The sequence below is a fragment of the Castanea sativa genome, chromosome 9 (genome assembly GCF_040712315.1).
Source record: "Castanea sativa cultivar Marrone di Chiusa Pesio chromosome 9, ASM4071231v1".
Taxonomy (NCBI): domain Eukaryota; kingdom Viridiplantae; phylum Streptophyta; class Magnoliopsida; order Fagales; family Fagaceae; genus Castanea; species Castanea sativa.
In genome coordinates this window covers 27,349,394-27,421,482 of record NC_134021.1, presented here as the reverse complement: position 1 = coordinate 27,421,482, position 72,089 = coordinate 27,349,394, and the positions used below count along the sequence as shown (strand labels likewise).

Genomic DNA, 72,089 nt, shown 5'->3' with positions numbered 1-72,089 from the left:
TGATTGGGCCAGTGGGCTTTGGATTAGAGAAAACTAGAAGGCCCACTTGAGTGTTGCAATTTTGTTCTGAGCCCACCACAAGATTATTATGGACCCGTAACCCACTAGAGGGATCCATCACTTTCTCCCTCTGACTCCTTGTGGCCCAAGTGGAATTCCTCAATCCCCTTTTATCAGACTTCCATGCACCACGCTTAAATTGGTCAGGTCCCAGCACATGATATTTTTGACCCCGTGACCCACGAGAGGGACCCACCACGTGCTCCCTCTGATTTCTTGTGACCCAATTAGAACTCCTCAGTCCACCTTTATTAGGATACCGGGGAAGACTCCTTTTTCCTTCCCCATTCACTTCAACGGTCAAGCCTCCTTTCTCCAATAAGGATTCCTCAGTACACGTTCTTATCCATACACAGCTTCATTCAACTTTGATTTGAATTTCAATGAAAAGCTCCTTCTGTGTCCTACCGGATTTGTCTCTCCCAATTCAAATTCCACAATAGTGCTTCGAGAACCCACATCTCTTCCTCCTAGAGTCATCGGACCTTGTATGTTCACCGGCACTTGATGCCCACGCACCGCATTAGCAAAAGATTTAAAAGGATGAACCCCTGAGTTATCCTTGTGAGGCTGAGCTACAAATTTCGAATGACCATAACCTCCATTCACATAGTTTTCAGGTTCCAACATATTCCTTAATTCTAACCCAAACACCCTCCATCCATTCTTTGCCTGACCTTCTGGAAAAATAATGGACCTCCTAGACTCGCCAACTTTAAATTCAGACAATAGAAGGAACAAGCCAAAAGAGTTGGAGCACTGTTGGAGGGTGTAGGCTACATCACCTTCCCTGAAGGTATAGAAATACTTCGGACTAACCCCTACGACAATCTATTCTAAACTCTTCATCAGCCATTGTGCCGCATTCTTGCCCATGAAGATCGACTTCTTGAAGTACCTTCTCCGCTCAAAAATCCTTAAAGAAAAATACTGTCCCCCTTCCTCTACCACCAGTTGAAAAAGTTTGGATTCAACAAAAAATCTGCGAGAACCATCCATGATGGCTGCTAAAAACTTACCTGACCAGAAAAAACTTGCAACACCTTAATTCCTGACACAGCATTACATTTTACCTTCAGCCTACCTCCCCATGTTAGATATTGTAATGGGATTTTTCAACTTATCAGTCTTGCTGACTTGGCATCTTCAGGCCATTTGTTCTTTTCTTAGGACACCTATTGCAAGTATTGATAATTTGAGTGTGAAGTTGCCTGATCCTATGGATGACCATTGGTGTTCCTATGGATGACTGTTTGGGGAGCTGGGGTTCCTTCTAAGGTGGCTTCTTTATATGGCTTGCCTTTTTTGGCCATATATTAGCCTCTATATAATTACAAGGAGTAGTGTCTTATATGTTTGGTGCTTTATGTTCAAGAAAAATGCGGACATTCATTACATCATAGTCTTATTGTTTGTGTCATTAAGCTTAGAATACTCTTTGGTTGAAGTGGCATGGATGATCACTAAATTCTTATTTGATTTGTTGAAGAATTGAAGGGGTTATGGGAAGATAGAAAAGGAAGGGTGGTGTAGGTTAGATGGCAGTAATGCTGTGCTTGATGTGGTGTATTTGGAATAAGCATAATAGTAGAGCTTTGGTAGGAGTGGATACTCCAATGTTCTAGCTAGTTGATCCATAAGTATGAGGCAATTATATATTCTCTTGATCTTGGGATAAATAGGCGAAAGAAATATCATGTTTGGCTTGGGAGTCTTTGTCCAAAGAAATGTCTTGTTAAAGGGCAGATGTATAGAACCTTTCAACAATGTAGTGTTTTTTGGTAGATTCAAAGCTAGCCAAGAAAGCACGGGTGCGGCTCCAGAGCCACCACACTCGCACCGGACTCGTCCCGACTCGGCGTCAGGTGTCTGACGCGCCGATTCGCCTCTTTTTTTTTTCATTTTGTGCCGATTTGGGCCGAAACCAGCCGATTCGCTCCGATTCAGCCTGATTTCGACCGCTGAAACAGGCCGAAATGGCTGCTGGCCGCCATTCTTCTGCTCCATGTGGCCTTGTGAGAGAGAGAGAGAGAGAGAGAGAAGGAAGAAGAAGATGAGAAGACACAAAGAAATGGTTCGAACTTAGAAGAGGTGAGGAAGAAAAATAAAGGTATATAACAAAAGAATATAAATTAAGTAGGTGAGAAAGTTATTATTTAATGTGGGTAGACTTGGGAATTGAAAAAAGAGTAAAGGAACCTTCTTGAAAGGTGGTTTTTTGTTTACAATTACCAAAAATATTGATTTTATTAAAAACAAATCATAAATAATTGATTTTTAATAATAAACTCTACCCCTTTATTTGAATTTTTTTATATAAAAAAAATTAAATTCACTATATAAAAATATTTTTAATAATTTTTTAATCGCCGCACCCGCGCCCGAATCCGGAAACGCACCTATGCTTCATAGGAGCTAGCTGGTGATGACATTTAAATATTTGGTCAGAAAGGAGCTTGTGAAATTTTTTAGAACCTATCATGTGTGTTCTATAAAAAGAAGAAAAAAAAAACTTTTATTTTTGTAAGAATGCTGGAGAAAGAAGGCATTAATCCATTCCTTGTATGTGATTCACCTTGATTTTTCACTTAATCCTAGTGTCTAAAATTGATCTTTATGTCTCATGTTTGTAAGTTCCTTCAGGTTGATCTTTGTAATACATATATGAGTGGTGAGAGAACTATAATAGCATGAAAAGGCTCAAAGGTTGGTGTTGGAAAACATGGTATAGTCTAATTCTTGGCTTGTTACCCAGACTATTTTACTCTATGGCTTAGGTCCTCAGGTCTCCATAAAAGCTAAAACTAATTTGGAGTTGAGGAAATTAATTTGAGTATCTACATGAGCAAAGTCCCAATCCTGACCTAATACCATAAATGAGGATCTCATGCAAAGATACATGAGATGCTCTGCCATTGACAAGGAATGCTCCTTTGAAAAATATATACGAACAGTTCCCTAGTACTTAAAAGCATATTGCTAGATTTGTTTTTATAGAAGTGACCAAGTAAACTTCCCTGTATTGCGCAATGGAGTATGAGCTGCAAAATTTTTTCCTATAGAGCAAGATAGGTTGATAAATATTGAATGTTTTGAAGAATGATTCTATAATTCGATTGAATGTAAGATATGAATGGTTGATTTACGTTATCCAAGAAACACATGTATATGTAATATTAGATATTAATTAGTTATATATGTAATATCTAAGCGGCTCTATTACTGTGAATTTAGATAGGAATTCCAATGGAATCCCCTCCATTTCCTTTGTAGTTGTGAATTGAATATTAAATGAATAAAATAAAGTGACTATTGAATAAAGAGATTCAATCAAGAAAATAAGAAAAAACGAAAAATTCAAAAAGAATGGTATGGATTCAAAAAAATTCTGTGAATAAAAACTAAAAAAGAAATATATTTTAGGATATTATTTCATGAGCAAGGAGTGATTCTTTAAACATGGATCATTCTGTCTGTTGGTGCTGTTTGTTAGTAATAATTAATTCTGTGATCTCTCTCTATATGTAGATCACTAATGGAAAAAGAAGTAGCTCTTTACATAGGTAGTTGTCCTTTTATGAGAAAATCAGTTATATTGAGATACTTAAAGAAGTGTGATTGTAATTAGTTGGCCAATAATGCACTGTGCCTATGCCTCAGGTTATGACAACATGAGTGTTTGCTCTGCCATCAGCACATGTGCTAAGAATGTTGTCCACCTGAGTGCCCATTTTCAATCCCAGATGGGCAGCAAAATCTGTGCTGCAGTGTCACGAGGACCATCCAATTTGCGTTGTTTCTATTTGTACCCTTGGCATTCAAAAACAAACTATGGTAGCATGTCTGTTTCCAAGATATTATCTACTCCATCATGTGCTGACCAAATGTTCCATGGAAGCTGTTTCAGGTCTTACTTCTCAAATCAAAGGGGAAACTTGCTAGTTAAATGTTTAAGCAGTACAGGACCTCAGAGAAGGCATCTTGAAATCTCATTAGCGTGCCAAAATTTGAATATGAAGCTTTTGGTGCCAAAACAAGGAATGCTTCCCAAAATCAAGTGTAATGTGGGGCCAGTATCTTGGCCCCAGGGATGTGCCTCTGCTGGCTTAATTTTTGGCTTACTGGTTTGTTGTTCCAGTTCAGAACCCACATATGCAGGGGCACCTCACAAGGAGGGGCATAAGGAAGAAGAATCATGTGTTAAATTATCACATGGGAAGAAAGTCTATACGGATTATTCAATCACTGGTGAACATCATTTCATACTTAGCATCTATACAGTTTTCATTTAAAATGGTGCATCAAATTCTCTATACTTTGAAACTGCTTACGTAGATTGTTGCTATTATTATTATTAATTAATTAATTTATTTTTATTGGATGTGTCAGTGTGGATAACTGCTGCTTTCTGTGCAGGGATACCTGGTGATGGGAGATGTCTGTTCCGCTCTGTTGCTCATGGGGCTTGTTTACGATCAGGGAAACCAGCTCCAAATGAAAGCTTCCAAAGAGAATTAGCAGATGATTTACGGGCTAAAGTATGTTTCCTATGCTCCTCCACTATGACAGTTATAAGTTTAAAATTTTAATTTAATAAGCATGGTTTGTGTACCTGCTGCAGCGGTCACTGCATTATTTCTATTACCCATACCAAGGTTTCCATCTACCATTTGAAACTCATAACTGGCCTATTTATTTGTTTATTTGTATAAGATCTGAATGATGGGGAAAAAAATGTCATGACTAGAGGAAGTAGTAATCCCATCTGCGCTATACCCCAAAAGGACTAGTCGAGTTGCAGTAAACACCTAATGTGGGACACAACTCACATCCATGTAGACACACATCCATTTCAATCCACATAATTCGGGAATGACCATCTTTGTATTAGTCCTCACCAAATTACGCTGACAGGATTTTTGACATGTAATTTGGGGTATCACAACAATAATGAATTTCTAAAACATAATTGACCTCTTTGTATTAGTCCTCAACATATAACACTTATAGGTTTTCTGAATGTTTGATGCAGGCTTATTTATGTGTTTATTTTTTAATTCAGTCGACCCCTAATATGTGTTGATCTTTACATTTGTCAGGTTGCAGATGAGTTTATCAAAAGAAGGGAAGAGACCGAATGGTAAGTCTTTGAGTTGTATGCTTTTGTCATTCTGACAACTTTAATCAGTTAGTGCTACGCTTGTTTGCCCTGTTTTGATCACTGATTATATATGTCTTGTATTTTGCAAAAAAAAGTTGTTTATTATTCATGATTAATTAAAATGGAAAAGAAATTTAGTTAAAAAGTTTGGCAATGGAGGCTACTCCTTGTAATTCTTGCTGATGTGGCTCAAGTTTGATGGCTTCACAATGTTTACAGGTTTGTCGAAGGAGATTTTGACACGTATGTATCACATATAAGGAAGCCACATGTATGGGGAGGTGAGCCTGAATTGTTCCTAGCTTCGCATGTTCTCCAGTAAGTCTCTCTCTCTCTCTTAATGTGCTCAATGTGGCAGTTGGGTTGTGGGGGATTGGAGGCTGGGACTTGTCATCTGCTTTAGGGGTTCTTGAGTTAAATCTAGAGGTTCTAATTAACGGACAAGTGAAATCTTCATATTATATATAGGGAAAAGAACCAGTCCATGATGCACTTACTGCATTGCAGACTATACATCTTTTACATAATCTTGGATGTTGAACTGATAGGAGTTAGCTACAGGATGCCAATTACAGTGTACATGTACGATGAGGATGCTGGTGGCTTGATATCCATAGCTGAGTATGGCCAAGAATATGGAAAAGAAAATCCAATCAGAGTTCTCTACCATGGTTTTGGTCACTATGATGCATTGCAGATGCCAGGAAAGAAGAGCGATAGATCACGACTTTAGTTTTAATATTTGATCAACAGAAGAGCGGATGTTGTTTTAAACTATAACCAACGAAAGTGGATTATAAATTGTATCTTTTTTTTTTCTTTTTTTTTTTGGCTATAATAAGTGGAAGAAGGATGATTTGAACTTAGGTTCTCCTTATGAGAATAATTGGGCGATGTCACTGAGCTATAAGGCTTTTGGCACATCAACTTATTTGTATTCTAGATATTATAGTTAAAGAAATAATAATTGAATTCACTCGAGACAAGCTGAGAATAAGACGTTAGTTCTAATAACAGAATCTTTCCTATGCAATCTTCTTCTTTGCAGCCAGATGTGGTTGAATTTAGACAGCTGAAGAAGTGAAGAGAAATAGATTGAGTCGAAGAATAATTAATAAGGATATATAAGTCAGACATGTATGTAACTTCCATTAAAGTTGGTGATATTGATCAAAAGTACTGGAAAACTCCAATGCTGATCATGCTAGTTCTTGAGATTAATAATTTGCAGGTGAGTTTGTTACAATTTTTGTAGCAGCAAAACCTTGGCAGTTTCGCCAAAGTGTAATGACACGGTGAAAGATATCTTTCTTTCTTTCTTTTTTTCTTTTTTTTTGAGAAGACGGTGAAAGATATCTTCTTGGCCTCCCTTGCAATTTACGCGAACGATACCATGTCGCAATTGTCGCCCTCTATCACATTTCTTCCATTGATGTTCCCAAAAATGACGCTATTTTCTGTAGAAAATAGAAAATAAAAATAAAAATTCTAAGACAAAAGGAAAATAAAGACAAAAAAGTCCAAGAATTAATTAAAAAAATTATCTTTAGGCTTTCGCGCCCCACCTGACAACTATAGCCGCAAATCAAGGCAAAATTTTTTAAATAACTATAAAATTTAAATTATATTATTAGTTACTCAAGGTTTGAAACTATTTTAGTTTCTAACAAATCGAGTCTGTTGAACTCGATTTTACTGTAGCAAATCGAGTTTTAAAGACTCGATTTCCATGAGGTGTGATGCTGAGGTGGAGGAAAAAAAATCCACATGGAAATCGAGTCTCTAAGACTCGAGTTCCCTCAGAACATATCCAACCCAGAAAACCCATCTTCCTCCTCTGTTCTTTTTCTCATTTTTTTTTTTTTGGTTCTTTCTCCATCTTCTGTCCCAAGAAAGTTCTTCTTCTTCTTCTCCTTCCTCAAACATCCAAACCCTTTTCTCAAAATTCCAAACTCAGCGGTCTCAAAATCGGAGCAAAAACCCAAACCCAAAATTCACGATCTTAGCACCGAAGCGCCATGGGTTTGACGATCTCGGCACTGGAGCGGCTTGGGTTTGTTGATCTCGGCTCCGAAGGTTCGTTTTCTGTGTTTTCTGGTTTGGTTTGTCTCTTGATTCATTTTCTGTTTTTTCTGGGTTGATGTTCTGGGTTTTTTTTTTTTTTTTTTTTTTTTTTCATTTTTGGTTGGTCTGTTTGTGTGTTTCTGGGTTTTTGGTTTCTGGTTTGCCAAAGAAATATTGACCGTACGATCAAAGCTCAAAAAAACAAAGCGTGATGGTGAAGATCGTGATTGAAAATGCAGTTTGATTGATCGTACCGGAGAGGAGGGAACCAAAGCCACAGATGGAGATGAGGTCGTCGGAAGAGATGATGTTTTCGAAATCGGACTCGTTGGCGAGTTCTTCACTCGGTTTCGATAAAGGAGCTTGGGGGCGGTGATCGGAGGACATGGTGAATTCTTCATTTTCTGCGTTGGTGTGATTTCTACTGTTCTGGGTTGGGTGATTTTTGCTTGGGTGTTCTGGGTTTTTTCTGAGGGAACTCGAGTCTTAGAGACTTGATTTCCGCGTGGATCCACATCACCTACACACCTCATTGAAATCGAGTCTTTAAAACTCGATTTGCTACAGTGAAATCGAGTCTCCTAGACTCGATTTGTTAGAAACTAAAATAGTTTCAAATCTTGGCTAACTAATAATATAGTTTAGATTTTATAGTTATTTAAAAATTTTTGCCGCAAATCAACCACCAGTTTAGTTTTTAAAACTCAACCACAAGTTCCATAAAAAAGAAAAAAAAAAAGAAAAAAAAAAAACTCAACCACAAGAGGAGATTTGAAAAAAAAAAAAACAAAAAAAAACGTGAGATTAGGAGTAAAGAAGCCACAAATTAAAAAAAAATGTGGGCTTAGGATTTTGAGTTATTGAAGGAATATGGGCTTAGTAGTATTATTTTGTAAGCAATATTATACGTGGAGTCAGTGATGTATTTTTATTAGGTTGTCCCTAAGTTTCTATTCATCCCAAAATTATTTGTATTTTTATATTGTATCGACTATTCTCTATTTGAATTTCCCTATACAAAAAGACTATTTAAAATATCTAATTTTAGTGTAGAAGAATATTTCAAGTTTGAATACCTAAAGAGAGTTAAGGAAAATATTTTCAAAACTACAAACTTGTGTAAAATACTAAAATAAAAGAAAACACACAAAAATGTGAGAAAGAAAACATTAAAAAAAAAAAATTGAGTAATAAGAAAATTACCTTTTTATGCCTCAGAGAAACAAAAGGAGGGGAAGAGAAGACATTTATTTATGTTTTGTTTTAGCAATCAGGTTGTAGTTCAATATATATATATATATGCTAGTACCTAAATATATGGATTAGATTTTTTTTTTTTTTTTTTGAAAAAACAGACTAGCAGCTTGGAGCTTTATTAGAAACAAAAACCAGAAAAACATGAATTAATGAACATCAAAGAGAGCCAAGGGGCAATGTCATCCGGGAGGTCCTCCATCTAGGCCTAAAACTCTAACCCAGATTTGGCCTTTTTTGCTAATGCATCAGCTACCCTATTACAAGAACGTTTAACATGACAGAATTCAAAGCAAGATAAATGAGAAGCATGGATAAGAATATCATTGATCAGGTTGCCATACAGGGCTTCACTAGCAGGACCGTGATTAAGACCTTGCATCACAATCATCGAGTCACCCTAAAAAATTACTTCATGGATACCGATTTCAAATGCAAACTTCACTGCACGACGGCACGCCAATGCTTCGACCTCGACAGCTAAATTTGGATGAGAAGTTATAGTAACAATTTTAAAAATAAATAAATAAAAACAAAAAACATGAAATTAGGAGTAAGGAAAACTGCAAATTAAAAAAAAAAAGAAAAAAAAAAAAGAAAAGGTTAAGACTTAGTAAAGGTAAGAAAAAAAAGTTAAAAAAAAAAAATGAAAACGTGTGCTTAGAGATGTACTTTTATTGAAGGATGGAGAGTTGGAGCAGTTTAAATCTCTGAATCTCTAGTGGTACTTTTTTATTGGCAATATTTTAGTGGAAGATAGAGATGTATTTTTATCTGATTATCCTTTAATCTTATCTCTACTTAAACTTAAAGTTGTAGAGGCATTTTTGAATTATCGAAATATCATCTAATACGGGAGAAACCTACAATGATAAATAAATAATAGAAGTCTAGAAGAATAGATAGATTACAAAAGCAACAAATCAAAACTCTCAGCAGTCAGCACTCCCACAGTCCCACTCAATCACTACATTTTTAAGGCACCCAAACCCATCATTGCCTGAACTTATCGGGCTTGTCAACCCTAAACCCATCACTGCAAAACCCCATGAGCCCATGATTGCTTCCATCAAAACTCAAATACATTGCCGCTTCTATTACACAAACTCACCACCATAGACAACAACATCAAACTAGTTGCGTGACCTACGTTGACCGAACAAATTCCAACCAGCAAATCCATTGCCACAAATTTGTTCAGCTTTGGATTTTGAGAGAGAATTGACCCATGGATAAATGGTGGAGAGAGAGAGAGAGAGAGAGAGAGAGAGAGAGCACAATAAAAATGTACTAGCCTTTGAGCACGTGCTCACGTGCAAGCTCAGAGGCTCTTCTATTTTTGTTTTGTAAAGGTTAATAATTTGCATCTATTATAATATAGGATTACTACATTTTCCAATCACATAAATACCTAGGGGTGTGATGAGTATCAGACTCTTTTCTTTTTTTGGGTTTTAATGTTATAATTTTTCTTAAATCTCAATTTGAGGTTTACACATTTGTCCATTAATATCATGCATTCGGGAACTACTAATTGTGGACGTAGAGGTTTCCTCCTTAAAGGAAAGGGGAGTACGCCTTAGCCGAGTGGACCGAGGGGGAGAAAGGATGGAGTCACTACCTAGATTAGGTCTAAAAACCATAAATATAACTACCTTACATGGAAGGACTAGTCTTACTACTAGAATATGGATTAGGAGTTTAGGTATGGGGATGGGAAGGTGTTAGGCACCCAACCCCACTCGACCCATGGGTCGTCTTCTAGTCATTGTGTTTTGCGTCTTAATCTCATTAAAGGCTCATTCTATATTATAATCTATACTCGCACACACACACACACACACACACGCACACACACACATTAGCAACATCCAGCAACCAACATGACATCAATCATCCCAAAAGCCCTAACATACATCTATCATGACAACCCATATCAAGCTTAGCATACATCTATCATGCACATCATATCATCTCATCCAAGGTAGCAAACAACAAGATATCACAAGGGTAGAAACATAGACATGGCAACATCAAAGAAACATGTGATCGCATTCTAGACATTAAGAACACATCATCCAACCAAGCATGTTCAACTCATCATTAAATATACATCCAATGCATGTTCATGTGGATGCATGACTTACTTTACTTACCTTATTGCATCTTAGCACCTATGCATCAATGAATGGACACATGAATGCATGTTCATGGTATTAAAGCAAGAAAAAAAAAAAACCCTAATTTAGCATGTTAAAGGTAAACAAACAATTAAATAGAAGAATAGAGACTCAAAAAACATAAAAGGAGCCAAAACAGAGGCATATGAACAAGGAAATAAGAAAAAGAAGTAGAAAAGCTTGGATTAGGGTTTCTGGGTTGAAGTATGCATATGCATAATTCAAGCATGCAAGCGCATATAGAATTATGCGTGCATATACATGCCCCCAAAAACCCTAACCCAGAAACATAGAAAAAGAGCAGAAACAAAACTAAGAAAACTAGTAACCTAGCATGCTTTGAAACGTAAAAACTACATAAACCTAAACTAAACAAGCATATTAAAACATATATAACAAATAAATCAATTAAGAAAAAAAGGAACACAAGTTATAAAAGATCTAAATTAAGGGAGAACCATGAAGAGAGAGACTCACCTTGCATATGGAACACAACTTGGTTGTTATTTAACCGACCCTTCAGTGCCTACAACACAAAGATTAAGTTAAGAGAAAAAGAGAATTAAAGAATACAATAGTTTTTGATAATCACAACTCAAGAACAAGATTAGTTTTGAAAAAGGTTTTGAGAAACCAATTTGGAAAAATAGTTTTTACCTTAGAATTAAATAAGAGAGGGTTTTAATTTGTAAAAAAAATGTGAAAATGTGTTGTGTGGGTGTTTTAGAAAAGAGAATTAGGGTTTTAGAGAAAATGAAGGCCAAAAAATAACTCTCTCTAGGGTTTTGATTGGAGACATAAAATGAGTATTTATAAGTTAAAATTAGGGTTTTGGGGGCTTTTTAATGATCTTTGGACGTTCTCAAGGGTCTTTAGGTTGGCTCACAACAAAGCATGATGTTTTGGGCCCTTAAAATAAAGTTTTAAAACCTAGAAATTGAACTTCCCAGTTGGCCCAACTTCAATTGGTCATAACTTACACAATATAAGTCCAAATTAGGCAAAATTTATGTTCAAATTGAAGCCTAGGATGTCTAATTTCCAATGCAACAAACCTCACTAAAAAATCGTTGTGGACAAAAAGTTATGGTCAAAATAGTAAGCAAAGGTCATTTTTTTCAATTTCGATTTCAAATCGATTTGAGCACTTTTGAGTTGTAATTACTTCCAAATTATTGTGAACTCCTTAATTACCCTTACTTGACATATGCCAAGCTCATCATTGGGCTCGAGGAACAAAATTTATTAATGGGTACAAAATGCGGTGTCTAGAAAATACAACCAAAAGTGTCATGAGGCTATCTTCAAAAAATAAACACTGACATGACATTGAAATCATATGTTCCTTCGTGGATTTGTTCATTTTTGGAGCTAGCCTCATGATACTCCTGGGTGTATTAGTAGTTCACAAATGTGTGACATTAATGGACAAATGTGTAAACCTCAAATTGAGATGAAAGAAAAATTATAACATTAAATGCAAAAAAAAATAAAAATCAATACTTCTCCCATTAGTAAATTAAGAGACAGAAAAAGTAACATATTTTGTAATAGTTTATAAAAATTTGATGGTAGAGAGCAAAATATAATTCAAATTTGCAACAATTAAACAAAAAAGCAATATAGAGAAATATTCTATGAATAATTAGCAAACACTAATTTTATATATTAAACATGAGAGTTACTTTGTTTTTATTTTGCAAATAGGAAAGACATTCATTATAAGAGATAATATATTGTAGACACCATATTTTGTTTGTTCTCGATTTGCGTGCTGGACCTTGAAAATTCCAAAAATATTATCTTTTTTTCTATGAGGCCGCGGAAACATCTAAATTAATGTGGTGTAACCCTTTCGGGCAACGGAGCACTCGAAATGCCCTTTCAGGTCAAATTGATGAAAATGCCCCTGATCAACCCTAGGTTGACCAAAAGTCAAAGTCAGCAAAAATCATCCCAAAATAACATTTTTCATGTTTTTACATCAAACCTGAGCTACTCGGTGATTTTTGTCAATTTTGACTAAGTTTGACAGAGGTTGACTCCCAAAGGCACTAGAAATCCTACTTTTGATCCAACCGTCAGAATGGGTTGGGACTAGCACCATTGCAAAGATGATCAAATTCTGTTTCCAACAACTATTCATGGGTTGAAATCAGAGTTAAAACAGTTGAGATATCTTGAGAATCGGGCAAAGCGCATCAACACACTTTTCGAGGCCATAACTTTTGATCTAACCGTTGGATTTTTAATTTTTTTAGTGTTATAGAAACTAGACATTTAGAGCTAGAAGGCCACTTGCCAAGGTGTGCTAGAAGCCTGAAGGCCATCGGCCAAGGTGCGCCAGAAGCTGAAGGGTCACTATTCAACTATAAAGCTTCTAGACCCCTCATTTTGCCACAAAAAAAAAGAGCTTTGGGCAATTTTCCTAGGCAGATTCTCTCTCTCCTCTCTCTAATTACTCTTCTAAACTCATCCAAACACATTAAAACACCTTTAAACACCTTAGATTCTCCTCTTTTCTCTACAATCATTAAGGTAGTGTTCTTGCACCAAATCTTCCTCTCCTTGGTTCCATACCTTGGATTTGAGGTTTAGGGGTGTGGATGTAGCTTTTTAGCTACAATCCACACCCTTTTCTTTTTATAGCTTTTCTAACTTTATCTTGCTTAATAAAATGCTTTATTGCTTTTCCTAGCATGTTCTTGCTTCCTAGCATGTCTTTATAGTTTTCATAGCATGTTTCCTTGCTTATGCCATGATTTATCACTTTGATGTTGTTGGCCTAGCCTTCTTGGGCTAGGATAAGTCTAAATTTAATGTTTGTGCTTAGATCCATATGGTTTTAGGCTTCATGCCATGCTTACGCTTAGATCTACATGTCTATGTGTTCTTTTCCATGTTTATGCTTAGATTTATGCTCAGATCTACATCCTTATGCTTAGATCTATGTGTTTATATGCTCTATGCCATGCTTCTGTACTTAGATCTATGTTGTTTGCTATGCCATGTGCTTCTAAAGACCATCCATCCCTTGATATCTCTCTTTATTGTGTTTTGGCCCTTTCGGTAGGGTGTAGATCTAGATCCTATGGTCTAGGCCTACATCCATACACCTAGGCCTATATTAAAGGGTTTTGATAATTTCCTTTGCATATCTATGTTTGCTTGCTTGCTTCTATGCTTTATCTCCACATTAGCCTCTCTAGATCTAAGCTTTTCCATGCTTTGTGCCCTCTGTGGGCTTGTGCTTGTTAGTCCCTAGGGCCACTTGCTTTGTGTGGCCACATCTGTCCCTCCTAGGGCTTGTTTGGGTGTAACCACTTATGAGACATACCTTTGTGGTGTTGGTGTGCTTGATACACACTTTTCTCCACTCCATGCGATATTGATATGCTTGCCTTGCTTGCTTTGTGCCACCCGTTTGGCTTTCTTTGCTTCTTTGCATCTTTTACATGCTTGTCTACAGGTTCATGCATGAGTCTGTGTGTTTTCCATACTCAATTTGAATGGAACTGTGGACACTCAATCTAAACCTACATTTTTACTCCTAGGACACCCCATTTTGTTTGATAACATGTTTGTTTTCCTCTTCGTGTTCTTTACATGTTTGTTTGCCCCCGTTTGACATCTTTTCCTAGTTTTTCTTTAGCATGCTTTTCCTTCCATTTGTTTCTTTGCTTGTTTGTTGGCTTGTTTCTTTTGTCTTTGCATGTACATGCATGGAGCGGGGATGCTTGGATCAAGGGTACGACCTCCTAAGTGCGAGCAAAAAGGGCAAGAATGCAAGCAAGAGGATGCAAGCCCACAAAGGGCAATGTACAATACATTAAGGGGCCTAGCCACTCCAAAGAGGTCTTCTCTTTCTCTTTCTCTAAGCCTCTTCTCTAGAGCATGTATTAAGGTTCCTCCTCTCCTTGTACCCATTTATTTTTCCTACTCCTTGCTTGGGCCACGTTCCCTAGGTATGGCAATGTTTATTTTACATTTCTTGTACCTTGCTGGGTCATACCCTTGGAATGTTGGTAATGTCTATTTCTGTTCTTGCTTCATGTGATAGCATTGTGCACGACGTATGTATATTTATGCTTGCACGTGTATGAGTGATTGTGCACTTTGTATGATGGACTCTCGTGGCTACGTGAGTGACCCTCTCTAGTCATAAGAGCTCTTGACCTTGTAGTGTGGTTATGTGCTCAAGACGATTGCCGTAGGTGTATATTTATGCTATCTTGTGTGCATGATCATCTCAGTGTGATTGTCTTGATCCATGTCACCAAGTGACATTGGTTTCCTCGTGTATGTGACACACATCAACATGCTCGATGCTTTGAAGAGCTTTGGCTCATCACAGTACGAGCATGTCAATGCGTGCTGTATACACAGACGCGAAATCATGTGGCGCACCAAATGCAAAACTCTGTCGGATTTTCACTGTGAAAATGGGGCATCCCTATTACCATATTCACATGTTGAAAGCTTGGTGAGAATAGTTTTTTTCATGCTATGATGCATCTGAGGCAAAGTGCTACTGGATTTCTACCACGAAAATAAGGCGAAATGCTACCGGATTTTTATAGTGGAAATTTGGCAACGACTTCAAACGCACATGGAAAGTGTTGATCGAGACCATACCCATTCCAAAATCAAACCTTAAAGCCCAACACATTTAAAGCCCCGAAAGCTAATGCCAATAGCTTGTTTTCAATTGTCAATGTCCTTAAATTATGATTTTACCAAAATAAAGGATTGTCTGTGGACAGGTGTCGTTGGGTGCCTAACACCTTCCCCACACGTAACCAGACTTTTGAACTCAAGAATCAAAATTTTTTACTCATCCACATTAGATTAGGAAAAACGACATTTTTCTTAGTCTAGGATCGGTAATAAAATCAAATAGAGCCAGGAGACGATACACACATAGAAAAACCCAATGATTGGTGGCGACTTCACTTACCCTTGGTAATTTCCATAAAATCGACTCATATTCTAGTCTCACACCCGAGGTATGACACACTTCCATACCATATCATCTCTCGCACCGAGGCCAAGATAGATGAAAGGCATTGACAAACTAGTGACTCCACTAGGGACACTTAGAGAGTTAAACCTTTAGAGCTTTTGATAAGATCCTAATCTTTGGACATTGGCTTTCAAAAACATTGAAATTGGCATTAGCCTCTGGGGCTTTGTTTTTGAATATTTCTTTTACTATATCCTAGTAAACTATTTTCAAAAACTCAAAAATGTTTTCCAAAAAAAAGATTTTCAAAATGGTTTTCCAAAAATTGGCTTTGAGGTGTTTTCGTATGTGTGAAATTTCCTGCTTTCCTAAAGCATGCCTTACAGCTTTCCTTCACATGTGCGAAACGAGGGTAGTAAGATTTAATTTTTGCAATACCTTTATCGGTGCATATATCTGTTGTGCTTGGAAAGTCTTTCCCCTTTCATTTCAAAATGCATGACATCACCCCTTATATTGGGTCGAACCCGGGCCTAGTGTTGAAGGCTAATGCTAGATGTGTACACCTTAGATAGTTACTGGATGTTGAATTGTAGGCTTTTCTTAGGTCTATGGGTGGATAGGATTACGCTGAAAAGGCCCCCTTGATCTGCTCTATCCCGCAACTTCTATAAAGGGAAGGATTAGATGATCAAGGTCCCCCTAAGAATAGGACCAACTTACTAGTTAAGCCGTGTCTCATATAGTTGGCCTAGACTATGTCAAACCCGTGAGGACTAGGAAGAGCCAAATCCAAGTGAACATCCCAGTCTCAGATAGTATATTCTTCATAGGATTGTTTTCAAAATGAGTCAAGGGGAAAGTGTCCAGTTTCCGTTTACAGGTTTGCCCTTTTTTCTTGCATCAAAGAGTCATGCTCTACTCCAGGTTCTAATATCTTACTTACATAACATCTATGATAGACCCCTAGGGAAAAGCAACCCCGTTGCTCACACATTAGATCATACCCGGTCCCTAAGGGTTTCCAACCCTGAAAGGGCATGCATGCATACACTAATGGTTCTGTCATGTACATGTGTACAGATAAAATTTGTGGCAAGTAGCTAGAACTCTGCACCAAGGAGGACATTGCCAAGGTTTAAGATCTTCTCCAAGAAGGCCAAGCTATCAAGAATGAAGCTCTTCATTGTAAATTTGAATTTCCTTATATTTTTAAAGGCCCTCTATTAGAGCCATTGTCTACAGCCCATGATCTTGGGGCATTGTAAAAAGCCAAATTTTGTAAAAAAAACATTGCTTTTCCATGATATGAAAGTTCCGATTACTTGCCAAGCTTGTGCATTAATTTCGCATCACTATAGAAACTCACCATGATAAATACCCGATCAAAGATCCAAGCCAATATTTCAAAAAAGATAGGTGCATTTAAATGAGCAAGAACATAAACTAACCTCGGGTTTGTTTTGTGTTTCCACATTGTCAAATTTTCAAATGTAGCCCATTTCTTGCCTACCCCATTATTTTCCTTTCTAGGATCCTAAAGAGAAAAGATTGCTAAAAGGAAACAGACTAAGCTGCCATCACGTCGTGATCCAATTATCACTAGGTCTCGTGCTAGAGAGATGTCTACTAGTGACCCTTTAGCTTCTGAAGTAAGTGTTGCCGAGTTCATGCAAATGAAAGAACAGATGGCAGAAATGATGCGCATGATGCAACAACTGGTTGTAGGAGGGAATCGAGAATCATCTGGTCCCACTCCAAAGGGCTCTGTGCCCCATTCTGAGAACGAGAACCAGCCATCGCCAGATCTGAATCAGGGCCAAACTACACCACCATTCACCCCACAAAGGGAATAACCACAAAGTGGATCCTCCTAAGGATAAGACTTCAGAGTCTGGTTACGGTCAAGTCAAAAGTCAAGTGGAGACTTTGAATGAGAAAATTTGTATCATAGAGGGCTTTGGCGCCCGAGGAGTGTTGATCTAGACAGTCTGACTAATTTCCCTCAGGTCATTATGCCTGCCAAGTTCAAGGCACCTGAGTTCATCAAGTATGATGGCACTACAGATCCTTGTGCCCATCTGCGCATGTTCTGTAGGAAGATTGCACCTAATAGGCCAAGAATGTATTGACCCTTGTGATGGATTAATTGATTAATTACCTAAGTTTATTAATTAATCAAATTAACATGCAATGTACGTGGCAGCACAAACAAATCACCAACTAAAAATAAAATGCAGCGGAAAATAGATTTGACACAGTGATTTGTTTACGAATGGGGAAAACCTCCAAGGCAAAAAACCCCACCGAGTGATTTTAAGGTCACCACTCCCGGGAATTCACTATTATCATAACAAGCGGTTACAAGTAAAGTAATTCCAGTACCTGACACCAACCTATAGTTGAACTCTTACCCCAATACAAAATTAGACTTGTTCTATAGTGACAATCTCTCCTTTTAATGCACGGCTCCCAATACATGACTAACCAATAGATGCGCGGATCCCAGTACACGACTTGATCACCAACTTGAAAAGGATGTTGGCTTCATCACACAATGAAGATCACGAAGTTGCTTGGTCACAAAACCCTACGGTGTACAAATGCAGCAGCTTCTTGGATAGAAAGATGAACTAGGGCATATGTCTTCGGTTCACAATATGCTTGTGAAAAACTTTTTCATTCAGTTTCATCAACTGTGACGGCCCTTAAAACAATCCTTATATATGTTTAGGGTTGTGAGAAAAGAAAGCTCGAACATACATTCATGGATTGGCATGAAATGAGAACTGAAAATCTGAGTTTCATAAATCTCGACAGATACCTTATCTATCAAGCAGCTGTCGAGCTTCGAGCTGAAATAGCTTTTTAAACCTTGATAGATACTAGCTATCGAGCTAGTTGTTGAGCTTTAATAAATAGCACTTCTTCACTTGTTTCTTGGACAGACTTGGATGGCTTTAACACTTAAACTTGAAATCTTGTTTCTTGAAGCATTAAACACATCCTAAATCTGCCAAAATACAAGTAAAGTCCATTTTGTCAAAGGATTAGCCAATTACATAAAATATTAGCATATGTTCCTAACATGATTCACATATGTCTTAAAAATCTCCTCCTTTAGCAATCCGTGACAAAACCACATCAAACAAATGAATATATGAGAGAAGTCATAAATCACTCAACTCATATTCACTTGTTAAATACAATAAAATCTATCCTAACACAAACTCTTGAAAAACTTTGCAAGAAAGGAGTTCATGGCAAGGAAGACTTTGACAACCTATATTTCTGAAACACTTTAAACAAAACTTATCAAGGCATCTTAGTGTGAGACAGAAATAAAATATTGCATACAACATATAAGAAGCATGTACATAAAGAGTAAAAAGAAACAACACATGAAGAGATAGGTGAAAGAGCTGTAATAACAACCTCAAATGTATATAAATCATCAAGTACAAGGTTTGCTATCACAAAGTGGTCACAAGACCAAAGGTACATGAACAATGTATCTAAAAATAAAAAGAAAAGAAAACGATACATAAGTCCTCACTACATCCCTCAAAATATAGACACTCCCCCTAAAAAAAATCTCCTATACTAACTCTCCCCCTATGAGTATGACTACTTTCATATCCAAAACTACTCCATCTTTCTATCACGAGTGACAAAGGGTAAGTACATCAAGTAGACATCTCATCATCACTAGGCGAGCTAGCACCATCGTCCTCATTAGCATCATCACTATCAGAGCCATCATCACTCTCATCCTCTGAAGCTGGTGGAGATGGAGAAGAAGTCGCAATGAAACCACCCATGACAGCCTGTCATTGTGCGATACGACCAATACAGGTGTTCACCTGACACAACTCATCACTGAGAGTGTCAGGGCAAGCATCCATGCGCACAAGCTGTGCCATGATGGCCTCGAGAGTCACTCCACCTATGGAAGAAGAAGGAGCAGAGGTGGATGGAGCTGAAGAAGCTGGAGGAGTTGTCGTCTCGGTCTGGGTTCACCTCGAACGAAGCTGAGCATCACTCCGTCTAATGGTAGTAGCATCAATGGCACCCATGATGAAGAAGAGATTAGACGGAGGAAAGGAGATCGAAAAATGGTGAATGATCTGCACGATAGCTGAAGGAAAAATGAGCTTATCATGGGTCGTCGTACCCTATAGACATCTATAAGGGATAGAATGAAGTGAGAAGGGAAGTCAATAGAAATTTTCTCAATGAGGGATAACAACAACCAAGAACGAGGCTCTGTAATAGAGTTATAGTGAGACAATGGATGGAGAACAAATGTCATCACCATGTTAAGGAATCTCGGACCTTTAGCAAAGGTTGAGCATCAGGTGTTTTGACTATCACCCCAAGAAGAAGGTTGCTCACAAAACAAAGACATGAGCTTGTCTTTAGACATAGTCTTAAGATGATCATAGTCGGGGTAATCAGGATGCGCTACCCTCGGGACGTGGAGCACCTCGGATACAATATCCAGAGTGACCACAATGCGCGTACCTCGAACGCGAGTGAAGAAATGAGGTACTAAAGTGTCAAATCTGTGAATGTTGGAGTAGAACTCCTGAATGATCACGGAAGGGCACGTGACCAAGACATCCTATAGTGACTCCCAACCCCTACTATGAATGACAGTTGGTAGGTCAGTATTGGAGAAGTCCGATAAGATGACTTGGCGTTCCGAATGAATGCCTCGTCCAGAGAAGTTCTTCGAAAAGTCCTTTCGGACTCTATCATCACGGAACCGTATGTGAGAAGGAGTAGGATCAGAAGAAGAGAATGCCCCAGAACGAAGAGGGTTCTGGGATGGAGTGCATTTGCATTTAGGTGCCACAGAGCAGACTAATGCAAGAAAGAGAGAGAGTGAGAGTGAGAGAGAGAGAGACACGCAGAAAAGCACCAACAATCCCAATATCAATATAAAGATAAAAGAAGGTATGTATGCATGAAAATGCATGAATATGTGACATGCAAACTTAAAAACATCATGGGCTCAGCCAAATCTAAACCCACCAGCACACATCATTGCAACAAAGTAAACACACATCTAAAATGGATGATACATTGTTATAATGCAGATGTAATGCAATGCATGATGTTTTCAAACTCATTTAAGCAAAACCCAACCCAAAATTTTTGCAAAAATCTCATCAATTTTGAAAAACCCCAAAAACTTTTCAAAAACTAAAAACTTAGGTCAAAAAGAATGAAATGCATGATACAAGAGAGAAAAAAGATCATACCAAATGAGAAACACTTGATTTAGGCCGAAGATCAAGTGAGGAATGTGAAAGGGTTGAGTTTGAGGAGTTTTGGAGTGAGAGAAGATAGAATCTATCGAGAGATCGGAGAAAATGAGAGAATTTTCGCGCTGACCGTATATATAGAAAAACATAAATCTTGATAGATCGAGAGGTGTTGAGATTTAAAACGCGTGACTCAGTTGTCGAAGAGCTATCGAGGATCTGTTGAAAGGTGTCTACAACACAAAAGACTTGATAGATCGAGAAGCTATCGAGCATCTATAGAGGAGACAAAAGCTTTTTTGATGGATCGAGGAGCTATCGAGAAGTTTCGAGATTGCGATAAAAAGAAGCCGAAAAGCTCGATAGATAGCCTAGCTGTCGACAGGTATCGAGAAACTGTCGAGATTGCTTAAAAAAAAAATTTCAAGAGGAGAAAAACACAGATATGAATGCAATCAAGCATGCTACTCAACCAAGGATCCAAACAGCATTTTAAACTCTCAAAATCATCTCTCAACAAAAAATGATAAGCATTTCGATCCAAAACACACCCACACACACACACAACAAGTCTAACCTATTTTATATTTCAAAAATAAGTCAAGACAGTTTAGTGAGCATACATTAACACATGTATTCCTTATGATGGCCAAATCAAATTGTACCTGCACATGTATCAAAAGTAGCAAAGAATATTGCGTGTTGTGTGTGAAAAACATCGTAAGATCGCATAAGTGTCTACATGTTATGACGATTTGAGATATGAGTAAATCAATTTAACTCACATATGATCATAACTGCTTGATGGGGACTATCACCTTCGAGGTACATCCTATAACTCCCACATCTCCTAGAATACACGCTTGCAATCATATTTTAAAGCATTTTGATTCTTTTTTATTTAATTTTTCTTTGCATATTTTCTTTTATTAAGCATATCATGCATGGGCATATAAGAGAGGAAAGAAATACCCACTTATGTTAAGCTTTTAGACATTGCACTGTTGCTATGCCGAAGCATACCGATGTCACTCCATAATTTGCGGGCAATAGTGGTGAGATGGTTGTTTTATGTCTTTCTCTTATGAGTTTTTAGTCCTTCCCATCAAAAAGAGTGATATGAGTGTTAAGTATAAGAGATAACTTAATCTTACTCATCACAAACAAGAGCCACAAAGCTCACTTGCTTAATTTTGCATAGACATGCTCATCTAAGCTACAAGAGACACAAAGTTTAGAAAACTTTGTTTCAATGGCCATTCAAGTTACACAAGTACCAATGTAAACAAACATACATTTTTTTTGTATTTTTCTAATTTTTCAATTTTTTTTAATTTTTTATGGAGGAAAACAAAATAAAACAAAACTAAAAACAAACAAACAAAAACATGTTAAGCAAAGCAATGCATAAAAACTAGACTGACTCAAAATAAGAAAGCAAAACACACAAGTAATGCAAAAACAAAAACAATATAGGGAGAGAGAGAAAAAGTGACTAAATCACTTGGAGTCTTTTTCCTTCCACACCTTGGAAGAACCTTTCCTTTTGGCGAATCCTTGAACCGGTGGTGAGGGGGAAGAATTGCAACCGTTCAAGTTTGAAAGGAATATGAGGGCCTTGAGGAGATCTCCAAGAGGAGCAAGAAAGGATGGAAACTGACTTAGATTTCCTGATGAGACCATACTGTTGCTCTGTTTAGTGGCCTGCCACTTGTAGCAATTAGGTTGAGTATGTCTAGCTGTTCCACAATGATGACAGGATGCTGCTTCTTCTCTTTAGACTTTTGAGCATTACTCTTCTTAGCCCTAGGGTTTTTGGTTTCTTACTTAGTAAGCTTAGGGGGTGCTCCTAAAATAGATTTTCCATTGTCTATGTTTTCATTAGCTATCACATTTTTCACATTATTTTTCTCAGATTCAACATTATTAGCAGGAGAAACAAAAACTATAGTACTGGAAGAAGCAATATTAGAAGAGGAGAAATCATACCCTACACTAGTTTGATCGAAAGCAGATTTCTAAAGGCTGAGCATCTCATCAAGCTTTGAACTTGAAGTCCTCTCCAACTGAGCTCTGACTTGAAACAGCTCCGCTTCAAGCTTCTTGGTCTTCTCAACCAAGAAATTATTTTCAAACCTCAGTGCTCCTATATTCTGATTGGCTTCATCAAACTTTGTGGAGAGTTCTTCTTGTTTAAGCTCCACATCACTGAGCTTCTTGGTGGCCAACCTATACAACTTTTCATGCTTTTCTAAGAACTTGTATAACTTTGCATAGGTAGTGTGGACATCATCTTGTTCATCCATCTTCTCAAACTTTGTCTCCACCAAGTCTTATTTTTCGTCCACATCTTCTATAATCTCCTCAGTAGGATTGATAGTGGTGGTGAAGGCATTTAGGATTCCGTCATCTTCATTTTCAGAATCATCCTCAGGTTCGGTGTTGCTCAAAGTTGCAGCAAGTGCCTTGCTTTTCTCGATGGACTTGAGATAAGCAGGGTGCTCTTGTTTCATGTGACCGAATCCTTGACACCTGAAATACTTAGGTCCTGAGGGAGCAATGTACTGACTGCCATCCCTAGCATCTTTCTTCCCTTTGTCTTAGTTCTTAGACTGAGAAGAACTCGATTGCCTATGGTCCTTGTCGAAGCCCTTTGTATTGGCATTCTTCATGAACTTCTTGAATTGCCTGGTAATATAGGACTTCATTTTAGAATCTTCATCGTCAGAAGACTCATCCATGTCACTACTCTTGACCTTCAGTGCCATGCTTTTTCCCTTACTGGATTTCCCTATCCTTGTCAAACCCAACTCATAGGTCTGCAGATTGCCAACCAGCTCTGTCAAAGGAATTTTGTCATTGTCCTTTAAGTCCTCAATAGCGGTGATCTTGGCATGAAATCTCTCGGGTAGAGATCTGAGCACCTTTTCTCATAATCTTGAGTTCGGGAATAGTTTCCCCAAGATTAAAGGCTAAGTTTACTATGTCCTTGAGCTTGGCATAGAACTCATCAAAGGACTCATCCTCCTCCATCTTGGTCTCGTCGAAGCTTGTAGTAAGCCTCTGAAACTTTGAATCCCTGACAGCCTTGGTTCCCTCATTGTTTGTTTGAAGGATGGTCCATGCTTCCTTCGTAGTTTCAGTGGAGAATATCTTCTTGAACTCCTCATTTGTGACCGCACTGAATAAAGCATTCAATGCCCTGCTGTTGAATTTTGCCATCTTGATCTTAGCATCATCCCAGTCGGCCGGCGCTTCCTTTGGCTTGGTCAAGCCTATCTCCACAGCTTGCCACACTTTCTCATCTAAAGACTACAAGAAAGCTCTCATATGTACTTTCTAGTATGCATAGTTAGTACCATCAAATAGAGGAGGTATAATAAGAGATTGTCCTCTATCCATGACAACAGGGGTCAATGGATCACACAGCAAAGATTAAAACCTAATCAGAGTGTGTCTGCTCTCATACCACTTGATAGGCAAAGAATGTATTGACCCTTTGTGATGGATTAATAGATTAATTACCCAATTTTATTAATTAATCAAATTAACACGTAACGTACGTGGTAGCACAAACATATCACCAATTAAAAATAAAATGCAGCGAAAAATAAATTTGACAAAGTGATTTGTTTACAAATGGAGAAAACCTCTGAGGCAAAAACCCCACTCGGTAATTTTAAGGTCGCCACTTCCGAGAATTTACTATTATCACAACAAGCGGTTACAAGTAAAGGAATCCCAGTATTTTATACCAACCTATAGTTGAACCCTTACCCCAATACACAATTGGACTTATTCTGTAGTGACAATCTCTCTTTTTAATGCACGGCTCCCAGTACGTGACTAACCAATAGATACATGGATCCTAGTACGTAACTTGATCACCAACTTGAGAAGGATGTTGGCTGCAAAGTTCTTTAGTTCATCACACGATGAAGATCACAAAGTTGCTTGGTCACAAAATCCTACGGTGTACAAACACAACAGCTTCTTGAATAGAAACATGAACTAGGGCATATGTCTCTGGTTCACAATATGCTTGTGAAAAACTTTTTCATTCAGTTTCATTAGCTATGACGTCCCTTAAAACAATCCTTATATATGTTTAGGGTTGTGAGAAAAGAAATCCTAAACATACATTCACGGATTGACATGAAATCAGAATTGATAATCTGATTTTCATAAATCTCAACAGATACCCTATCTATCGAGCAGCTGTCGAGTTTCGAGCTGAAACAGCTTTGTAAGCCTCGATAGATACTAGCTGTTGAGCTTTAATGAATAACACTTCTTCACTTGTTTCTTGGACAGACTTGCATGACTTTAACACTTAAACTTGAAACCTTGTTTCTTGAAGTATTAAATACATCCTAAATCTACCTAAATATAAGTAAAGTGCATTTTGTCAAAGGATTAGTCAATTGCATAAAATATTGACATATGTTCCTAACATGATTCACATATGTCCTAACAACACCCTATGGAGACAATCATTCTTTACTCTACTAGATTTTCCCTGATAGCTTGACTAGCCTCGCAGCCACATAGTATGTGAGATTGGAAAAAACCTCCAGGTGGAGAGAGATGGTCAATGCATTCCTAGAATACTACCAGTTCAATATTGAGATAGCTCCCGACCGCACAGTTCTTCAAAGGATAGAAAAGAAGAGTGGGGAATCTTTTCATGAGTATGCCCAAATGTGGCATGAGCTAGCCTCCCAAGTGCTTCCTCCTATGATGGAAGACGAAATGATCAAATGGTTCACTGATAACCTCAAGCCTCCTTACTATGAGAAGATGATCAGTGCCCAAGTCACTAACTTCGCAAGCCTGATTCCTATTGGGGAGGGCATTGATGGGTATTAGGAGTAAGAAAATAGTCAATCCTAAGGCTCTGAATTCTATGATAGAACAACAGGTGAAGAAGGCAACCAGACACAAAGGGAAGGAATCCGATGTTCATATTATGGAAAAAGCACCTAAAGGACTAAAGGGTGTCATTCCTACTTATACAGCCCCAAATGCTCGGCCTTATCAGCAACAAGTTTAGCTAGCCCAGGCACCTTATCGAGCATTCAATCAGAGGGGAAAGCTTGATCAACCCCGATATCCCAAGGCAGAACCACAGAAATTATTTTTGTTACCTATGCCCATGGTAGAGCTTTATGCTTATCTATTGGAGAAAAAGGTTGTGACTCCAATATTCGCAAAAACCAAAGACGCTCCTCCTTTGCCAGATTTTGATCCATCCAAAAAATGTGAGCACCATTTTGGGGCTAAATGGAACACTTTGGAAGAGTGCATACATTTGAGACACTGAATTTAGGATCTCATCGACAACAAGTTAGTATAGTTCAACAACACAGCAGGGCCGAATGTCATTACCAACTCCTTGCCTCATCATCAGGAAGGGAATGTGAATGATATCTCTATAGTGGAGGAGAGGATCCCAGATTTCTCATCCCCTTCATTCCTTTAAAAAGCCATGGTGTGGGCCCTAGCCCAGAAAAGTCACATTGTTCTGGACAACATACAAACTCCAAGTTTCGATTAGGAAGTTTGCTCATTTTGTGACAATGGGGACCGACTTGCCCTATTTGATTGTAGAGTGCTCTAAGAACAAGTTCAGAGTCTAGTCGACCGTGGTATCATCTAGATCGAAAAAGAATCCGTGTGAAGGAGCGATTGCATGGCAGCCAGCCTATGCCCTCTGAGTACCCAAGTAGGAACTAGTCACAACACTATGATGGTAGGATCAAGGAAAGATTGGGACGAATACTTGCAAGAGCACTTGTGTAAGATTCCTCTAGCTCCTCTGACTTTAGTCGTTATCAAACAGATTATAGAATCACCTGTGGATTCAAGGGCACCAGCTCCAAAGAGAGGACAAGCCATGCCAACCATTGAAGGCGTGACTCCTTTAGTGTTGGCACTGCCTGTAGTCGTAGAGCCATCTCCAAGATTTATCCAAAAGGGAACCCCCATTGCCCCGCCATTCGAGGTTTCGATCCTTTAATTCTGCCAAAGCCTATTCGAGGAATCTTTAGGGCTCCTGGACCAAAAGCTTTAGAAGTTGCTCTACCCAGCCCAACCATCATCAATCCAAAGATATTCTCCTTGGTGCTAAATCTACAAACTCAAGGTGTGGTCATCTGCATGCCGAAGCCTTTCCTTTATCTTGATAGCCATCATGTCCCATGGAAGTACATGTAACTTTGATTTCCACCCGAACTGGAAAGGAAGAGGTTTGCTCTAATATCTCTACAAGCCTAGCCGGACTCACTAGGAGCGGTCGATGTTATAATCCTGAGGAACTAGAAAAAAAAAATGAGGAAAGAGATTGGCAAGAGCACAGCCGAGGCAGAGGGACAACTTGGGCTAACCCTTCCAATGGCTCATCCCTTAATTTGTGTGCCAGTGACTAGGCTTAATCCATTTCCATCAACCTAAACAAGCACTAAGAAAAAATTGAAGTACAACGAAACAAAGTTATATAATAGACAAGTGTTGAAGTATCTCACTGCTATTTTTTTTTTTTTGGGACAAATTATCTCACTACTTATGAGACAAAATGTACTAATGTGTAATGATTGTGCCTTATGACGATTGTGGTCCATTTTAAAACCTGAAGACCCATATAGAAAATTATATCTTAATTTCGACCTCAAATAATGCTTAATTTTGAGTTAAAAAATAAAATATTTTAGAAACTTTTATTTGCTAACCAATAATGAATTGACATAAATTCCAAAACTTTTTTTAATGTCAATTTATGTCCAAAAAAAAAAAAGTGGAAAAGTGCTTTTTTCTTTTCATAGTCAATTTGACATTTGTTAATTCACCCCATATTTTAGCTCTATAATGAATTGACTCTCGTGAAAAAAGTAATGAAATGGTGAACAAATGGTGTAGTCCATCATAAGGACCTTATAATCAATTGACATAAAAAATTGATAATGAATTTCCATAAATTCCAAAACCTTTTTTAATTTAGATGACACTCAAATCCCACCCATTTTGTGTGTATGATTATTATTATTATTAAATAAACATTGGTCATTGGTTGAATTAATTGGTCTTAAGTCTAAAAATACAAAACAATTTTATAATAGCCTCATTTGTCATTTTACACATGAATGCTTTTTAGTTACTAGGGATGATAAAAAAAATTAGAAGAAAATGGGAATTATAATTTTTTTTTTCAAGATAATTATAATATATTGCTAACTCTATATTTTGAACCATTTACTCCTTAGATTTTCAAGCACTTTGTTCATGAGGAGGTGTCATTTTTTTTAAGAAGAAAGCTATAACTTTTATCAATCAAGAGCAACCAAGTTGGCTAAGATTATATTGAGATGAGGAGGAACATCCTCCATCCACACTGAAAACTACTAACATGTATAGCATATTTAATAAGATTATGAGCAACACAATTTTATTGTCTCCTATTATGAGAAAAATTATAATAAAAAAATGATTAAGTAAGAGATTTCACCTCCTCAATCAAATGATCAAAGGCGGCAAAGGAAGCATCACTAACATTATCATCTCCTAAAATATTGCTATTGGGTTAAGTATTGAAAGGAATAAAAGAGTTGGATAAGTCCCAACCTTTTTTGGATTAACTCCACAGAGTCAAACTTTGCTAACTCTTTATCAATTTGCTTGATATGATAATCAAGATATGGGGATAAACAAAATCAGGAACAATGGTGGAGAACCTTGTTCAACTTTGCAGTATGGTCCCTATGGAAACATAGGAATGGTGTGGTGTTCGAAAATACCACCCTAAATTTTAACCTCCACACTAACTGCATTAAACAATCTATGGATTATTTATACTGTGTTGAGAAATCCTTCAGTTTTAAGCGTCAGGTAGCAGTTCAAGTGAGATGGAAGAAGCCTAGTGAAGGATGGTACAAGCTTAATACTGATGGGGCTACTTTAGGAAACCCAGGCAGAGCAGGAGGAGGCGGGGTAATCAGAGACCACCATGGAAAGTGGTTAAGAGGATTTGCTTGCAACATAGGTCTCGCTACAAGCGTTATAGCTGAATTTTGGGCCTTGAGGGATGGGCTTATGATGGCCTTGCAGATGGGAATAAACTGTCTTGAAGTAGAACTTGATGCCAAGATTGTTGTTGACCTTGTGAATGCTGCCTCAAATGCTTTAGGAGCTTACTCCTCCCTCTTGAATGATTGCAGGTGCCTCCTAAACAGGTTTCATCAAGTCAAGGTGGATCACGTTTTTAGGGAAGCAAATTGATGTGCGGATGGGCTTGCGAAAAGGGGCTGCACTCAACAAATAGATTTTGTTAACTTCTTTGAACCCCCTTCCCTTGAATTTGTTTATTTTGTTAACTCGGATATTAATGGTTTGTACTTAAGGCTGGTTGCCAATACTCTACCTCCTGTAACTTGATTGTTATTTAATGCAAGTCCTGTTAACCAAATATATATATATATATATATATATATATATATATATGGTTGATTTGGAAAATCTCTATATGGGAAATTGTTGGAATATTCCCCCCCCCCCCCCCCCCCCCCCATATTCGGTATTTCCAAAATCGACTCAAAATCCAAATTTTCTTGGTTAACTTGAACAACCATATCAGAACTAAAGCCAGGCGAAGCAGCCGAAGAAACACCATCTGTAGCAATCAGTTTTTGGGGGAATATCGCTTGCGTTATCCATCTTAGTATCCCTGAATTGACACCACAGATTTCTCACCTTAATTAAAGAGAGGAGTGTGAAGCCAAGAACCATACTCTTGTTTTTCCACTATCAAAGTCCCTTTGTTATCAAAACCCCATGGCTTGTTCATCAAAACCCGCGTTGCATCATTTTCAATTTCAAAGACAAAAAGGATAACATGGTTTCATACGGTACAAATCTTAAAACCTCGACAAGCCTTCCAAATAGGTTTAAGCATTCTGCCAATAATATCGATATTTAGAACCCTTCTAGTTAAGAACTTGCCTGCAAGAACAAACTCTGAATGAGAATATTTTTGTCAATATTGACATATTCTAACCTCTTTTCTTTTAAGAGAAAACTTGTTCCAATAATGAAGAACAGACTCCAAGATAAATAGGGAAAAATATGTGAAAGAGAAATTAAATAAATAATTAAAAGAGAGAGAAAGAAATGACTATTTCCACACCCAAAACAAAAAAACTTGCCAATAAAAGTGTTAAAAGAGGGAGAGAAGTCAGAGAACTATTATTCAAGGGGATAAGAAATTCTACTGCTTAGAGTCTATGATAGAGAGTTACTGAGAAAAGACAAAAAAAAAAAAAAAAAAAAAAAAAAACAATGACTCTTATTGAGGGAGGTGCTAATTAAAAAGCACATCATCCTTGTAATTTTTCAAAATTCTAAACTCTGAAATTTGTTTAGACAGATGTCTTGAGAGTCTTCTATCCTAGATGCTCGGAGAGAATCTAGGATAGAAGTCTATCATTCAAGGGGATAAGAGATTTTATTGCTTAGATTCTATGACAGAGAGTCACTGAGACTAAAGACCAAAAGAAGAAATCGACTCTCATTGGGGGAGGTGCCTATTAAAAAGCACATCATCTTTGTAATTTTTCAAAATTCTAAACTCTGAAATTTGCTTAGACAGATGTCTTGAAAGTCTTCTCTCCTAGATGCTCAAAGAGAATTTTGTTTTTGTTTTTTGATAGGATGGAGAGACTTTTGTTTATTTTTTGATAAATTGGAGAGACTTTTGTTTGTACTAGGTAATATTAAAAATGCCCTAATACCCCTCCTAAACTTTAATGTAGTAGTGCTTATTACACCATTTGAACTTTTATTTTAGCCAATTTATTCCCTAAAATTTAATCATGTGCCAAATTAGTACTTCGGCTGGTCTACTGTTAATAAACTAACGGAATACTCACATGACACGCATGTGAGCATTAAAATCACCCAATTCAATCGTCTGAGACCCATAGAGATGAGAGAGAAAACAATTTTAAGAGAGAGAAACCTAAGAGAGAGACGATCCACATAGTCAAGTGTCAATTTGAATCCTAGGAGAAAGAGACAATCATGGTCCTGCCGACAGTCTCGCTGTTCAGTTTTATGCAAAGGAAACATAAATTTGAGATGATGGAGGTTAGATTTGGGTTTAAATCTGAGAGGCTAAAGCTTGATGTGACGTTTGGTACGGGAGAATCCACATTACTCATGGCATCTAGATTCCTAGAAATGTAACTATTCCTATGTTTGGTTTCATTGGGAATGTGAGATGATAATATTTTGTTTATTTTTAGGAATTTTAATGAATTATTTATTTTTCCCATTCTATCCTTAGATTTGAATGTGAACTACCAAGTCCTTTAAAAAAAATATTCCTCTAAATAAATAATGGAAAACCAAATATAAACTATTAATTATGAGAAATTCATTAAAATTATAGTCTAACATTTTAAAATGACAAGTACAATATAAAAACAACAATTTAAATTCTTAAATGCTTTTATTCTTAATTATAATTTTTAAAAGAGTTTAATCCATAATAAAACAACCTGACAACTTTTTTTTTTCCGCCCATGAAACCTAAATAAAACTTTGTTAAAAAATATATCAACATAGTTGTCTATCCTGTTTATATTATTTTGGCGGGAAAAGATAAAGATAAGGGAAAAGATATTGATGATTTGTTTTATATTCTATCTTAATTGCTTAAATGATAAGGAAAAAGGGTTAAAATTGTCAATTTATAAAAAATACAATTTCCTTTAAACTTGGGAATCTGGATTCCCACCTGTTTTAAAGGGAATCCACATTCCTACTGAGAGGGGTTTAAGGGGGGGAATCCAGATTCCCCTAGCATCTGATTCCTTAGCGTGATTTGCAACCAAACATGAGAATCTATAAACATGAGAATCTATAAACATTCTTAAGAATCTTAAAACATTACCCTGTACCAAACGCCACATGAGAGTTTCAGATATGGAGGCTAAGGTTTTGGCCAAAGAGAGAAAGAAATCACTAGAGAGAAATTAAAGAAGAGACTTGTACTAGCAATGAAGGTCTTGAGTCAGCGATGGTAGCTGATCTATGGGTTTAGAGAGAAGTTGTAAAAGAGTAGCTTCAGCTTGGGTTTGGAAACCATAGATGAGATGTAGAGACTGAAAATAATTGTGCCTTCCCGTAACTATTTCTTGGGAGCTTGCATGTGTATTTACAATTGTTGTACATATTACAATTTATTTGAATATAGTCATATATAGATAACAATTTATTACAATTTATGTGATAGAGTTTGATCGATCTGGTATGCTCTTGTGTTTAAGCTTTATTTGCAATGAAGATAAGGATGAGGCTGTCTTTTTTTTATTTTTTAAATAAGTTGCACGTGCTTTATAGTTCTGTTAGTCACTAACTTTCTGGCTAACAGATGGTCCTATTTGGCACATATGCAAAGTTTAAGGAGTAAATTAGCTAGAATAAAAGTTATGGAGGTGTATTGACTATTACATTAAAGTTTAGGAGGGTGTTAGAGCATTTTTTTTCTATCTGGTTTGAGGTAATATTTCTATATTTGATGGTAAATACTAAATAGCTCAAGGGTGTGGCTAGAGATTCAACTTTAGATCTCTTATATAATTATTAGAAACTTTACCAGTTAAGTTAACTAGAATCCACCCCTATTTAAAAAGTGGGTACCCATAACTGCGTTAATTGGAAAATTTTATTTTTTAAAGTTATAATTATGGCCCCAAATTAATATCCTTTAATTAGCTAAAATATGATTCAAAAAACAAAAAAGGATAAATATATAATTTTTTTTACAAATTATTTATGCTATGTAATCATCTTTTTAAAAATATTATGGTTTATTCATCTTTATGGGTTATACTTTTGTCTCTTAATTAATTGAAAACATTATGGTTTATAATCTTTGTGGATTAATTTTTTTTTTTTTTACATTCAATTTTGTCTCTTAAGATAAACTTTTTAGTTTTTTAGGAAAACAAATCCTAAGCAGTGATATCCTAATAAATAATTTAAATGATTATTTTAGTATTGTATGAGTTGATGTTAGACAATTATTTTAGGATATTTGATTTTGATCTCGTTTATATTATTATTATTTTTTGTTGAAAACTTAAAACTTAAAAGTTATCATGGGTTGAAAGTATCTTTTTTAGTTAAGTAGTTTACATGGCTAAATTTTAAGACATGAACTTAAAAAACAGCATTTAAAATACTGTACCTAAATTTTATTCATCTAAATATATATTAAGAAAATGAAATAATTCCTTTTTTTCAAGAAGAGGAAATTATATTATATTATCATATACTATATAATAAAATTTGGGCTTTCTCATAAATAAAAAAAAGTTGGGCTTAGATGCTGTGATTGTGCCACGTGGCTTCACCAAATTGCAGAATTTTATTTTTAGATTTTTAGATTTAAAAAATATATATAATTTTTCTTCTCCTATAATCTCTAAGTTGATAAAAACTTAATTTGATTACAATCTAAATTCTTCATATAATCTGTCTAATACTTATTTAATCTTAATTTGATTACAATCCAAATTCTTCTTGTAATCCATCTAATTCTTGTTTAATTTTAATTTGATTACAATCCAAATATTTCATCTAATCCATTTAACAAACAAGTTTAAGTTTAAGTAATACTTTAATTCTATATGTTCTTATCAACTTATTTGGATAAAATAACAATAAATATTGTATCGATTTTTTTATAAAGTAACAATTTTACTTTTAGCCTAATTTAAACATTAATTGTTGTTGTTGTTGTTTTTTTTTTTTTTTTTTTTTTTGTGGATAAAGTATCAAATGATAGCTAATATGTATTAACATTAATGTAAACTTTATTAAAAAAAATCTAATTTAGATAACGTCAAAAAAAAGAGAGAGGATAAAGTAACCCAAACAAAAAAAAAACCTAATATATATATATATATATATATATATATATATATATATATATATATATATATATATATATATATGATGGTGAGTTGAAACTTGAACTCGAATTTGTCCATGAGAGTCGTCCGTGTCAAGAAGATGAGCATGGCCATGACTATCAGGACAACCGTCCATGTGCCTATCAAGACGGCCGTCCATGTGCCTATCAGGACATTTGTCCATGGACGTCTGGGTTGTCTAGGGCTGTCCATGGGTCAATCCGGGTCAGTTTTGGCCTCAACCCGGACCCAACCCGCTTATGTCAAGTAGAACAAAAATGGACCTGCAATCGACCGCTAACCACCATGGGTCGAGTCGGCCGGGCTTAGAGGAGCGAATGGTCGAGTCGGTTGAGTCCGATGATGAGCGACGGCGAGGGGAGGAGAAGATATATCTTCGTCGATCTGAGTTAAAGGCCAACCGGATTTAACGGATTATCGCCGGATTTGAGTAGATCGGAGTTAGCCCAATTTAACCAAGAATAGCCGAATTGGTGTAGATCTAAGTCAAATCTAACCTAATACTGTCGAATTTGAGCAAATTTGAGCAGAGGAGGAGAGTAGATATTGGCCAAATTTGAGTGAATTTGAGCAAATAACCCTGGATCTAAGTGAAACAAGACCAAGGGTGGCCAAATCGGAGTTGAGGAAAACTGGATTTGAGCGAAGGAAGACCAAGGATGGCTAGATTGAAGATGAGGAACATAGGATTTGAGGAACGTCACTGGATCTCGAAGGATCTCGCCAAATTTGGTCCAAAATTCGTAATATTTTCTGAAGAGGATGATTGTTTCTGTTCCAATCGGGTGTCACGGGTTTTGAAACATAAAACCGATAACCGACCCGCGTGGGGTTGAGTTAGAGAGTTTAGACCCGCGTCCGACCGCCGGAGACGTCGGATCGGGTGGCGACAGCTCGGGCTCGGGCAGGTGGCCGGGTGGGTTAGACAGCCCTAGGGTCGTCCATGAGGAAAACCCTAGGACGACCCCCAACACTTGGAGGAATTTCAGAGATTAATCTACCACGTGTTGTTACCCTGAAGCATGAGTTAAGTACTGGTTCATTGCTATGACTTCCTCCTAAGTGCAAAACTCCCAAGGACAGTTATGGAAGATAAGGATAACGTACTCTAACTCCTACGACGGTTGTGGGAGTTGACCTTGAACCCTCTGACCTCCTCAAATATAGGGGAAGTTATGAGACAAGTAACTGCTTAAAGAGCACACTATAAAAACACCCATTGACATCGAATGAAGGTACGCTTTTACAATTCCTGAAAAGTTGGAACTCCAGAAGTTGAGAAAGAAACTAACTTTGGCATCAAAGGGTTCTTGGCCGGTCCACCCCTGTCACCTTTGATTGTGTGTTCTTTTTCTCAGGCATTTCAATCAATCGCTAGTTCTTTTAAGCCCCAAGCATCCAGCCTACTGATTTTCTTTGCATCATCAGTTGGCACCATTTGTGAGGAGTGTTAACTGTGTTTTGCAATTTACCTTTCTTCAACGAAAGGCTGTATGGTTCGAACAAGATCAGGGGCTACTAGCCCAGGCCACCAGGAGAGTAGGGATGCTTCAAGTAATCCCCACCGTAATCGTCAGTCAGCACCTGTCGTGCAGTCGCCTTCCATCCAACATATACAGTCCATGGCAGCCGCCATGGCGGAACTAACCCGTCAAAATCGAGAATTGACTAGGGAGATTAGTTTAAGGAGGCAACACCATGAAAGGCGCACGGGAGGAAAAATCCAAAGTCAAGAAGATAGAGGAGAGAACGCTGAGCCCGAGAACTAGTCAAGGGGACCACTTCGTGAAGAGTGCCACATTTGGAAAAAGAGATGGACCAAATAAGGAAGGCTATGGATGAGATGAGGGAGAATATGAGAAGGGCAAACCCCATGGATGATTTGGTTCATCGAACAGACTCCCTTTTCACTGCTTCCATCAATAGTCAACCCTTGCCTCCAAAGTTCAAGATGCCTTCTTTGGATTTATATGATGGAACACGCGACCCGTGTGATCATATCGCCACCATAAAGACTACCATGCACCTCCAAGGGGTTCCAGACGAGATTATGTGTAGGGCTTTCCCTACCACCCTCAAGGGGGCCAGTGTGAATGTGGTTTAGCAAGATACCTCCAAACACTATGGGCTCGTTCGAAGAATTGAGTAAGTTGTTCGTTAACAATTTTATCGGAGGACAACGGCACAAGCGTTCCTCGCCTAGCCTGTTAACCATAGAGCAAGGGGAAAATGAAAGCTTGCGGTACTTCATTACCCGGTTCAACAGAGAAGCCCTGACGGTGGACGAGATGGACGACAAGTTGTTATTGGCAGCCTTCCATAATGGAATTAACTCCGATTTTGTTCATTCATAAGCTTTATGAGCAAGAGCCAAAAACCATGGCTGAACTCATCCATTTAGCCTAAAACTTCATGAATGCAGAGGATGTAATCATAGCTAAGAAGAGGAAGAGAGTAGAGTGCATGGAAGTAGATCTTATGCACCATCCTAAGGAGGGTCCTCGTCCAAAGAAGGCTCGAGCAAGAGAGAAAAAAAGACAGAGATAACAAGAAGGCAAGTTCTTTAACAAGGAGTCAACAGTACACGCCCTTGAATATGCCACTTGAACAAGTACTTATGCAAATGAAGGATGACCCGTCCTTGAAGTGGCCAGAGAAAATAAAAGGAGATCCCAACAAGCGCAATAGTAACAAGTATTGCCGCTTTCATAGAGACCATGGGCATGACACAAATGAGTGTTTTGATTTGAAGCAGCAGATAGAGAATCTCATCAAGCAAGGAAAATTGAGAAATTTTCTCGGATGAGATCACAAGGACAAGAAGTTGAAGGTAAAGGTGGAAGAGTCGTCACGACCCCTACTTGGAGAAATAAGAGTCATCATAGGAGGAACCTTGACAGGTCCATCTTCCAAGTCAAGGAAAACGTACCTAAAGGTGGTGCAAAATGTCCAACTGTCTGGACGATCTACAAGGACGAGGGGAGTTGACAAGCAAGCCATTACATTCATGAACAAGGATGCTGAAAGGGTTTACCACCCACATGATGACGTGATCTTCATTACCTTGCTCATTGCTAATTATACCACTAGAAGGGTGTTGATAGAAAATGGGAGTTCAGCAGACATCTTATATTACCCCGCCTTCCACCAAATGAGGCTTAGACGAGATCAGCTTCGTCCAGTATACTCACCCTTGGTAGGATTTGGAGGGATGAAAGTGCAACCCGTGGGTACCGTTACATTACTTGTGGTGGTCAGAGTGTATCCATAACAAATAACCAAAGAAGTAAACTTCCTTGTTGTTGACTGTTCATCGTCATACAATGCCATCATTGGAAGATCAACTTTAAATAGTTGGAAGGCGGTAACATCTACCTACCATTTGTCTGTCAAGTTCTCGATTGAACATGGAGTAGGTCAAGTGCAAAGAAACCAGTTAACCGCCAGAGGAGTGCTACCTAGCCATGTTAGCTATGGACTAGCACGCACAGACGATGATCATAGACGAGAGAAGGATTACCGCGGAACCTACGGAAGTGCTGGAAGACGTTCCTTTGGACAAGAGCAACCCCAAAAAGTTTACTAGGATTGGGACGAGCATGGAAAAGAAGACGAAGCAAGACCTGGTCCAGTTTTTAAAGAAGAGCCTTGATGTGTTTGCATGGAGTCACGAGAACATGCCAGGTATTGACCCAAGTGTCATTACCCATCGTCTAAATGTGTATCCTTTCTCCAAGCCTGTACATTAAAAGAAAAGAATTTTTGCTCCTGAACGAGACAACACCATTAAAGAAAAAGTCCAGAAGTTGATTACAGCAAGATTTATCAGGGAAGTTTATTACTGGGACTGGTTGGCTAATGTGGTTATGGTCAAGAAAGCTAATGGCAAATGGAGGATGTGCGTGGAATTTACTGATTTGAATAAGGCTTGCCTCAAGGATAGTTATCCATTGCCATGCATTGACCAGTTGGTGGATTTGATTGCGGGTCATAAACTGTTAAGTTTCATGGACGCCTTCTCAGGCTACAATCAAATAGGGATGGATGAGGTGGATCAAGAGAAGACATCCTTCATTACTAGCCAAGGGTTATTTTGCTTCAAGGTGATGCCCTCAGTTTGAAGAACGCGGGGGCAACTTACCAAAGGCTGGTTAATCATATGTTTCATCCACAGATTGGATGGAATGTGAAAGTTTATGTAGATGACATGCTGGTAAAGAGTTTGGACGAGGAAAAGCACCCAGAAGACCTTCAAGAGACCTTTGATACACTTAGGCGGTATAACATGAAGTTGAATCCGAGCAAGTGTGCTTTTGGAGTTTCATCAAGTAAGTTTCTTGGGTTCATGGTTTTATATAGGGGGAATTGAGGCAAATACCAATAAAATCCAAGCAATACTGAATATGGAGCCACCAAAGAATATCAAAGAAGTTCAATCTCTCACCAATCGAATTGTCGCCCTTAACAAGTTCGTCTCAAAAGCTATTGACAAGTGTTTACCATTCTTTAAAGTTCTCAGAAAGACATTTGAATGGACGGACGAGTGTCAAAAGGTCTTCCAAGACCTTAAGACCTATCTCATCACAACACCTCTGCTGAGCCTGTCCATACTTGGTGAAGAACTATATTTGTATTTAGCGGTGTCCCTACATGCAGTGAGCTCGGCATTGATTAGAAAAGAAGGGAGGATATATAAGTTGGTTTACTATATGAGCCGGGCGCTAAGAGGAGCGGAAGGACGATATCCAATGATGGAAAAGCTAGCCTTTGCTTTGGTCACAACTTCTAAGAAGCTGAGGCATTACTTTCAGGCTCATGTCATTAACATCCTGACAGATTATCCCCTAAAAAAGGCAATGAACAAGTTGGAAGCCGCAGGACGACTATCTAATGGGCCGTAGAGCTTAGTGAGTTTGATGTCAGGTACTAACCAAGAAGTGTGATAAAAGCACAAGTATTGACAGATTTCATCGTGAAGTTCATTCCTAGTCAGGGCGAGCTAGACAAAGAGGAAGGGGCACAAAGGTGGGTCATCAATGTAGATGGCTCCTTCACATTATATGCAGGGGGGATTGGAGTTATACTTAAGTCCTCAGAGGGAGATAAGTTGGAATACATAGTCCATCTACAATACCAAACCATCAACAACGAAGCTGAGTATGAAGCCCTCCTTAAAGGATTGGAATTGGCTAAGACCTTAGGGGAGAACTCAATAGTAGTCCAAGGAGACTCTCAGTTGGTTATCAATCAAGTGAATGGAATGTGTGAATCTAAGGAAGATCAAATGAAGAAGTATCTCAACAAAGTAAAGCGGCTCATCCAATAATAGTCTATCTTAAGGATGGAAGGCTTCCAGAAGACGAGGACGAGGCTAGGAAATTGAGGATCAGGGTTGCCAAGTATGTCTTCATAGACAAAGTGCTGTATAAACGAGGCTTCTCTTAACCTTACTTAAGGTGCCTAGCTCCAGATGAGTCAAACTACGTATCGAAGGAAGTTCATGAAGGAGCATGCGGGAATCACTCGGGGGCAAGATCACTAGTCCATAAAGTTGTCCGTGCAGGCTACTACTGACCAACTATTCAAGTAGATGTTGAGGCTTATGTCAAGGTGTGTGACTAGTGTCAGTGCTTCAGCAACGTCTCTAGACAACCATCGGAGTATCTAACCTTGATGATGGCCCATAGTCCTTTGCACAATGGGGACTAGATATCTTAGGTCTCTTCCCACTAGGAACCAAGCAGATGAAATTTTTGGTAGTAGGAATCAATTACTTTACTAAATGGGTGGAAGCCGAACCCTTAGCAAAAATTACTTAGTAAAATGTTAAAAACTTTGTTTGGAAGAGCATTATATGCAGGTTTGGGGTACCTAGGGTACTAGTGTCTGACAACGGACGATAGTTTGACAAAACACTTTTCAGAGACTTTTGCGAGCAACTTGGAATCAGGAATTATTATTCCTCACCCTCCCACCTACAGGCGAACGGCCAAGCGGAAGTTGCAAACTGGTCCTCATTGAAGATCATCGAGACCCGGCTTGAGGGGGCAAAGGGAGTATGGCCAGATGAGCTACCCAGCGTTCTATGGGCTTATAGGACAACTATGAAGACCCCTACAAGGGAAACTCCTTTCAAGTTAGCTTATGGAAGTGAAGCAGTAATACCTGCAAAAGTGCACATGGCAAATCACAGGGTGATGAAGTATCAAGATGAGGATAATGAAGATCAACTTTGTCTCAGCCTTAATCTGATAGATGAGGTATGGATGGATGCAGAGCAAATGACAGCAAGGTACAAAAATCTCATGGCTAGGCAATATGATACGATGGTGAAACCTAGGCGCTTCAACATTGGGGACCTCGTCCTTAAAAGAGTCTCTTTTGTAACCAAGAACCTTGCCCATGAGAAATTGGGACCTAATTGGGAAGGGCCCTATAGGGTCATTAATTGTAAAAGGCAAGGATTGTACTACCTGGAAGCCCTAGATGGACGGAAGCTGAAGTGCCCTTGGAATGTCGAGCATCTAAGAAGGTACTATCAATGAAGGTTTAGCCTGGACGAGCGGCACCATGGATGAAGTTGAAGCGTTTCCCTCGTCTTTATCCATGTCTACTATATGTTTATAACTACTACTGTGTGTTTTCAGTATTTTAATTCCCTAAAAGTGCATTAGGCTCTAACTTTTGCACTGTCTAAAGACAAGTTTGTGGTGGACGAAGTTACATACTTAGTTTATCCGTTTGTATAAGTATTTTTATTTCCCTAAGGTACTGGCTTCTAAGCATGTACCATGCTTGTGGACGATGTTTTATATTATGTATATGCAATTTGGATCTTCGATGTATGTGATACATAAGTCTAACTCCCATAATTTCTTCCACAAGAAGGCTAAGGCCCAAGATGAGAAAAATCCCTGGACGCAAGGGTGTAACATCTACAAGCTTTCCTTGAAACGAAGATAAAGTAGAGAAAAATAAGCTTAAGGCATACTCATCTAACCAACGGACAAAAAAAATGCATACTCGTCCAAGGGACGGGATAAAACCTTAAGCATAACTGTTCAAAAAATGGACGAGGAAATGCATGCGTATAAAAATATTTGAAAATCCATGGATAAATACACCTAGCCAAGGCGATCCAATCTTTGGACGAGATAAATGCTGGAGGCGTCTTACCTAAAGATGAAAGTAAACAGTCCAACCTATGGACGAAAAAAAGAAAAAAAAAGAAAAGCTGGCTAGGTTAAATCTCTGGACGAGTAAAGCTGATAAAAGCAACACCCTTCATAAGACGAGTTATATTAATGAAATTCAGAGAATGACAAACATGTTGAACATGAAGGAATCCTTGAACAAGGATAAGCTAAACACCACAAGTGGACGGACCACACTTAAAAAACTAGTGTAAGGGGGAAAATGTTCGTCCATACACTAACATATTCAATATTAAATAAAGCAATAAAGATAAACATTCATTTATAAAAGTTTAAAAAATGGTAGACGACCACCATCCAAAAACCCTTATAAGTTAAAGCCTAGAAGGCAATTGTTTGAAAACTCATCACAAAAATCACGGACGAGACAAATGTATTTAAATAAATTTAAATGGTCCAAAACAGCGGACCTCATACTTAAAACAAAGACGAAAGAAAAATGACAAGATAATTTTTCAAACACTTTTCAGTGAGGGTCCTTTCCATCATTAGGCTCGTCCTGGGCAAGCTGAGTGGTGGCATCGTCTTCAAAATTAACATCTTCAGAGCTTGTCTGGAGTAGGGAGCTTGCAACACCAAGGTTGAACTTAATGGAGCTAAAGTTAACTTCAGGGAAGTTCTTCATAGCGTCCATACAAAAGTCTTTGAAGCCAGTTGCGTAGTTGGTGTCCAACAAATCAATGAATTGTTTAGAAGCTCTAAACTCCGCTACGACATCTTTTTTGGCTTTGTCAATAAGGGTACTCAGCTCGTCATTCCTTTTTTGAAGGTAGTCAAGACGAGTATCCTTCTCAACAATGTCAGCTCTGAGCTCTTCAACGAGGTTCTGCGATTCCTTGGCCTCATCTTTAGCCTTGGCTGCCACCTCAGCCCACCCCTTGTAGTCATCCTTGACTTCTTGGACCCTCGTCCTGTCTAACTCCGTGGCCAGCTTGGACGTAGCAATGAACTTAGACATTGCCTGCAACAAGTGATTTGAGATTCTATTAGAAAAATATACATACATATATTAATATGACATGACGAGGTAAAAGTAAGTACATACCTTGAAAAGATCATGAATAGCAGAATGCTCAAATTCTTTCAAGGACATGTCATAACACGCAACCACGTCCTCTCCAATCACAGCCTTCTCAAACCTCTCCTAAGCTAAATCCTCATTTTCAAGAAGGTTCATGGGAACCCTCTAAGAAGGTTGGGACTAGGCAGGCATAGTGGTCTTGGACAGGGTGACCTCAATAGGTATAAATGAGTCCACATCATGGACTTGGACGAACGACTGCTGAGAGCTAGGAGTAGGGAGGCCAGGCTTGACAACCCCGGGCTTGGACGACTGGTGCTTTGCTCTCTTCTCCATGCGACGACTTGGAAGGTTTTCCAAGTCAATTGCCTTTGACAAATTTTTTTGTTTATCCCCAATGGCAAGATAAGGTTGAAATTGGGCCTCCTACCTAGTGACCTCGTCCACCACCTCCTTGCCCTTATTTTCCTTCATGGTTGTCACTCCTGAAAAAGACAACGTCAAAGCCATTATTAAATAAATAAATAAATAAAAAGAGAGAAGAGAAAGAAAAGCTCACGTTTACGGACAGTGAGCTCGTGAGCTAAGGCTTCTGGAGATGGCTCAGGACCAAGTCCCCAGGTTACAAGACGTTGGAGAGTAACTAAAGAGTGGAAATCCCTGTCAAGGTGTAGATGAGCCTTCTAGATACGCCTAAGATAAAACTTGCTTAAGGACGGTCGTCTAACACCTGAAGAAAAAGGAGAAAAAAAAATGGTTAGACAACTATAAAATAACATATATATAAAAAAAAATGAAATGATGATAATAAGCATACCTTCAGGACGAAGGTTCCCTAACTCTCTAATATATGGGGCAAATGGATCCCTGCCAACCTCAATAGGGTGTCTTGCCCAAAAACCAAAGACGAAGAAAAACTTCGTCTTCTAGTTTCTATCTGATGTGACAAGAGATTTTATCAATCTACAATCTTTCCCTCTGCCTGTGAATTGATAAAAGCCAAGGGATTGGTTAATTTTAGAGGGTTTGTAACAATAAAGGAACTTCGTCCACAGTGAGAGGACGATCCCCTTCAAACACCTCCCTCCACAAAATTTGCATAGAGATGACTAGTCTCCACGCATTGGGGTTAAACTGACATATCCCTAAACCTAACCTACTGAGTAGTTCCCTAGCAAAGGCGTTGAGGGGTAACCTGAGGCCCCCTAGAAGATAAGCCTCATAAACGCCTATGCAAAAATGAGGCTGACAACACCAATCCCCATGAACAGCTAACCTAGGGTTCAGGTCATCGAGAATTTGGTACTAACTCCTAAGGGATGATAACCTCTTCTCGTCTATCCTAGAGTGGACTCCTACAGCATAGCTGTATATCGTCTCAACCTCGTCTAAAGGAGTGGACGAGGGAACACTCGAAGGAACAACCCCAGACCCAGACGCGGCCCTTGTCTTAAGTTGTTCCTAAAAGACCTCTAAGGGAATCCCAGGAACCCCAAAAGTGTATTTCTCGTCCGTGGTGTTTGCCCCACTACTGCTATTGCTAATACTACTAGAATCGTTGTAACTAGTTGAATCATAATACTCGTCTATAGCCTTATCAACACTATTACTAGACGAAGAAACAACGATTTTAGACATTTTGAAGAAAGCTTAAGGAAAACCTAAAAATGAGTGTAAAGAAAATACCTAGCTCTAAATGAAGGAAAACTAAGGACGCAGAAACACTCCTAGACGAGGCTCTGGGCGACGAATGTCAAGAGAGAAAATTCAAGAAAGGCGAAGGGTAGGAGAGGAATTCCTCTATTTATAGGCAATGAAGTCAGGCATCTGAAACGACGCAACCAACCGGGGAGTGACATGTGGCACATTCATCGAAAAAAATAAAATAGACGTGACCAGTCACCAATAGGGTCATGACACGTGGCATGACATCAAGGGACTAAAAAAAATAAAAGAAGAAGAAGAAGAAGTCCAGAGGACGATGGTAAATTTCACAGTGCTCTGGACTACCTTGGACAAGGGGGCAACTGATGGTGAGCTGAAACTTGAGTTAAGTCCTGAGGGAAGATAAGGATAATGTACTCTAACTCCTATGGTAGTTGTGGGAGTTAACCTTGAACCCTTTGACCTCCTCAAATATAGGGGAAGTTATGAGACAAGTAACTGCTTAAAGAGCACACTATAAAAACACCCAATGACATCGAATGAAGGTACGTTTTTACAATTCCTGAAAAGTTGGAACTCTAGAAGTTGAGAAAGAAACTAACTTTGGCATTAGAGGGTTCTTGGCTAGTCCACCCGGATCATCTTTGATTGTGTGTTCTTTTTTTCAGGTCTTTCAATCAATCGCTAATCCTTTGAAACCCGAAATATCTAACCTACTGATTTTCTTTGCATCATATATATATATATATTTAAAAAATGACAAATTTTGCAAAAAAATAAATGGCAAATTCAAATCCATGTAAGTTTGAAGAAAAGTATACAAATTATGTTTCATGATATTTATTATTATTATTATGTATTCTATTATCTAATTTTAAGTAAATTAATAAAAAAATTATTTATATTTGAATTTTGATTAAGTCGTACATTGCACGAGTATAATGCTAGCAATTACAATAACAATCGTTGAATAAAGATATCATATTCCAGAGAATATTATTATATTCCAAACCAAAAACTAAAATTGGGCTAACTTGTGTTGTACTTTTTTTTTTTGTTGAGAAAACTTGTGTTGTACATGAACTCTTCTATTTTGCTTGAATCTAATAAACTCTTTTATTTTGCCTATTATTATGCATTTATTTTATCCTACCTAGAATTAGAAAGTAAGAAAGGAAAAAAAAAAAACCGAGGATTTAGCGCGAGAGTGAGGAGGTGGCACGTGGGACCCCAATCCTCCGCCCACGGTTTTTCTTTGTAATTTAAGTGGAGTAGATCTCTCTCTCTCTCTCTCTCTTATTTTCATATTTTGATCTCCCTCGGTTTTCTGAAGGGCATAATAGCTCTCCTGTTTATATTTTATCAAGTTTAATTTATTCTTTCTGGGTTCGACTCATTTTCTCTTTTAACACCTTTCCTTTTTAATTATTTATTTATTTATTTAAGGCGAACGGACTTCAGTTTTATTCCTTGATTTCTTGGATTCGAATATGAATTTCTCATTCATGTTGTGATTTATCTGATTTCAATTTACTTTCACTCGGTTTCTCAAAATTTTATGTCATACTCCATTGACTAGATCTACTAATTAATTGGAAATTCTCAAAAAATCTGATTCTTTTCATACTCTGACTAATGGGTTGTTATTGTTTGTTTGTAAAAGTTTTGAGCTTTAGATAGACATTTAACCCAAAATTCTCTTTTGTTAATTCACTATTGTAAATAACATCTTCTGGGTTTCTCAAAAAAGTTTCAAAATTTGAATAAAATATTTAAAATTTTCATTAGCTGTTTGGTGTTTGAGTTTGTGGGGTTCGCTCAGAATGGTCACAGTTAATGTTGGAACGCTCCATAATGTGTTGGACCACGTTTATGGCGCATTTATGCACAGAACAAAGATAAGCCCACTATTTTTCTCTGGAGGATGGGGTGGCTCAAAGCTTGAATTGCTGGAGAGAATGATCAAACAACTTTTCCCAGAAGTGGTTGGTCAGAATTGGCCTCCCACATTGGTGAAACCTGTTTGGAACACAGTTTGGGAGACCAAGACTGCTTGTTTAAGAGAAGGGGTCTTTAGGACCCCTTGTGATGAGCAGCTCCTAAGTGCATTGCCTCCTGAGTGCCACAATGCAAGGGTTGCTTTCCTTACTCCCAAGTTTGTGCCGCCACAGAAGATGGCCTGCGTGGTTCATCTTGCAGGTATATTGCTTTTATTTTCTTCTAGAGTAATTCAGAAATGGGACTTTGCATTGAACTTTAGCTTAATACTACATTGTCGATGGAGAGTTTAACAGTTTAAGCGAGTTTCTTGTTTTATTGCTTTGTTTATCTGTCAGAAAGTGTTTGGTTTTGGTGCTGTGGTTAATGTATTAGCTTGTGCATGGTTCATGGTAGGATTTTTTATTCTCAATTGGTCAAGCCTTAAATTGATTTTACTTTGTTTTACTGGATAATTCATCAGGGTTTTTATTAGCCTTATGATGATTTGCTGCAACCAAATAAGGTTTTGACATGTAGCAAAGTAAAGAGGGCTGGTTTAGATTGATTGGATTAGCTTTAAGCTGGCTGAAATCCCTACTCTAATTATGCATTTCAATAAAGAAGTAAAATCTGGTGTTTAAGTTATGTTTATGCGGGAAAAGCTCAAGCTTTAATAGTTGACTTGGTAAATGAATGGCTTCCATTTGTTTCATGAGCTAGGTTTTTGGATTAGCTCCATTGGCTATCAATTGGTTGGAACTTTAAGTTTTGGTTTAAATGCAGGGAAACGACTCAAAGCTTTAATATTTGACTGGGTAAATGAATGGCTTCTGTGCGTTTCAGGAGCTAGGCTTCTGGATTAGTTCCATTGGCTATCAATTGGTTGGAACCTTTAGTTTTGATATAATTTGTTTCCTTTTGAAATGTTTGACTCCTTTCATTTTTGCTTTTGGTTTCCTTCCCCCCTCGGATGCAGGGCCAAGGGGTTATCCAAAGGGAAAATTCCTCAATGAAGTCTAACTTTAAGGATAATGTGATAACCACACTTGGTAAAGATTAACTAAAGTATTTTTAATATTTTTGGCAGATTTATATGTTTTTGCATTAGATTTTGTTTATATTCCTCCAATGTATGTTACTGCTGGAAAATACTATATCCATTGGGAAATAAGTATCGAGGTTTGTCCTCTTGGCAGTTAGAATGTAGTTATAAGTCAGTTGGTGAAATGTTTAATTTTTGGTTTATTAATTCCAAACTGAAATGCAAATATTTTTCATTTGAGCATGTGTCTTCCATCACTATTGTGAATTATTCAAGTAATTAATTATTCATGGGAATTTCTATACTAACTACAGTTGATATTATAGTGACCTTTCTGATACTTTGAAAACTACAATTTTTTTCATTCCTTCTGCACACATTCATTTGAGTATATTCTTGTTTGTGCTACTTTCCAGATTAATTTCTGAATTTGTTATACTAATTTCAGATATTAACAATGTTCATTATTTCCTAGTTTCCTGCCAAATCTCAAAATTCTATTTCAAATTACACCCTTTACCACTGAAGGAACCTCCTCCCTTTGGTGCATTTGACATTTGGTAGTTAGCTATCTGGACTACAACTTGTAGCCTCTTTTTGCAGGCACTGGGGACCATACCTTTGAACGGAGACTGCGCCTTGGTGGGCCTTTGTTGAAGGAAAACATTGCAACCATGGTGCTAGAGAGGTAAATGCCAATTCTGTGTATTCCTAGAAATTGATAGAAGTGCTTCTGTTTAAATAACTTAATGTAAGCTATGATCATTTGAATAAAGGTAAATGTTTAATTGCAGCCCTTTCTATGGACAAAGACGCCCCTTGATGCAGTTTGGTTCAAAACTTTTGTGCGTTAGTGACTTGCTTTTATTAGGAAGGGCAACCATTGAAGAGGCCCGCGGACTGTTACATTGGTTAGACTCTGAAGAAGGGTTTGGCAAGATGGGTGTTTGTGGATTGAGCATGGGTAAGGCTCAAACTGAATCCTTCGCTAGAGATTAAAGTTAGCTAGCTCTAATCTAGCTTTGAGATCATATCTTTTTCGGTCAAATTTGTCATTTCAAACTTTGAATTAATTTGGTGGGTTACATAAAAATATTATTTCAGTGTGTAAAAAGAAATGTATATATTGTTAACTCTACAAGTGGAGCACTCACACCCCAAAGATAAGTCTCTTTTTTCCCTCTGAACTTTGATGGTTTCTTGGAATTCAGGAGGTGTACATGCTGCAATGGTGGGATCACTTCACCCTACACCTGTTGCAACCCTTCCTTTTTTATCACCACACTCTGCTGTTGTGGCATTCTGTGAAGGAATATTACAGCATGCTACTGCATGGGAGGCACTAAGAGAGGATCTTGCAGCACAGAAGGCTGCAATGACTCTTGAGGAGGTGAGAGAACGGATGCGAAATGTATTGTCTCTCACAGATGTCACACGCTTTCCGATTCCCAAAAATCCTGATGCTGTAATATTTGTTGCTGCTACTGTAAGTACCAGATATCAATATTACCTTCTGAACGTGTCGTTTAAGAAAATTTACAAGGACTCCATAGTTGTCTTCTTTATCCTTATTAATTGTCTTATCTTTATCATTCTATAGGCATATTTTCTAAGCATGGCTGACAAGGAGTTGGCAATTTGCCTCTTTTAATAATTTGATGATTTATCTAGTGAAAATGAGAAAAAAGAAAAAAGAAATGGATAAAAAAGAATGCTGTTAGATAGAATTGAAGCAACCTTTGAAGCTCGTGTTCCTCTCTCTCTTTCCCATCCTTGCAGTTGACTGTCATTGCATTGTAACACCTAGCAAAGAATGTTCTATACTCTTTTCTTTCTTTTTCTGGGTGATTTTTTTTGGGGGTGGGGGGTGGTGGGGGCTGTTTAAGAGCCTTTAGCTGCAATTGGTACAAAGTATATACCGTCTGAAATTTAGTGTTAATCAATCCATGGAAGTTAATATTCCATGGGTAAGTCTTGTATGCATTAGGAAGTTCTCATTATAAAGTTATAAACTGTAGTTCTCTTGGGTATATAAATCTTGATGGGCTCAAGCACAATCCATATGCACCTCTTTACAACAGCCTCAAAATTTACCAAATGTTTGGTTAGAGGGAGAGAGGGAGATGGACAAAATATACTAAAATTAGCTCATTTTAGCCTACTTTCCCCCTTTCTATCTCCCCTTTCCCTGTCCCAAACATACCTTTTGAGACCCAAAAAAAAAAATCACAACACAAAATATTTGGGCACAAACATAGGGGCCAATTAGGAGGTTGCAGCTTTCAGAAAAATGCGAAGTTCAGCTGCTTTGAAAAGCAGCTGGTAACTTGCCTTAAAAGCATAAGGCACCTTACAAATTTGCAAAATGCTGAAATGAGTTAACAAACGAGATGCAAGCAGCCTTTGCTTTTTAAAACCTGAAGCACCCACAATAAAGGGCCTTCTCTTTTTCCCTGATCAAGAATTCGAGATCCCGTGCAATAGTTATTGCATGGGATGCAATAGCTATGGACAGTTGGGAGCACAAGTTAAGAGGTTAGCTTTTCTTCATGGCCGTCCAATTAGGCAAAAAAAGAAGTTAGCTTTTTACCTTTTTTCTTTTTGCGTGATCGGATGTCTGTGGAGAAAGTTAACTTTTTAACTTTTGCTCCCAACCATCAATCAGGTATTGCATCCCATGCAATATCCTAGCTGCTGCATGGGATCCATACCCCTTATTGCTTATGATTGGTGTATCTTCATTGTGTAATTTATTGCTCTTTATTTGTTACTGCTTCCTCGCCAAATTTAGCTTTGGAAGCTATATTCTTAAACTGCAATCATGCTTCAGGATGATGGGTATATTCCAAAACACTCTGTGATGGAGCTTCAAAAGGCTTGGCCTGGTTCAGAAGTGAGATGGGTCACTGGTGGGCATGTCTCATCCTTCCTTCTACACAATGGTGAGTTCCGGAGGGCAATCGTTGATGGTCTTAACAGATTAGAATGGAAAGAGTCTCCATCATGAGAGTGGCTTCACCGTATGAGGAAGATACTGCATTTATTCTCTTGGTAATCTTCTTCACCTCACTAAACCTGTAAAATGAATCGTAACTGATATTTGTGAACGCCACGCGCCCCCCCGCCCCCCAAAACAATAACAAAACAAAAAAAGAAAGATAGTAAGAGGGGGGTTGTTTTGTGAATTACTATTTAATGTGTATCAAATTCAATGTGTACTATCATCTGATAAACTTCATTTGTATGTGACATTGAAATCAATGTTAAATGGTGAAAATGCTGATGAAACTTTTACTCAAATTTGGTTTGGAGAAGTGTGGATTTGTTTGGTTCAGTGCTGATGAAAGTGAAGCTGGGATAGAGCTGATGAAAGTTCTATCCCACCCTCAGTTTCACAGCTTCCAATTGACAAATGGATGTCAATAATAAATGTCATTAATACAATACAGATTGTTTGGTTACAAGTTGGCCTACTTTGCTGATTAAAGTTCTATTCAATTCTGGTTTGGAGAAGTGTGGATTTGTTTGGTAAGGACATGTTGTCCAAACTGTGATTTTCATTTTCTTCTGCCATTATGGACCCATCAAGAATAGAAAGTCATACACATAAATGTCACGTTGATGCCTGTTTAGTACAGTTTAATTTTCAGTTTTTGAAGTATATTTTCCATTTTTTGAAAATGAATTTGTTGGACAAATTGCACCTAAATGTGAATAGGTCTTTTTGATTTTTGTGGTTTCTTCTCTATTTTTATTGTTATAGCACTTTAGCAAAAAGGTAACATTTATTTAGATTTTAGTTTTTTTTTTTTTTTTTGGTCTTGTTATTGGATGCCCAAATCTTAACGGATTAAAAACAAACTATTACCGAAGACTAATTGTAAAACTGAGTACATTGTCGTAGTAGTAGTAATTAAAGATTACAGTGGAACCCACGTCAGTTTCTGGGCAAATCATTATAAGATCACTTGCAGCTTGCAAGTGAAGCACCAGTCAAGCACTGGCTATGGAAATAAGTCGAATAATCGAAGCTCTGCAATTTACCACCTATTGGAATCTGACCACAAAGCCTATTATAACTCACATTAAAGAACTGCAACTTCAGTGCCGTAATCTCCACAGGAATGCTTCCATAGATCTTGTTGTGGTTAAGATCCAAAGTAATCAAGCTCTTGGCGGACACCACCTTGGACATTAAACTCCAACAAGTTCCTCAGACAAGTCCACGATCTGTGTACTCTTGTTCGGTCTGAAAACCACGGATGCATCACCTATGAGTTTGTTCCTTGACAAGTCATTATAAGTGAAGTCCATTTGAGCAAATGAGGTTGGGATTAACCACGGATGCATCACCTATGAGTTTGTTCCTTGACAAGTCATTATAAGTGAAGTCCATTTGAGCAAATGAGGTTGGGATTGGGATCGGTTAGTTGGTTGTGAGAGAGGTACAGGTATAGTCCCTTGGGTAGGAATGGCAATGGGTCAGGTTCGGGCTAGGTTTTTTGATATCCGGACCCGACCTACGGGTCCTCCCCTGTTACCCGGATTCGGCCCGTTTAATAAACAGGTCTTTTTTTTAGCCCCAAACTTGGCCTGTCAAGTCTCCGTGGGCCCCGTCCAGCCACTTCTTGGCCTAATCCGTGGCCCAATCCGCCCAATCTTATATATATATAACCCAAACACAAATAGCAACACAAATAAATCACCATTCTTATCAGTCTTGCTGAAAATGAGATTCTCAAATAGAAAATAAATATTAAATGAACACAAAAAATAGAAGGAATAAAACTCCATTAATGGACCGATTTTTACATTAACACAAACATCAACTCCGATTCACATTCTTTGAAGTTATCCCAGGCGCTATAGTCAACTAAACCAACACAAAATATACACATGCATTACATTCTATACAGATTGAATCCTCAAACAAATACCCAAAAACAAAAACTATTGAGAGAGGAAATGAACCAAAAAAAAAAAAAAAGAACTTAGACCACTAAAGCTCCATCAGCGATGCTCCGATCTAACAACACGAACACATCTCTCTCCGATCTAACAATCCCATGCTCCTATCTATGGATTTCGTGCTCCTCCGTGACAAATGGCAACCACCACAAGGGTGAGGATGGGTTGGTGAGTGTATGAGAGTGAGAGTGAGGATGAGATGTGAGTGAGAGTAAGTCAGTGAGGGGAGGATGAGATGTGAGTGAGCGTGAGCATGAGAGTGAGAGTTTGAGTCAGTGAGAGTGAGGTGAGAGAGGCGGCTGAGTTGAGAGAGAAATGAGGGAAATGAGTTTAGGGTTAGAGTTGTGATATATATATAGGTAAGGTTTTTTTGTAATTTTTCATTTATCTAACTGGGTCGGGTCGGGTTCGGGTTCGGGTTCGGGTCAAGTTTTTACCAAAATTTGGACTCGACCTGGACCTATTTTGGGTTTTTTTTTTTAAAACCCAAACACGACCCTATTCTTATCGGGCCGGGTAAAATACGACCCATTAGGGTCGGGCAGGGCTAGGTATCCACAGGTCGGGCAGAAATTGCCATTCCTACCCTTGGGAAAATTATTAAAAGAGTAGGGGATTTGTCCTGTGAGTTTGTTATGGTACAAGTGAAGTCCATTGAGGTTTGGAAGCTGTGAAAGTGAGGGTGGGATAGACCTAGATAGATTATTGAATGAGAGATCAAGGAAAGCGAGGTTTTTGAGCTAGCTGAGGAAGTTAAGAACTTGGCCAGAGAGATTGGTTCAATTGAGAGTGAGGGATTTGAGGTTTTTGAGCTTGACAATGGTAGGTTGGATAGGACCAGTGAGATTGGGAAACTTGTGAAATTCGAGAGTGTCGAGAAAAGGAAGGTCACCCACTTCAGGTGGGATTTGACCAAAGAGATGGCCAGAGAAGATGGTGAGGGAGTTGATGCGGTTAGAGGCGGAGTCACATGTGACACAATACCATTCATAGCAATCGATGTGTTTGGGTCCCAAGAGGCAAAGTACCTAGGGGTTGTTGAAGGCTTGTTGAAGACTTTTTGGTATTGTGGGTTGCAGAGTTCGGAGAAAGTAGAGGAGTTGAGAAGGGTGAAGCAGAGGAGGGAGAGATGGCTAACTGTACTACCCATGTTTTAGTATTCTAGACAAGAATGGTGGTGTGAAATTTGGTACATCATTTTAAACACATGTTTTCAGTTTTTAAACAACATTACTCGTATTTTCACATACTTTTTCACTTACACGTATTTCCAAAAAAAATAAAAACTATTGTTTAAATACACATACCAAACGGACCCTTATTATTGAGTGTGGACTGTCTAGCGGTCACTCTCTTAGGCATTGTTTGGTGAGGGATTAAAAAGTTGAGGGATAGAAAAATTATTTAGTTTTTCCCATGTGTTTGGTCGGGAGGATGGATATGTAGGTGGATGAAAACCCCTTTTGTTTGGTTGAAAAGAAGAATTAGAGGATAGAAAATGTAATTTGTATAAATTTGATTCGTTACCTTGATTGCACAAAAAAATTTAATACTTTAAAAGGGAAAAAATTCTTTTAGAGACTAAGCCTTTGTTTGGAAAGAGAGAATGAAATGGAATGGAAAAAAAATTAAAATAATAATTTTAGAATATTCTTCCATTCCCTTATTTGAGAGTTTTAATAGAGGGAATGGAAAGTCCATTCTCTTATTTAAGAGTTTAAGTGGGAGGGAATGGAATGAGTAGGAGTGAATATTCATTCCTCTCTATTTCCTTAAAACCTCAAATTTTCATTCATTTCGAAATAAGTAAACAATCAAACTTTAATATTGTGGATTCTTTTTTTGGATAGTACCCAAGCCTAAGTAGAAACGAGGATCTTGAGCTTTATACTTGTTATTTGGTAGACTGAGTTTGGTTCACCGCAGCTAAATCAGGCTGATTATGAACTAAGTTGTACACAAAACATGGACCTTACAATACACACACACACACACACACACTAATACATACAAGGTATATATGTATTGCACAGTAAGGAACAATAAAGAGTGATAGAAGCAAAGGAAAAATAATAAGAAACGTTAGGGGTCCTCAGCATAATATATAATACTTCATTATTTTCTTGAAATTTCATTACAATATGTCTCTCTTGCAGTAGGATGTGTTACAAGTTCCAAATAAGTTAAACAATTACAGATTTAGATAGCTATTTTAGGCTTTTAAGACTTGTGAGGTTTTAATCCCTTTGAATCCAAGTGTATCCTTTAGTGCCTGTCTTAGGATTCTAGATTGGGTTTTCCCTCTTTTCTTTCTTTTTGAATTCTAAAGAAGTTTTTCAAAGGATTTTTTTTCTCTGATTCACTATTGCCGAATGGTTTTTGTTGATGGCTTCACCTCCTTTTATAGCATCTTCCTAGGGTTTTTGGTGCACCACAAATTCCCTCCATTTGCTGGGTACTAGAACCAATGTTGTGTCAGCAACATTGGTGGCTAGTCCCTTCCTTATTTCTCATTATTTCCCTCTTTTAAGGACCCCCCCCCCCCAAAAATCCCTAGCTGACCTTCCTTTTTTTGAGAGGTTCTAAGGGTTGACCTTCAGTGCTTCTTTTCCCAAGGCTTCTAGACACTACTTTTCAGACCCACTTTTTGGTTGCTTCACTTTTGTCTTTTTCTCCAAATAGGAATATTCCTTTCTCATTATGTTGAAAGATCCCCAGCCACCTTCCTTCATGGTACATCTCCCTAAGCTCCCTGAGGTACCAGACTTCTTTTCATGAAGTGCTGGTTCCCAGGTCATCTGCCTTTTTTTGCATCATTGGGCGGTTGATGGGACACATCCATTCTTGTTCTTCGTGTTCATGGGCATGCTCTCTTGAGTTGTCTCAATCCCAGCTAGTCTCTTGCTGCATATCCCGAGGATCCTAGGCTTCTAGGAATTCCCAGCTATCTTGGTTCAGCTTTCTTCCTGAGTTCCCAATAACTTTCCCTCTTAAAGGTCGGACTGGGCTTCCTTTTTTTTCTTTGTTTCATAAGGCCCAAAGCTTACTTATTCATGGGCTTAGGCCCTTTCCTACTCATTTTAGGTAGTCCTTAGTTGGCGGGTTTGAGCCTTACTCCTTCCTTGAAAGCCCAAATGGTTCTTGAATTTTAACTTTGCTTAATATTGGACCTTGGTATAATATTGTGACATTTTGGACCTCAACAAATGTATATTCTCAAATTAAAAGAGTGTTAATCACAATTGATAATAAATTATAAAATTAACTAGTAAGTTATCCGTGCGATGCACGAATAATGTTGTAATATTTTATGTAAAATGGTTTTGGAGAATATTGTATTTGTATTATGGCATAATTGTTATAGAAATTTATTAGTAATGAGTTCACCCTAAAAAGTAACAATTATAAATTGCACACCCATTTCTATTATAAATATTAAATTGAAATAATGAGAAGAAAAACACTTTGGAGGAATATTATAGAATAAAAGTTGATATAGAATGTGTCTCCCTCTTTCTCCTTAATTCTAAAAAAAAAATACACATCACAAACACTCACAATCAATCATATCATTTACAAAACCCACAAATCCACAATGCTTGACCTTAACATCAAAATCATAATTGCTGTCGTCACTTGTCACTCAATATAAAATTCAAGCCCCCCTTCCTTAGTTGTAGTCAACTCATTCAGGTTATGATTAGATAAAACAACTGTGTTAGAGCTAGATAAGTGTCATTGAAAAATTGAAAGTAAATGACATCGTTTTTGGTCTGTGTGTGTTTGACATGAGATGGCATGAAGGGTTATGGGTGGCTATATATAATGGGGTAGAAGTGCAAAAGGTGAAGATGATGAATTAAAATGCAAAGATTTTTGTGTGAGGGATGAAAAATCTTGAAACATTGAACCAAAGGATATAAAAAATATGTATTTTTAATTAGAAATGTCTTGAAACATTGAACCAAATGAAACAAAAAAAATCACTATTTAATTTGTTCTTATCTCCTATGTGGCACTTGAGAATGTTCTCTTTGCATAAAATTCGCCACTTGGCAGAACCTCATGCTTTTCCACAAGAGGTCTCTGCTTTTATATATATATATATATATATATATATATATATATATATATATATATATATATTGATTTTCAAGATTGTAAATTTTTTTATATATTTTTATTCTTTGTCAAATGAGTTATCCAATAAGTCATTTGTAATTTTGTTTTATATTTTGGGATGTTGATATTATGTAGAAATAAAATTTGTGTATTTGTTTTACTTATTTTTGTGTTATTTTGTTTTAGTTAGCAATGTTGAGATTTGTATAATTTTAAAATTATTGAATAAGTATTAATAAGTTTAACTAAGTTCATTCTTAATATAAGTAGTGAATTCAAAGTAATGTATTTTACATCAAGTAATTTGTTGCATGACCTTCCAAATGACAAATACATGTTTTTTTTATTAAAAAAAAATTAATGTGAAAATACGGGTCAACCCGACTCGAACCCGAACCCGTTTTTATTTAAATTGATCCGTTTTTGACTTGTAACTCGATTGATCTGACCTAAATCCGACTCGATCTAACCATTTTGCCATGTCTGACTACGATGTACTAAGTTTTTCAAAAGCTATAGTCTCTGGTAATAAGTTTGCTTTATTGCAAATTTAGCAAGATCGAGAACAGATAGGAGAACTATGTAATAAAAAAAATGTCCTTTGCTACGTTGTGCTAAGAGATTAGGAAGCAGATTTGGTGTTTTACGTACAGCTAGGCACATGTTTATCTTGTTACATGAATTTATCCATTTTGAAAATATTTAAAAAACACAATTAGTTGGTGAGAGTCTTTGTAAGTTGTAACTTAATTTCTAAAGCCGCCATTAATTAGAAAACATGCTGCTTTCATGTTTACTGTTTAGTTATGAGATTACTTTTTTGCCCCAACAATAACAAGTTAACAACCAGTAACAACCTGTCATTTAATATTTATTGTAAAAATGTTGTGAAAATATCATTTCTTATTATGAGAAGTGCTACTAGGTACACAACATTTTCATAATAAATTATAGGTGGTTAGTTGATATTGGTTCAAATTTGAACCTAACACTAATATTACTTTGCGATTTGATATCTAAAATCTTTACTCATTATAGAATGCTCAACCATTCATCTTTCAATTCATTTGCATGTAGTTATGTCTCAATTCTTTCCTTACAGCTTACAACAAACAATTAAACTAATCTTATCTTAATTATATTATTTTTTTAAAAAAGTTTTAAAAATTACAGAGAGACCCGCTTTAGTTTCTATGCAAGTCTATTATAAGATCACTTGCAGCTTGGAAGTGGAGAGCCACACAAACACCGATTGTGGAAATAATTCGAATAATTGAAGCTTTGCAATTTACCACCTGAAGGGGATAGAATTTAAGATAGACAGATTTGTTCATAAAGCCAACCAAAAGCAACGGTGCCAAGGAGAAGGACGGTCTAAACGCATGAACAAACAATGAGTGGAATAAAGATTGCGCCCAGATGGAGAGAAAGAGAAGATGGACGTAATTTCCATGGTGGACGGATTGCAAGTAGACAGATACAAAGTAGACGGGTGGCAAAGCCAGGTGGTATCCACATGGCTTAAGTGGTCTCTAAGAAACTTCAAAATGAAATGTCTTGTGCCCTACGATTAACCCTAATCAACAAAATCTATATATGGAAAGGATCCCGTAAAATACGTGTATTTATGAGGATCTTCCCTACAAGGAAACATCTTATTCACCAAGAAATAAAAGTCAATTCTACACTACTATAAAAACCTAGAACCCTCAGAAATCAAGGTATGCATAACTTACCCTAACTCTGGCATTCTAGAGTTATGAACATTCTCTAACTTAACCTTCGGAGGGTATTTGGTCAGTACCATACCGGTACTCTCTATAAGGCTTTTTTCTTCCTTGTTGTGCAAGTTTTGTCTTGAGCACGTGAGGACTGTGCAGTTTACTGACGATTTTCGGCATCATCAGTTGGCGCCGTCTGTGGGGAGAAACGTATCGAGAAAACAATAGTAGCCATATTAACACTTCCCAGACAAAGAGTTGTATGGTACTCACTTGCTCGATGGCAACCAACAACAATAACGGAGATGAACCACGCACTATTGCCCTTGAAAGACAGGTATAGACCTTAGCTGTAGCGGTGAAACGCCTTACTAAGCAAAACCATGACCTAGAGGAACAGCTGCGCCAAAGGGATGCTAGGCCCAATAGTCATAGAGAAGAGCAAGAGGGCACCAGCGCCAAAAGGAGGGACCAAGAAGGACCAGAAGGCAGCAATGCTTCGAGTAGACAAGAACGACAAGATACCAGCTGTCCATTCGTCGCAGAGACAACACCACCACACATTGTTACGGAGATGCAGATGATGCAGATGATGAAGGAGTGGATGGACTTCATGATGAACGCCCTCAGAGGACGGGTGTCAAGCAACCTCGACGAGTTAGTCCACCGGACGGAATCGCCTTTTACCGTACCCGTCACTTCGTTCCCCCTTCCATCGAAGTTTTGTATGCCACTGGTAGAAGCCCACGACGGGCCAAAGGATCCCTTAGATCACTTGGAGTCATTCAAAACCCTCATGCACTTACAAGGCATTGCAGATGAAATCATGTGTCAAGCCTTCCCAATTGCGCTGAAGGGTCCTGCAAGGGTATGGTTTAGCAAGTTGACGCCCAACTCCATCAGTACCTTTAAGCGCGCAGTTTGCCTCACACTTTATAGGGGCACAGGTGTAAGAAGTCCACTGCATGCTTGATGAGCATCAAACAACGGGAGGAGGAGACGCTAAGATCCTACATAACCCTCTTCAATAAGGAAGCCCTCTCGATAAATGAAGCTGACGAAAAAATACTCGTTGCTGCATTCACCAATGGGTTATGGAAGGAGAAGTTTATGTTTTCCTTATACAAAAATGACTCGAAAACCATGTCGGATGTACTTTACCGAGCTACTAAGTACATGAACGCGGAAGATACGTTACTTGCCTAAATAGAAAAGCCTAAAAAATGGGAAAGGTAAGAAGATGTACGGACAGGGGATGAAAGACAACAAATATAGGAGACTGACGGTAGGATAGGTGTTCCAAGCCCCCACTGGGAGGTTCGCAATCTTCACCCTGTTGACGGCCCCTATTGATCAAGTCCTGATGCAGATCAAGGACAAAGCGGCCTTGACATGACATGGCAAGCTGAAGGGAGACCCCAGCAAAAGGTCCAGAGACAAGTACTGCCGCTTCCACCATGACTATGGTCACGACACATCTGGATGTTACGACTTGAAGCAGCAAATAGAAGCCCTTATCAGACAAGGAAAATTGTAAAGATTCGTCAGCAAGGAAAGGACGAACCTACCACAAGAGTAGGCCGCTTGAAGGGAAAACAAGCGTCCTAGGCCACCCCTAAGAGACATAAGGATGATTGTAGGGGGCACTACGGCCTCCGATTCAACAATGAAGGCACGCAAGACCTACCTCAGGATGGTCCATAACATCCAGTTGACGGGTTTAGTCCCAAAGATGGCACGTATCGACAACCCTGTAATTGGGTTCACAGAAGAGGATGCTCGACCTCTCCACCACCCACACGACGATGTACTTATAGTTAGCACGGGAGCTTTGCTGATATCCTCTACTACCCAGTGTTCTAGCAGATGAGGATTGAGAGGGAATGGTTGGTGCCAACTAATGCGCCACTCGTTGGATTCGGAGGAATAAAAGTATACCCCCTCGGTGCGGTCACTTTGCTTGTAACCGTTGGTGATTACCCTCAATAGATTAGCAAGGGTGTGACATTCTTGGTTGTTGACTGTTCGTCTGCTTACAATGCCATCTTGGGCCGTCCTACATTTAACTCATGGAAGACTGTAACTTTAACTTACCACCTAATGATCAAGTTCCCCACCGAGTGCAGAGTGAGAGAGGTACGAGGATATCAAGTAGCGGTGTGCGAGTGCTACATTACCATGCTGGAGATGGACGATCGTTTACAAACCATGTGTATAGAAGAACAACGGACGATGGCAGAACCCGCGGAAGGGTTGGAAAAGGTACTCTTTGATGATTCTAGGCCCAAGCGAACGACCAGGATTGGCACCCTCGCTAGCCCACCAGTCCGTTAGGCGCTCATAGCATTTCTGAGGGAGTACCAGGACGTCTTCGCTTAGAGCCACGAAGACATGCCCAGAATTGATCCTTCGGTCATAGTCCATAAGTTGAATATATCGCCCTCTTTTTCTCCCATCCGTCGGAAGAAATGAGTGTTGTGCAGGAACGAGACAAGGCCATAGCAGAAGAGATTCGCAAATTATAGGAAGCAGAGTTCATATGAGAAGTATACTACCCCGAATGGCTGGCCAATGTAGTGATGGTTAAAAAGGCCAATGAAAAATGGAGGATGTGCGTGGACTTCACGAATCTAAACAGGGCATGCCCCAAGGACAGCTACCCACTTCCGCAGATTGATATCTTGGTGAATTTGATAGCAAGACACCGGTTGCTGAGCTTCATGGACGCATTTTCTGGTTACAACCAGATTAAGTTGGACGAAGCTGATCAAGAGAAGACTTCATTTGTCACTAGCCAGTGTCTCTTCTACTACAAAGTAATGCCATTCAGACTCAAGAACGAGGGCGCCATGTATCAAAGGCTGATGAACAAGATGTTCACACATTAGATTGGGAGGAGTATTCAAGTCTACGTGGATAACATGTTGGTAAAAAGCCAATAGGAAGACGACCATTTGGACGACCTCAAGGAAACCCTTGATACCCTTCGCTCTTACAACATGAAGTTGAATCCGAACAAATGCACATTTGGGGTGACGGCTGAAAAATTCCTAGGGTTCATGGTATCCCAGAATGGTATTTAGGTCAACCTAGACAAGATACGGGCAACAATGGAGATGACGCCGCCAACAAATATCAATGAAGTACAAAGCCTTAACGACAAAGTAGCCACACTAAACAGGTTCGTCTTAAGAGCAACGGAAAAATGCCTGCCCTTCTTCCACACATTGAAGAAGTCATTTGAGTGGACGACTGAATGTCAGCAGGCATTCGAAGACTTGAAAGCATACCTGTCCTCCCCACCATTACTGAGTCCCTCCAAACCAAGTGAAGAATTGTTCCTCTATCTGGCCGTCTCCCTAGCAGCTATTAGCACAGCCTTAGTCAGAGAAGAAGACAGGGTACAAAAGCTTGTATATTACACTAGTCGGGCGCTCCAAAGTGTAGAAGAGAGGTACCCCCCATGGAGAAGCTCGCCTTCGCGTTAGTGACTGCGACTTGTAAGCTCAAGCCATACTTCCAGGCCCACACTGTGGTCATCCTAACAGACAAGCCTCTACGGAGAGCAATGAGCAGCCCTGAAGCCGTTGGACGGATGGAGCTATGGGCAATTGAGTTGAGTGAATTCAATGTATAGTATCGCCCACGTACGGCCATGAAGGGGCAAGATGCTGCTGCCTTCATCGTAGAATTCACCAACATGGCAGGCCAGGGGGCAGGATCACAGCGTCTGGAGTATCCACACGGACGGGTCGTCCAACAGACAGGCAGGCAGAGCTAGTATGATACTCTATTCCCCAGAAAGGGATGAGATCGAATGTATGGTCTAACTTGATTTCCCTACAACTAATAATGAAGTGGAGTATGAAGCTTTAGTAGCAGGGCTGGATCTCGCCAAAGCAGCAAGAGCCACAAATGTGGTTGTATACTGCGACTCTCAGGTAGTCACGAGTCAAGCAAACGACAACTATGAGTGCAAGGGTGAACGGATGAAGAAGTACCTAGAGTAGGTGAAGAAACGAACGAACGACCTTCAAGCAAATTTTGTTCAAATCCTAAGGGAGGAAAATGAGCAAGCCGATCGTCTTGCCAAGAATGCGTTAGCAGAGCATATGCATATCCCAAGTCAGGTACTATCCTTTGTCCAAATCTCACCATTAATAGAAGGCATCAGTGTGCTGGAGATAGGTTCTGAGAACAACTGGACTACACCATTAATCTCCTACCTGAAAAATGGCATGCTACTTGACGATAAGGAGACTGTAAGGAAATTAAAGGTTCAGGCAAGACGATTTGTGCTAATCAAAGACATCTTGTACAAAAGAGGCTTCTCCTGCCCATACCTACCTAAGGTGTCTTAGTTTCGAGGAGGCAGACTGTGTCATGAGAGAAGTCCACAAAGGAATCTGCAGAAACCATTCCGGATCACGGTTTTTAGTGCACAAGCTGGTACGGGCAAGATATTATTGGCCTACCATGTAGAAAGATGCCTAAGCATATGTCAAAACTTGCAACAACTGTTAGAGGTATGGCAACCTCATCAAAAAACTAGTAAAAGAGCTCACTCCAATGATGGTCCCATGGCCTTTCGCTCAATGGGGGTTGGATATTATGGGCTCGTTCCCAACAATAATCAGATAGTTGAAGTTTCTAGTAGTCGACATAGATTACTTCACTAAATAGGTGGAGGCCGAAGCCCTAGCCACCATTACGGAGAAGAACGTACGAAGCTTTGTATGAAGGAACATTATTTGCAGGTACGGTATACCTAGAGTATTGGTCTCAGACAACGGGAAGCAGTTCGACAATGACTCATTTAGAGATTTTTGCTCGTAGTTAAGGATTAAGAATCACTACTCCTCACTCGCCCACCCTTAGGCCAACGAACAAGTTAAGGTCACAAACCAATACTTGCTCAAAATCATCAAGACTCGGCTCGAGGGGGTAAAGGTATATGGCCGGAAGAGCTGCCAAGCGTCCTGTGGGCATACAAGACGACGACAAGAACACCTATAGGAGAAACACCGTTTCAACTAACGTACGGATGCGAGGCCGTTATCCCAGTTGAAGTCGGACTCACAAGCTATAGGGTAGAGAACCATGATGAAAGCAGGAACGATGAAGCTATGTACCTACAACTTGACTTGGTAGATGAGGTTAGAGCAACGACTGAACAAAGATTAGTGCGGTACTAGGATCTCATGGCCAAACACTATAACTCTAGGGTCAAACACAAAGAGTTCCAAGTTGGAGATCTTGTATTGAGAAAGGTGACAGGCGGCACAAGAGACCCTTCCTAGGGAAAGCTAAGACCTAACTGGGAAGGACCCTACAGGATCGCTTCATGGCAGAGGAAAGGAACTTACCACCTAGAGATGCTAAACGGGCAAAAGTTACACCACCCATGGAACACGGAGCACCAAAAGAAGTATTACTAGTAGACAAGGGCACGGACAATGACACCCCTCATTTCCAGTTTATTTCCTTTTAGTAGTACTTTTTAAGCCCGAAGGGCAATTTTTCATTCTTTAAGAACAATTTCTACACACGTATTTATCACAATAAGAGGAGTTACTCAGATATATCATGTGTATGTCTACAAAACTACGTCTATAATTATTAAGTCCATAAGTGGATGGGTTCATCCCAAGGGATGATTCGAATTTATTAAAGTCCACAAGTGGACGGGTTCATCCTAAGGGGTGACTTGAAATTATTATAAGTGGACGGGTTCATCCCAAGAGGTAACTTGAAATTATTAAGTCCATAAGTGGATGGGTTCATCCCAAGAGGTGACTTGAAATCATTAAGTCCATAAGTGGATGAGTTCATCCCAAGGGGAGACTTGAAATTATTAAGCCCATAGTGGACGGGTTCATCTCGAGGGGAGACTTGAAATCATTAAGTCCATAAGTGGACGGGTACATCCCAAGGGGTGATTTGAAATTATTAAGTCCATAAGTGGACGGGATTAGTCCACAAGTGGACAAGTTCATCCCAAAGGGTGATTTGAAACTATTAAGTCCAATAGTAAACAGGTTCATCCCAAAGGATGGTCAAAAGTTACCAAGTCCTTAAATGAACAAGTACTAAATCTGCAAATGGATAAGTTTTATGGACACTAAGTTCACGAATAGACAATTTCATCCCAAAAATATTCAGGTCCTCAAGGGGACGGGTGCATTTAAGCATAAGTACCAAAATGACTAGGCACACCCAAGTCTCAATAAGTCCTCAAAGGGACGGATACATAATACTAATTCCAAGGTAGACGAACAGAAACACATCTCAAAGATAGGAAATAGAAGAATTTTATAAATATAAGCAGTAGATAAAAGCCCATGAAGGGTAAAATTTACATACAAAGCCCAAAAAATAATGGGCAACGGTGAAAACAACAAGACATATTGTCCTCCCAAAAGATTTTCACACTAAGGAAATATAAGTTAACAAAAAATAAAGTCTACTCCTCCTCAACGAATTTAGCCTAATCATTATGAGGAGTAGCCTCCTCGTCACCTTAAGGGTAGGGAGTGGAATCATCTGCAAAAAGATCATCGGTGCCTTCGGAGTCTACAGGACGGGCTGGGGAGAGCCTTTGGTATCAATAGTGATGTGCGACAGGTCGAGATTTGGGAATGAGGCCTTGACCTGACGGAGGCAGTCATCGAAGCCGTCGACAAAGGAACTACCTAGCTAGGTTAAAAAAGCGTCGGAATCACGGTATTCCTTTATCGCGTCCTCCTTAGCCCAACGGAGTTGCTTCTTGAACTTAGAGATTTCATCTTCCTTGTCCTTAAGCACTTTTTTTAGTGCCTCCGTCTGCGCCTTCGCCTCATCCATGAGGTTTTTTTGTTAGATCAAGCTTGTTTTCTGGACAACCTTCTAGGCCTTCAGCTTTGCCAACTTCGTCTCCGTTGCCTTCACCTTCGCCCTCACACTCTTGAGATAGGCAACGGTCCATTAGGCCCATCATCATGAGCACCCCCTGCAAGAATAAAAAACAAAGGTTAGAAAAACAAAGACAACATGACAGAAAGGAGAGAAGGATGGATATACATACCTGTGCAAGGCTGAAAAGGCCTGTCTCCCCCATAGCCTCGGTTGCATGGTTGCCTAAATCCTCGTAGTCATCATCTTTGATGATGGACGAAAGTTGCTTGAGTGCATACCGCAAGTCCTCACGGAGGAGGACATGGCGCTTTTCAGTGACGAGACCCTGATCTGGCATAAGGCCCTTGCCTTTCCCTAGACCAGATGGAGGAGGCAGCTTGTTTGTGATGGTACTCTCCTCGACGGCTGATCCTGCCACCACCTTGGGTTTCTTGGGGAGACGGTCGGTCTCGTACAACGGTTTCCTCTTTGTGGATGGGTTGGCCGAACCCGTTCCCTTGGGAGGCAAGCTTCCCTCTTGCTTCTTTTACGCAGCAGCTTGTTGCTTGATGAAAGCCATCCTCTTGTCGTCTTCCATTTTTGCATCAAAATGGACGGAAACAGAGAGTTAGGCAAACTACTATAAATAAAAGAAAAAGTAATGAGCAACGGACTTACGTCTACGTGCTTGACTATCGTAGCGACAGGCAGTTGCAATAGGCTCAAGACCGTCACAATACCAATGGATTGTGTCCAAGGTAATAAGCTTTGCCCACGTCCTCTTTGCAAACTTGATCCTAAAGATCTTTTCCAAAAAACTCTGCTTAAGAGTCACCTTTATACGGTCTCGGGCTACAAAAGAGGGACAGTTAGGCCAACACATGACACAAATAATAAGAAATAAAATTTAGACTAGACGAACGCCTACTAGACGGGGGCATTATACCCTAAGTTTTGTCCACAGGCATGTACTCATGATCATCAGGGTGACACATCCAGTCGTCCCCCTGAATGAAGAAGTACCGGCTCTTCCAGTTTCTGTTTGAATCAGGGGTGTCGCACACTAGCCTAAGTATTGGCTTCCTCGGTAGGAAATTGTACATACCCATAGACTGGGTGATTTCTGATGGACATTAGCAGTGGAAGAACTCCTCCACCATCATCTTACGCCCCCTATTAGTTAAGACTCCATATAACACTTTTGTGCCAAGGAAAACTCTCCAAGCATTTGGAGAGATCTGGGTGACGGCTAGCCCCAGGTATTGAAGTAAATGGCGGTGAAGAGCACTTAAAGGGAATCTAAGTCCCGCCTTAAGCATCTGCTCATACACCCCAACGTCTTCGACACCCCGGTAGTAGCACTTTTCGAATTTGAAAGGTAGATGGATGGGGATGCTGACGGGAATCTGATATTTTTCCCTAAGGATTTCGAAGTTTTTTTCCTTGATGCTAGAGTTAAAGTTGTTTACCGTCCACAACAAAAGAAGGATAAATTGCCTAAAACCATTAGGACCTATGATGGATTGGATGGGGGGTTCAGCACTGACCACATCATCTTTGCTATATGAGTCACCCTCTGATCCATCCATGTCCAAGTCCTCATCCCCCTCCGCAGAAGGTGAGTTGGCAGATGGAACCCTTTCATCATAAGAGGTGCCGGGGTCATCCTGACCAGACGGATACACCTCATCGTAGCCTGCCCCTTCACGGACACACGATTGATCACTCGACGCCTCACTAGACATTTGTCACCTACACGTGATGGATAAAACCCCTAAGACTCTACAAGTCTACATAGTGGACGAGCATGCAATATTTAAAGTGAATATAAGGCAACAAATACTTACCAGTTGAACGATACAAAGAGGCAACGGAAACGGCGTGGCAAATGGTCACACTAAGTCGATGGTATGACGATTTCTGGTAGGAGACGGTAGCGCTCTGACACTAGAAATTTGTTGTGGAAATTAAAAATGAAAGGGAAGAGCAACCTATATAAAGAGGGAACAGCAAGGAAGATAAAGGGACGCTTTGATTCAAGTAATCAGCCACTGAGAATTTGCCACGTGCCCCTCTTGCATTAATGACTCAAGGCTAGCTTGTCAATGAAAGCACAACTCCCAAGAATATAGTTAAACCGTCACTCTACAGGTCCATTTGTGAAAATAGGTGACAACCCATAGAGTGAGGGGGCAGCTGAAAGGGATAAAATTTGAGATAGACGGATCCGTTCATAAAGCCAACCAAAAGCAACGGTGCCAAGGAGAAGGACTGTCTAAATGCACTAACAAACAACGGGCGGAATAAAGAACGCTCCCAAACGGAGAGAAAGAGAATATTGATGGACTTTCCATGGTGGACAGATTGCAAGTAGACGGGTGGCAAAGCCACGTGGCATCCACATGGCTTAAGTGGTCTCCAAGAAACTTCAAATGGAAATGTCTTTTACCCTACGATTAACCCTAATCAACAAAATCTCTATATGGAAAGGATCCTGTAAAATACGTGTATTTATGAGGATCTTCCCTACAAAGAAACATCTTCTTCACCAAGAAACAAAAGTCAGTTCTACACAATTATAAAAACCCAAAACCCTCATAAATCAAGGTACGCGTAATTTACCTTAGTTCTGGCATTCTAGAGTTGTGAACATTCTCGAACTTAACCTTCGGAGAATAGTTGGTCGGTACCACTCCTGTACTCTCTGTAAGGCTTTCTTCTTCTTTGTTGTGAAGGTTTTGTCAAGAGCACGTGAGGACAGTGCACCTAATTGACAATTTTCGGCATCATCACCGTCCATTGGAATCTGACCACAAAGCCTATTATAACCCACATTCAAGTACTGCAAATTCAGTGAGGTCAACTTAATAGGAAGACCTCTAAAGATCTTATTGTGGTTAAGATCCAAAACTCAAACTCTTGGGGAGCACAACCTTTGACAAATTAAACTCCAACAAGTTCCTTGGCAAGTCCATGATCTCTGTGGTCTTGTTCGATCCGAAAACCACGGATGCATCGCCTTCGAGTTTGTTTTGTGACAAATCAATATAGCCAAAGTCCATGTGGGCGAACGAGGTTGGGATTGTACCGGTTAGTTGGTTGTGAGATAGGAACACATATAGTCCCTGAGGAAAATTGCCGAAAGAGTAGGGGAGTGGTCTGGAGAGTTTTTTACGGTCCAAGTGAAGTCCACCGAGCTTAGGAAGCTCTGAAAGTGAGGGTGGGATTGAGATAGAGAGTTGGTTGAATGCGAAGTCAATGAAAGTGAGGTTTTTGAGTTTGTTAATGAAATCAGGAATTAGGCCAGTGAGATTAAGCCAGTTGAGTCTGAGGAAGTTGAGGTGTTTGAGATTGACAATGGCAGGTTGAATAGTACCAGTGAGGGTAGTTTCTGGAATTCAAGGGTTTCGAGGAATGGAAGGTCACCAACTTCAGGTGGGATTTGGCCAGAGAGTTGGTTGTCAGTAGTGATGGTGAGGGAGTTGATGCGGTGAGAGGTGGAGTCACTTGTGACACAATACCAGCCAGTACAGCAATCGGCGTTTGTTTTCCAAAGAGGTAAGGACATAGGGGTTGTTGAAGGCTTGTTTGACTTGGAGCAAGACTTTTTTGTCTTGTGGGTTGCAGAGCTCTGAGAAAGTAGAGGAGATGAGTGGGGTGAAGCAGAGGAGAGAGAGAAGAGGCCTACTTGTACCGCCAATTTTGGAAGGTAAGAGAATGGTGGTGCATGTGTGTGAAATTTGATGATGACAAAAAGGTTGATTTATAGAGTGTGGCGGTCTAATGTCTACGTTTTTGTGTTGGAATGATGTAGTAGTTGACAGAAGCTTTGAGATCTAGTTCCAGGCTCACGGTTAGCATACTCACATAACACACTAGCACCAAAGCCATTTCATTTATTTTTTCCCTTCAGCTCTGTTTCTCCCAAAATTTTCCCTTCAACCCTATTTCTCACAAAACCCTCGATGAACCCAGCAAAGGAAATCCATCGTCACCTAGCGTCAAATCACCTCCGACGGGTAGCAGCGGCGCCGATCTCCTCCATCATGACCTAGTGGCGTCGATCAAGAATGCAGGAAATGAGCTCCGACCTGAAGAAAAAGAGAGAAGGACCAATCAAGAATGCTTGGGTTCACTGATTATGGCTCAAATCTCCGAATAGAAGTTAGATCAAAGACATGCAAGACCGATTCCACCCCTTTTCTCCACCCCTTTTCTCTCTTTCATTTCTTACTTCTGGGTTTTGTTTGTGTTTGGAGAAGAAATTTTTAGATTTATTGTGTGGATGAACATGTTTGTGGGTTTGTGTTAGTGTGTTAGTGTGCATGATTGGTATCATGTGTTTATGGGTTTGATTTTCTGGTTTTGAGAAATCGGTACTCATGTGTTTCTTTTATTTCTTTTTTTTTTGATAAAGTTACTCATGTGTTTCTGTGAAGAAGAAAAGAAAGAAAAAAAAATGAAAAAGAAGAAAAAAAAATGGCCAAAATGCCATCATAACTCGGTTTCCATAACTCAAAAACACCCAAAAGTTGTTTTCAATTCTGCTAACTCCTCTCCGTGGGACCCACTAGTTTTGAGTTATGGGTGATGAAAACAGAGTGATAGGTGATGAAAACTTGTAGATCCAAACAGCCCCTTAATTGCATGATATGATATATTATATGATAAAAGAAAGTTTCCTCTAAAATGACTTAAAGGTATTTACTTTAACCCATTGCACAACCATTCAAGATCATCCATGTATATTAAATTATTTAAATAAATCATGTAATTATTAAGTAGGATATGATATAAACGGTGAACAATCTTTTTTTTATGTAATGGAATGCGTGAAGTTTCAGGTCGGAAAAAAATTATATCCTATATCACATATTTATAACAAGGATTGCAAGTTTAATTAATGAAGAATACAAATCTGTTAAGTTTTAGAACAAGCTAATTGTGGACGTATTATCACTAACAGATCTCAAGGCAGACTTGCTTACATCTTCAACTTTTTTTTTTTTTTTTTATACAAGATAGAATTTCTACTTTAGTTTAATCGAAGTGTATATGTGTGTGAAACTCCCTCCTAGAGACTTGAACCCCGGCCCTTGCCCCCCACACTTCACAAGTACTTATACTTGTGGAGTGACCATCGCACCAAGGGTATGCGGTGATTACATCTTCAACTCTTGAGTCTTGACAGATTTTCGTCCTTGACATTGACAAAGTTTATTGAAGTAAAATAGGGGCTTTCCCTTGCCAAAAAATACGCTTACGTTTCAAACATATAAATATAATAACAAGCAATTATTGGCCCTGAAAACGAAACCGCAATTATTGCGGTATTGGAATCAATAATGCGATATGTTCTTAGTTTATTTGATAAAAAATTATTTTAGAAAGTTTTTAGTATTAGTTTTAGGAAAGTGCCCTTATTCTAAAACTATCTAGAAAAATGCCCCTATTTTGAAACTCAATTTTTTAAAAATTGAGTTTCAATGAAAAACTCAATCTAATGAAAATTGAGTTACTTGCAAAATGTTACATGGAACTCGAGTTCCATGTAATTTTTTTTTTAAAGTTTTTTTGCCTATAACTCGATTTTCTAAAAATTGAGTTTTTGAAACTCGATTTTTAGAAAATCGAGTTTAAAACAGGGGCATATGGCTAAATAATTTCAGAACAGGGGCATTTTGCTATTTTGGGTGAAAGGGGGCAAATATCCATTTTGGCCTCACTTTTAGTCTTTTACCTTAACAAATGCTCTTAAAATATTTGACAGCAAAACGAAATCAAGTTTATTAAAACTTGCACTTCGCTTATCACTGTGTATTTGATCTTTTCTAAACTCTAGGGAAATGGAAATATCTTATATAACTAGAACTAGAACCTTCTTCTTCTTTTTTTAATCTTTTTGATAACTAGCCGTAGAACTTCAAGAACACTTTACTTGAAATTTCTAGAATTTGTCTTCTGTGTTAGATACATACAACTTTTTTTTATACGTGTTTTAGATACATACTACATAATTTAATAGCCCCGTGTAATGCATGAAATAATAATAATAATAATAATAATAATAATAATAATAATAATAATAATAATAATAATAATTTGCATACAAAGTAAATTAACAACAACAACAAAATATGAGACTGTGCATAAACATTAACAATTTGCATATAAAGTAAAGAAAAGATAGTCAATACATGTAAAAAGAAAACAATTGAACAATAAAATTATTAAAAAAATACCTTGAAATATAGTATGATAGAAGATTATAATTGATATACTTGTTTATATTATCGAATTACAAAACTTTTCTTCTAAAAATAAGAAAAAGATATATATATATATATATATATATATATATTTATATATATAGTATTGCTGGATGTTAGGACATATGTGATTCACTTGTTAAGAACATATGTCATTCTGTTATGTAATTGGCTAATTCTTTGACAAAACGCACTCTACTTGTAATTGCGTAGATCTAGGATGTTTTTGATACTTCAAGAAACAAGGTTTTAAGATCAAATGTTAAAGCCATGCAAGACTGTTCAAGAAACAAGTTGAGAAGTGTTCTTCATTAAAGCTCGACAACTGGCTCGACAGTTGTATCTATTGAGCTTTAAGAAGTTGTTCTAGCCTCGTGGCTTGACAGTTGCTCGACAGCACCTCGACACCTCTAGCTATCGAGATTTAAGAAAAACAAATTTTCAATACTATTTTGATTCTAATCTGTGGACATGTCTTTGGGTCTTCTTTTCTCATAACCCTAGACATATAAAAGGATTATTTTAAGGGCCGTCAAAGTAAGCACAAGTTGTACAAGCATTGAGCAAAGTTTGTTCAAGAAATTTGTGACCAGAGACAAAATTTGCCCTAGTTCATCCATTTGTGAAGAAGCTGCTGTGTCTTTGCATCATAGGGTTTTGTAACCAAGCATCTTCTCGTTCTTCATTATGAGGATGAACTGAAGAATTTTGCAGCCAACATCTTTCTCAAGTTGGTGATTGAAGTCGCGCACTAGGATCCGCGCAATTGGTTAGTCACGTACTGGGAGCCATGCATTGAAAATGAGAGATTGTCACTACAGAACAAGTCCAATTGGGTATTGGGGTAAGGGTTCAACTGTAGGTTGGTATAAGGTACTGAGATTCCTTTACTTGTAACTGCTTGTTGTGATAATAGTGGATTCTCGAGAGTGGTGACCTTAAAATCACCCGGTGGGGTTTTTGTCTTGGAGGTTTTCCCCATTCGTAAACAAATCACCGTGTCAATTTATTTTTCCGCTGCACTTTAGTTTATTGGTGATTTGTTTGTGCTACCACACGTTTGCATGTTAATTTGATTAATTAATAAACTTGGCTAATTAATCAACTTAATCCATCACAAGGGGTCAATACGTTTTTGGCCTATCAAATGGTATCAGAGCAGGCACACTCTGATTAGGGTTTAATCCTTGTATGTGATCCATTGACCCCTGTTGTCATGGTTGTCACCGGCTTGAAGAGATCTATGTATTCAAATACATCTTGTTTTTCTAAT

The 72,089-nt window shown here is 38.6% G+C and overlaps 4 protein-coding genes and 1 pseudogene across 13 annotated transcripts in view; 3 read left to right on the top strand and 2 right to left on the bottom strand.

Annotated features, from left to right (window-relative positions):
• LOC142608630 (OVARIAN TUMOR DOMAIN-containing deubiquitinating enzyme 4-like) overlaps positions 1 to 6,254 on the top strand; it is a 12,125-nt gene extending 5,871 nt beyond the window's left edge. For 5 of the 10 annotated variants that reach the window (XM_075780327.1, XM_075780324.1, XM_075780322.1 and 2 more), the window contains 5 exons: positions 3,721 to 4,308; positions 4,477 to 4,598; positions 5,160 to 5,200; positions 5,441 to 5,539; positions 5,690 to 6,254. In XM_075780327.1, the coding sequence (XP_075636442.1) occupies positions 3,732 to 4,308; positions 4,477 to 4,598; positions 5,160 to 5,200; positions 5,441 to 5,539; positions 5,690 to 5,954 (1,104 nt within the window). In that variant the 5' untranslated portion in view covers positions 3,721 to 3,731 and the 3' untranslated portion in view covers positions 5,955 to 6,254. Of the gene's footprint in view, positions 1 to 3,588; positions 3,624 to 3,720; positions 4,309 to 4,476; positions 4,599 to 5,159; positions 5,201 to 5,440; positions 5,540 to 5,689 lie in introns of all 10 variants that reach the window. The other 5 variants (XM_075780321.1, XM_075780331.1, XM_075780329.1 and 2 more) reach the window with 3 other exon arrangements.
• A 31,181-nt stretch (positions 6,255 to 37,435) lies between these two features.
• LOC142608984 (uncharacterized) lies at positions 37,436 to 40,486 on the top strand. The gene is made up of 4 exons (XM_075780634.1): positions 37,436 to 37,625; positions 38,301 to 38,794; positions 38,920 to 39,246; positions 39,923 to 40,486. Exons 1-4 carry the CDS (start codon positions 37,436 to 37,438, stop codon positions 40,484 to 40,486), a joined length of 1,575 nt encoding a protein of 524 aa, XP_075636749.1.
• Positions 40,487 to 45,065: 4,579 nt separating this feature from the next.
• Positions 45,066 to 50,163, top strand: LOC142608577 (uncharacterized). The gene is made up of 5 exons (XM_075780267.1): positions 45,066 to 46,040; positions 47,467 to 47,551; positions 47,658 to 47,827; positions 48,075 to 48,349; positions 49,694 to 50,163. Exons 1-5 carry the CDS (start codon positions 45,665 to 45,667, stop codon positions 49,868 to 49,870), a joined length of 1,083 nt encoding a protein of 360 aa, XP_075636382.1. The 5' UTR covers positions 45,066 to 45,664; the 3' UTR covers positions 49,871 to 50,163.
• Positions 50,164 to 50,827: 664 nt separating this feature from the next.
• On the bottom strand, positions 50,828 to 52,981 carry LOC142611423 (polygalacturonase inhibitor-like; annotated as a pseudogene).
• Positions 52,982 to 57,165: 4,184 nt separating this feature from the next.
• Positions 57,166 to 68,592, bottom strand: LOC142608983 (polygalacturonase inhibitor). Its single transcript, XM_075780633.1, is given in 6 exon segments — positions 57,166 to 57,248; positions 67,341 to 67,459; positions 67,461 to 67,929; positions 67,932 to 68,100; positions 68,102 to 68,231; positions 68,558 to 68,592. Coding segments are annotated over 6 exon segments (1,005 nt in total).
• Between the last annotated feature and the right edge of the window lie 3,497 nt (positions 68,593 to 72,089).

Excerpts from the sequence above, each read along its gene's own strand:
- LOC142608984 (XM_075780634.1), top strand. The coding sequence starts at position 37,436 with ATGATCATAGACGAGAGAAGGATTACCGCGGAACCTACGGAAGTGCTG. Across the intron at positions 37,626-38,300 it reads GAGTCACGAGAACATGCCAG|GGGGAATTGAGGCAAATACC; the intron begins GTATTGACCCAA and ends GGTTTTATATAG. Across the intron at positions 39,247-39,922 it reads TGAAGAAGTATCTCAACAAA|GCGAACGGCCAAGCGGAAGT; the intron begins GTAAAGCGGCTC and ends TCCCACCTACAG.
- LOC142608577 (XM_075780267.1), top strand. The coding sequence starts at position 45,665 with ATGGTCACAGTTAATGTTGGAACGCTCCATAATGTGTTGGACCACGTT. Across the intron at positions 46,041-47,466 it reads CTGCGTGGTTCATCTTGCAG|GCACTGGGGACCATACCTTT; the intron begins GTATATTGCTTT and ends CTCTTTTTGCAG. Across the intron at positions 47,828-48,074 it reads TGTTTGTGGATTGAGCATGG|GAGGTGTACATGCTGCAATG; the intron begins GTAAGGCTCAAA and ends CTTGGAATTCAG.